Source organism: Mixophyes fleayi, chromosome 10 (genome assembly GCF_038048845.1).
Source record: "Mixophyes fleayi isolate aMixFle1 chromosome 10, aMixFle1.hap1, whole genome shotgun sequence".
Taxonomy (NCBI): domain Eukaryota; kingdom Metazoa; phylum Chordata; class Amphibia; order Anura; family Limnodynastidae; genus Mixophyes; species Mixophyes fleayi.
The window spans coordinates 45,509,665-45,581,753 of NC_134411.1; the positions used below are offsets into that span (position 1 = coordinate 45,509,665).

Sequence of the window (72,089 nt, forward strand, 5' to 3'; positions counted from 1 at the left end):
GTACACTCCAGAGGAGAACCAACACAGTCCAGCAAGGTATGCAATACACAGCACAGTCAATGGGAAGTATGCATACCGTGGTTCAGGAGAAGGCAGTCAGACAGGAGTGCAGAGATACCTGAAGGGCAGGAGGCCAGCAGGATACCAGTCCCTGGATGGGTGAAGCAGGGGTCTAGCAGGTGCAGCGCACAGGTAGGTAGACCAGCAGGGAACACAGGAAGGCGTGGAGAGCGGATCAGCAGTAGATGGATGAGTAGCGCTGAGAAGTAACAGCAGCGGGTCTCTGCGGGAACACGGAGGTAACCAATAGCAACCAGCAGGTGCAGTAACGATGGGACACCGGAGCAGAGTTGAACTGGAACAGATGATCACGGAGAGTAGCGGGTAGCAATAGTGGCAGCAGACTCAAGGAAACACGGGAGAGTAGACAAGAACTGAAGACTGAAGCGCACAGAGGCAGCGGATAGGAATCAGCCAAACAGTCACGATGAAACACAGACGGGTTGCAGGTTGAAGACTGTAGTGCACGGAGGCAGCGGATAGGAATCAGCTAACAGTCACGATGATGAAACACAGACGAGTTGCAGGTTGAAGACTGTAGTGCACGGAGGCAGCGGATAGGAATCAGCTAGCAGTCACGATGATGAAACACAGACGAGTTGCAGGTTGAAGACTGTAGTGCACAGAGGCAGCGGATAGGAATCAGCTAACAGTCACAATCATGAACAGGTGAATGGATGTGGATGAAAGACTGTAGTGCACGGAGGCAGCGGATAGGCATCAGCTAACAGTCCCAATAATACATGGTAGAGTTGAAGTGGTTAGAAGACTGTAGTGCACGGAGGCAGCGGATAGGAATCAGCTCACAGTCACGATGATACAGTAGATGGTAGAAGTGGTATGGGAACCACAGTAGTAGAAGTGGTTTGGAAACCACAGAGGTAGAAGTGGTTTGGAAACCACAGGAATCAGCAGGGCTGAATAAACAAGGAAACACAGGAACACCTTCAGAGACTCATGGGGAATGAGACTCCAAGATCAGGCAACGTGGTGTTGACCACAGGTGCTTAATATAGGGAGGTTGCCTGATCTGCCAATTAAGTTAAAGGAACATACACTGAAGGTTTGGAAAGGGCTGCGCATGCGCAGTCCCTCAGGATAGAGGACGTCCACGGTTCCTAATAGTCCGGGAAGAAGCACTCACAGTCCGGTGAGTGACACAATGGGCCTGATTCATTAAGGAATTTAAAGCAACAAATTGAGTAACTTTGAACCTTGGCAAAACCATGTTGCAATGCAAGGGGTGCAAAGGAGTGTATTGTTTTGCACATAAGGAAAATACTGGCTGATTTTTCATATAGCACATAAATACTTGATAACTTATTTGTACACTGAAATTTAAAGTTGATCTAGGACATGCCCTACCCCAACTATATTTTTGTCCTCACATTTTAAATTTACCTCTCCCTCTGAAACAACATGGTTTTGCCAAGGTTCAAAGTTACTCATTTTTTTTGCTTTGCTTTCCTTAATGAATCAGGCCCAATTTGTTTTGCTGCTTGTTTCTAGCGCCATTACTTATATAAGTGTACAAATACAAATATACATTGTGATATCAAGCAGTGTCATTTTTACAACACACTGACTAGCGCAACACAACACAAAATATTGTCAACAGCCACATCACATACACTTACATCCCACTTGTGCCCATGTTTTTAACCATTTATTTAACTTGCAACAAGCACATTGTTTTGTTTTACCCCTTGTGACAGGATGGACCGCATATGTCACCCTGTCTGTTGTGTTGCTGTGGACCGGCTGGGCTTGCCTTGCCTTGCCACCGACCCCTTTTATTTATCCCAAACTCGCCCTCTAACCGCAGTAGGAGGGCTTATGCTGCTGCCACCACTAGACTCCTTAGTGGCACCTACAATCAAGGTTCCATGGTGTAATGGTTAGCACTCTGGACTTTGAATCCAGCGATCCGAGTTCAAATCTTGGTGGGACCTAGAACACCCAGTGATTATTCCTATTTTGAAAAAACAAAATACTGATCCAAACTCTCTCTCAAATGTATTTGTCTACACTCACCTCACACTCCTTCTTTCCTCATACAACCCATTGGACCCTCTTCACTCATGCTTTCATTCCCAACACTCCACAGAGACTGCACTAACAAAGGATGTAAATGACTTTCTTGTCTCTTTGTTCCCCGTTCACGCCTCTCTGTCTCATTTAACACAGCTTGCCTTGCCTAGCCTCTTTGCCACACCTCTCCCCACCGTCATTGTCATTGTTGGCTATTACTTTATTTAACTCACTTATCTCTTTTCCTCTTGTCTACCTTCTGACTCCCCCTGTCCATTGTCATTTTTGGCTATTACTTTATTTAACTCACTTATCTTAATTCCTCTTGTCTACCTTCTGACTCCCCCTGTCCTCCTCTCCCGCCCCTCTGCTTCTGACGATTCTTCGGTCCCCCCTACTTCTTACACTCCTCCCCCACCCCTCCCTCACCTCACCATGCCTCCCTGTTCACTTGCCATACCCATGCTCTCACCTCGCCAAACTTCACGCTCCTGTCCCCGCACTCCCCCGAGCACCGCTAACCTTGCCAACCTTATCCCCATCTCCCCTCTCCCCTCCCTCCCTTTCTCCTGTGCCCTCTGGAATGCTAGATCCGTCCGCAACAAACTCCCCTCTATCCATGACCTCTTCTTATCTAACTCTCTTAACCTTCTTGCCATTACCGAAACCTGGCTCACCGATTCCGACACTGCCTCCCCTGCCGCTCTCTCCTATGGCGGCCTCTCCTTCACCCACTCTGCCAGACCTGGAGACCGCCCAGGCGGAGGAGTGGGCATTCTCCTATCCTCCACCTGTACTTTCAGACTCATTCCTCCTGAACCCTCCCTCTCCTTCTCCTCTTTTGAAGTCCACTCTATCCGTCTCTTCTACCCCATCCATCTCCGCGTCTCTGTCATATACCGCCCCCCTGGGCCCTCCTCCCTTTTCCTTGAGAACTTTGCTGCCTGGCTCCCACACCACCTCTCCTCTGACATCCCCTCCATTATCCTTGGCGACTTCAATATCCCTATTGACAACCCCACTGACCCTGCTTCCGTCAAACTCCTTGCCCTTTCTTCCTCCCTTGGCCTCTCCCAATGGACCTCCTCTTCTACCCACTGCCTTGGTCACTCCCTTGACCTTGTCTTCTCCCACCGTTGCAGTCTGTCCGACTTCTCTATCTCCCCCTTTCCACTCTCGGACCACCATCTCCTCTCATTCTCTCTCTCCTCTACTCCTGCACCCCTCCCCCCACCCAAATCTACCCGGTCCAGGTGCGATCTCGACACCCTTGATCCTGCTATTCTATCCTCTTCTCTCGAAACTCTCCTCTCTCCCCTTTCCACTCTGTCCTGCCCTAATCAGGCGGCCTCCCTCTATAACCAAACCCTCTGCTTCGCCCTTGATCCGGTTGCCCCTGCCCAGCCCATCCACCTTTGCTGCTCCAATCCCCAACCCTGGCACTCCAAACTTACCCGTTTCCTCCAAAAATGCTCTCGTACTGCCGAACGCCACTGGAGAAAATCTCGCTCCCTGGCTGATTTCCTCCACTTCAAGTTTATCCTCTCCTCCTACAGCTCTGCCCTCTCGCTCGCTAAGCAATCCTTCTTTAAATCCCTCATCTCCTCCCAGTCCTCCAACCCCCGCCGCCTCTTTGCTACCTTTAACACTCTCCTGTCTCCCCCACTTCCCCCCCTCCCTTCCTCCTTATCTGCCACTGACTTCACCTCCTTTTTCTCCTCTAAAATCGCGGCCATCAGACTTGAAATCTCCTCCTCCACCCACTCTTCCGCCACCCCCCCTCTCGCCCTTCCTCCCCCCTCCACTCTCCCCCCCTCTCCCCCCAGCCACCAACTCCATCTCTCCTTCCGCCCCACCTCGGATGAGGAAGTCCACTCTCTCATTTCTTCTTCCCCCCTTCTACCTGCCCCCAGGACCCCATCCCTTCTCACCTTCTTCGCTCCCTTTCCACCTCCACCTGCTCCCACCTCGCTCACCTCTTTAATCTGTCCCTCTCCACCGGCATCTTCCCCTCCGCCTTTAAACATGCTCTCGTCTCACCCATTCTCAAGAAACCCAATCTTGATCCCACCTGACTCTCTAATTACCGCCCCATTTCCCTTCTCCCATTTGCCTCCAAAATACTCGAGAGACTTGTCTGCAACCGTCTCTCCACCTACCTCTCTGAACACTCCCTCCTTGACCCTCTCCAATCAGGCTTCCGCCCCCTCCATTCCACTGAAACTGCCCTGGCTCAAGTTACGAACGATCTCCTCTCGGCTAAAGCCATGGGCCACTACTCCCTCCTGATTCTCCTCGACCCCTCAGCGGCCTTTGACACCGTTGACCACCCCCTCCTGCTTCACACCCTTCAGTCCATTGGCCTCTCCGGTACCGTCCTCTCCTGGTTCACCTTTTATCTTGCCGACCGTTCCTTCTCTGTTTCCACCTCTGATTCTCTCTCCCCTTCTTCCTCCCTTCCAGTCGGGGTCCCTCAGGGCTCTGTCCTTGGACCCTTACTATTCTCACTATACACCACTTCTCTGGGTGCACTCATCAGCTCCTTCGGCCTCAAGTACCACCTTTATGCTGATGACACTCAACTCTACCTTTCCTCTCCTGATCTCTCTCCCTCCCTTCTTTCCAGGGTATCCGCATGCCTCTCTGCCATCTCCTCCTGGATGTCCTCTAGATTTCTTAAACTCAATCTTGCTAAAACTGAACTCATTGTCTTTCCTCCCTCTCGTACCTCCTTCCCCTCTGACCTCTCCATCACTGTTGACAACTCATCTATCTCCCCTGTTCCCCAACTCCGCTGCCTAGGTGTCATCCTCGACTCCTCTCTGTCCTTTGCCCCTCACATTCACTCTCTCGCCAAATCCTGCCGTTTCCAGCTTCGCAACATTGCCCGCATTCGGCCCTTCCTCTCCCAGGATGAAACCAAATCTCTCGTCCACTCTCTGATCATCTCCCGCTTGGACTACTGCAACCTTCTCCTTATCGGCCTCCCCCTCTCTCATCTCGCTCCCCTTAGATCTGTACTTAACACCGCTGCTAGGCTTATTTTCCTTTCTCGCCATTCCACCTCTGTATCCCCACTCTACCAAGCCCTTCACTGGCTCCCCTTCCCCTACAGAATCCTTTTCAAGCTCCTCACTCTGACTTACAAGGCCCTCGCCAACTCCACTGCTCCCTACATCTCTAGCCTTATCTCTATTCACACTCCCTCCCGCTCATTGCGATCGTCTAACGATCGTCGCCTCTCTTCCCCTCTGATTACTTCCTCTCACGCAGGTATCCAAGACTTCTCCCGCGCCGCTCCCCTCCATTGGAACAAGCTCCCCCGCTCCATCAGAACTTCCCCTAATCTGTCCTCTTTCAAACGAACATTAAAAACCCACCTTTTCCTTAAAGCCTTCCAGTCTCATGCCTAAACTCCCACCGGTCGGCTACCTCTCTTTCTCATCCCTTCTTCCCTTCTCCCCCTTCCTCCCGTCTCTTTGTCTCATCCATGTGTCTGTCTGTCTTCCCCTCCCTTTAGATTGTTCGCTCCTTTGAGCAGGGCTCTCCTACCTTCTGTTTCCATCACTTTTAACTGCGCTCTCCAGCTACTCAGCTCACCTCCTCTCAGTCCCTCTGCCCTCTGTCTCCTCTCGCTTCTCTCCGCTCCCCTCAGTGACTCTCAACCTGTCATCCGTGCCCACCCTCTTGGGCCATAGTTACCTGCCTGTACTCACTTTTCCCCTCCCTCCCTCTCTTTCATGCTGTGCCTGAGCCCCCAGAGTTATAGTGCTTACTGTTACTTGTACTGTGCTGTTTCACCTTGTACTGTGCCATTGTTTGTCCTTGTACGGCGCTACGGATACTTTGTGGCGCCCTATAATTAAAAATTAATAATAATAATAATAATAATCATTTTATCACTCCTAAATCTAAAGTCCCTTACTCATTACTAATTCTCCTGGATCTCTCTGCTGCATTTGACACTGTTGACCACTCTCTTCTCATACAAACTCTACAATCGATAGGTATTCAGTACCCTGTCCTGTCATGGTTCTCATCTTACTTATCTAGTCACTCTTTCAGTGTTAGGTTTTTTTGGATCCAGCTCCTCTCTGCTTCCTGTATCAGTTGGAGTATCACAATGCTCAGTCCTAAGTCCTCTGCTCTTCTCTAGCTATACCACTTCTCTTGGAAAGCTACGTGGATGATACCCAAATTTTTCTATCCTCTCCATATCTCTCACCATCTGTGTTAGCCCGTGTTACTGACTGGCTTTTTGCCATTTCATCTTAGATTTCTGTTACACTTCAATGCTGGAAGCTAGAAATGACATATATGGAGACTGGGATATGATGAAAACATATAATATTTATGTGAACAGGTATGAACCAGAGAATGCAGGGAATGATACGAACCAAATATTGCAGACAATAAACAAGGATTTCTGGGTGATGATGAAATCTGGTAACAAAGGAATACAACTGGTGAAGATAGATTGGCTGAATGGAGAGACATCAGATATAGAGATGATGGCAGCAGTTTGTAGAAGTCCCAGAAACAGAATAAACTGGAGAGCGCAACAATGAGGAACAACAATGACCAGCACAGGTAACTGGGAGAGGAAGGCATAAATAGGAGACAATCAGGTGCAAATGATTAGTTTAGTGCAACAAGTTAACCCCTGTTAGTGAAAAGAGACAAGGCACAATAGCAACACCTTTGGTAAATTAGTGGTACTACAGGAAACAATAGTAACAAGTTCAATATAGTCCCAGAGGCAAGAGTTCCTGATGTAAAGTAGCGTGAAGATGCAGTGCAGCAGTACAAGCGGAGGCAGATCGTGACAATTTTCTCCCGCCACCTAAAGCTCAATCTTTCAAAACAGAGTTAATAATATTCCAACCAGCCAACAGAAGTTACCTACCTGACCATTTTATTTCTGTTGACAATAAATCCTACTAAACAAGTTTGCTGCCTACGTGTGATCCTTGACTTGAAACTAACCTTTGTTCCTCACATGCAAACTATATCTAAACCTGTTACATACATCTAAGAAACTTTTACAGAATATGCATTTACTAAACACAAAAAAATACATTGAGATCACGCGACTTAAACTGGAGTAATAGAAGGTGCATGCAAGGTTCCATGGTGTAATGGTTAGCACTCTGGACTCTGAATCCAGCGATCCGAGTTCAAATCTCGGTGGGACCTGAAGTTTTCTTTTCACCTTGTTTTGCTCACACCTCTTCTTTCCTCACACAACCTATTGGACCCTCTTCACTCATGCTTTCATTCCCAACACTCCACAGAGACTGCACTAACAAAGGATGTTAATGATTTTATCACTCCTAAATCTAAAGTCCCTTTCTCATTACTAATTCTCCTGGATCTCTGTGCTGCATTTGACACTGTTGACCACTCTCTTCTCATGCAAACGCTACAATCGATAGGTATTCAGAACCCTGTCCTGTCACGGTTCTCATCCTATTTATCTAGTCACTCTTTCAGTGTTAGTGACAGTTAGAAGTTTAGGTAGCTGTAGTTATAGGAGAGTCAGTAGGTATGTTAAAATCACTGATCAGAAGAGAGGAAATGGGAAAGCCAGTTATGTTATCCAGAAATTGTGAGTATGGGCGAGGGGGACAATAGATTTCAGCAACAAGAAGGTGGAGATGGGAGAAGAGACAGATAGGATGAACTTCAAAGGAGGAGAAGGAGAGGGTGGGTTCACGGGGGATAACACTGAAGGTGTAGCCAGAAGACAGTAGGACACCTATACCACCTCCTTGGTGATCCCCGGGAAGGGAAGTGTGGTAGAAAGAGAGACCCACATGAGAGAGTGCAGTGGGGGAAGCAGAATCAGGGGGGGAGATTCATGTTTCTGTAAGGGCCAAAAACATACTAGTAGGTTAATTGGCTGCTATCAAAATTGACCCTAGTCTGTGTGTGTGTGTGTGTGTGTGTGTGTGTGTGTGTTAGGGAATTTAGACTGTAAGTTCCAATGGGGCAGGGACTGATGTAAGTGAGTTCTCTGTACAGCGCTGCGGAATCAGTGGCGCTATATAAATAAATGGTGATGATGATTATGATCAGGGCCAGGAGACCAAATGAGTGGGAGAGGAAGAGGTGATGAATGAGAGTGAGCTTATTGCAGATAGATCTTACATTCCAGAGTGAATCGGATAGGGGAAGGTATGAGAGGAAGGATGGGTATAAGGTTGGTGGGATTGCATGTCCTGGGGGACAAGGTGATATGTGGGGAAAGGGGGGGGCAACAGTATGGAGTAATGACGTGGGGAGCCATGTGGAGGAGTGGGTAGAAGTGTAGCATGGAGCGTAATAAGGCACCGGTGATGTAGTAACAAAGTTCTTGCAGAGTCATGAAATAGGAGAGAAGGCTAGAGTCAGATCAAACTCAGTTTCATCTCTTCACACAGCAGACAAAGCCTTGAGTAGCCCTGAACGTACAATAATGAGATAGAAGACAGAACAGCAGAAGCAAGTTGTTCAGCAAGCTGATTAAACAAAGGGAATGTTGCTAGGAAAATAAAATTACACTAAAACAAACTTTCATGAACTGAGAAGGAAATAAGCTCAGGGTTCAAAACAGTCTTCTTGTGGTGTGAATCATGCAGCCAGGGAGAGATGGAAACATCAGGAGTAGATGATAGAATTTCAGGTGAATACTGACTGTTGTCCTTGTGTAGCTGTGGTGTTGGGTATAAAGTTCTTCTCCTGTTTCCTTCTGTTTAAGCCCTGTATAACTCCGAATTATGCTATTTAAATCTGAATACACTTGCAACTACACACTTAGAATTATACACCCTAGCTAAGCAGCCATTCTACAATGGTTATATATGGTTAACAAACACATGTGATCAGTTACCCGCAATCAATTCCCCCAACAAAGACTAGCAATACAAGGTTTAAACAAACAAGCAGTTAAAGCTTGTTTGTAAAAATGCATAATAATAAAAATGCATTTCTTAATACAGGTTAGACTCCGGTGCAGCAAGAAAGAGACGGGCTAAGCCCTTGCCTGAGAGCCAGGGCCCGGACTGGCCATCTGACACTTTTGGCAAATGCCAGAAGGGCCGATGGTCAGATGGGCAGGTTCTAGCAGTCAGTGCACCGACACTTCCTGGTGACATGTGTCGCGCGCAGCGCGCAGCACATGTGATCATTACAGGTCCTGGAAGGCAGCTGATGAAGAGTGGGCAGAAGACAGAAGCTGAGACAGTAAGTAAACAAAATGGGCAAAACGGGGGGGGGGGGGGGGGCAGAGTTTAGAAGAGAAAAGGCCCTCGCTTCTAATTTTTTAATTTCAATTTTTTTTTCATCTTGCGTTTTTTTTTAAATTAATTAATTAATTTATTTATTTTTCCCGCGGGGTGGGGGGAAGGGGCGTCGGTCCATCAAAGATTGTTGGTGGGGGGAGCTGGCACAAAAAAAAAGAAACAATACTCACGTGATCGCGGCGCCGCATCCCTCCTTCCTCTCTTCTCCATTTACACTGACTGCCGGGCGTGACGTCATCAAGTTACGCCCGTCAGTCAGTGAGGAGTACCGCAGCCAGCATGAAGAAAGCAGCATGAAGAAAGAAGAGAAGACAGAAGAGAAGAAAAGAAAGAAGCTGGCAAAAGGTAAGGAAAGAAACAGAGAGGCAAGGGGAGGAAAACAGAAGGGGACAGTACTATAAAGAAGAGGGAGTAAAAAAACGGGGGAGAGAGCCTGACAGTAAAATAAAAAAGGGGACAGAGCCTGACAGTAAAAGAAAAAAGGGGACAGAGCCTGACAGTAAAAGAAAAAAGGGGACAGTGCCTGACAGTAAAAGAAAAAAGGGGACAGAGCCTGACAGTAAAAGAAAAAAGGGGACAGAGCCTGACAGTAAAAGAAAAAAGGGAAGAGAAGCACAGAATAAAAAAAAAGGGGAGAGAGGCACAAAGTAAAAAAGAAGGGGGGAAAGCAGCATGGAGGGTGCAGTGTGAGCATAAGGAGGCACAGTGTAGTTGTGATGAAGGGGCACAGTAATGTGTGTGTAATGGCACAGGGGGCTTGTTGCAATGTAGTGTGTGAGGTAGGTGGTGGCTAATTAATGGGCGCTATTTTGTTTGTAGGGTTATGGTGAGGCAATTTAATAGTGGGGACTATTAATTTAAGATGGGGTGGTTTGGGGGCTATTGAATATGGGGGTGAGTTTGGGAAGAATGAGGTCTATTTATTAAATGTGACAAAGAGTTATTTAATGGCAGTGATGGTTGCGGGAAATAGGTATTGCTGTTTGCAGGAAGGGAATAGGTTTATTTATTAAATGTGAATAGTATTGTTTTAATGTTGGGGCTGGAGGAAGGCCTAATTATTAATCGTGCAAGCTATTGATTTAACGCCGGGGCTGGCTGTAATTTTCTAAATGTAGCCATTTTTTTTTCCAAATAGGTCCTTCAACATTCCAGGATCCAGACAAGCCACAACTAAAGAAACCAGCAGCCACAGGTGGAGAAAGTGAGAAGAACAGGTAGGAGAGAGCAGCACAGTGTGTGAAATGTTGTGATTCTAGTAGGGACAATATCAATTTTTGGTGAATGTTGTGCCCAATGTAAGGTGCAGGCCAAGACTGAACTGTTTGTGTACACACTGCATTCTTTCTATACTACACTGTGGTGGTATATGTCCTGAAAGTCAGGAGTGCTTGGACATATGTGACGTTCCGGCGAATTGAGAGCCTAGTGAGATTGATGTTAGCCACGCCCCAACGGTGCATTTTCCACGCCCCCAAATGCATAACCACACCCCCGAACATTTTTATTTATGGCGGCGCAAATTTTTTTTGCATGCTCGACTACAAGGGGGGACCCCATGAATTTGTTGTACTGGGGCCCTGAATTCCTCTTGGCGGCCCTGCACACAACAACAGGGGGCGGGAGAGACAAGGTGCCACACAATAACAGGGGTTGGGGGGGAGAAAGGGTGCCACACAATAATGGGGGGGGGAGAGAAAAGGTGCCACAAAACAACAGGGGGGGGAGAGAAAAGGTGCCGCACAGAAAATGGGATAATATGATTTGGGCCACTACTGTGTGGCATAATGTCAACTGGGGCACTATTGTGGCATAATATCAACTGGGGGCACTATTGTGGCATAATATCAACTGGGAGCACTATTGTGGCATACTATGATTTAGGGGCACTACTGTGTAGTATAATATGATTTTGAGGCACTACTGTAGGGTAAAATATGATTTTGGGGCACTACTGTGTGGTAAAATATGATTTTGGGGCACTACTGTGTGGTAAAATATGATTTTGGGGCACTACTGTGTGGTATACTATGATTTTGGGGCACTACTGTATGGCATAATATCAATTGGGGGCATGTACTCAGGCATGAGGGAAGGAGGAGAATGTTAATATAATGTGGGAGGTGGGCTATTAATTTAATGGTGGAGTTTAGGTGGGGGCTAATTATTTAATTTGTGCTATTTTATTTGTGGGGTGATGTGGGTTAATTTTATATTAGGGCCTAGCAATTTAAGATAGGGTGATTGGACCTTTAATTTAATGCTGGGGTGGTTTGGGGGCTATTAATTGAAAGTAGGGCTGTTTGGGATAAAAATGTGAATATGAACTATTTAATGGCAGTGATGGTTTGCGGGAAATAAGTGTATTTATTAAACGTAAATGCTATTTCATTTATTGCTGGGGTTGTTTGGAAGGAGGGAAATAGGTTAATTTAGCAGAAGCAGCAGCTATTTATATTAAATGTGAATACTAGTATTTTAATGTTGGGGCTGGAGGGAGGCCTAATTATAAAACATGGGTTGTAATGATTAAACACCAGGGCTGCTTGGAGTTTCTAAATTGCATGTAGCCATTTTTTTTCCCAAATAGGGCTCTCCAACATTCCAGTATCCAGACAAGCAGCAACTGAACTAAAGACACCAGGACCCACAGGTGGTGAAAGTAACAAGACAGGTAGCAGAGAGCAGGACAGTCTGCCAACTGTCCTGAATCTGGTGGGGAAGTCCCGAATTTTGGGGACTGTCTCGTTTAGTGAGATTTAGTCCGACTACAAGGACAGTTGGGGGGTATGTCCCGATTCACACTGTACTGCTTGTGAAGGCAGAGCTGCGTGCAACTAACAGTATTGCACACAGTATTGCCTGTGTATTTGTCTAACATTTCTCTCAAATGATAGCCATGTTACATAATAGGGGCCCCCTGTCTTAAATACCTCAGGCCCCCCAAGCGTTAATCCAGCTCTGGTTAGCAGGAGGGAGCGGATAGCTGCTCCAAGTCTCTGGATAGGACACAGACTGCAGTGCAAGCCGAGGAGCTCTAAGTCTCACAAGATTTGGTAATCTTGTGAGACTAAGAGCTTCCCTGCTCACTCTACAGTTCCCACCCTGATGGATGTCAGCAGCATCAGAGGCATAGATAAGTACAGTGTGCTGGGGGTGTCATAATGTGCCTCGGGGGATGGCGTGATAAATGTAATGTTTTATTTTAATGTATGTATCATTGCCCCATGTTGGCAACACCCACAACACAATGTGGTCACACCTTTTTCGGTGCCGCCTCGCAGGCCCACCTCGGTTTCATTCCTGCTGGAACTGAGGTGGGCCTGTGGACTTTAAATGCCAGGGCTGATTTTTAGTCTCAGTCCGGCCCTGCTGAGAGCAGAGCATGGGGTCCAGGAGGCTAGAGTGATATCGCTGGGCCCCTACCAAAATTTGCTATGAGGCCCATTAATTCACTATTCTGTCTCAAAACTCCCAACTGTCGATGTTGCCGATTTGGGTAGGACAATCCTGATTTTAGGGATTTGTCCTGCTGTCCTTTGTCCCAAGAGTTGAAATATTGGGAGCTATTACTCGTATTACTCATTCACCTCTCTGCACAACTGTTTGAGCGGGTGCCACGCGCACCTGTCAGTGGTGTGTGTGGGAAAAAATGGGAGGGTTATTTTTTTTTGAATAAATTATTATTTATTCTCAAAGAAATATAAATAACATCAGTCTAAACAGTAGTAACAATTTAAACACGTGTACATTCATATGAATTACTAAAGGGTTAGGGGAAAAAAAGGAAAATATAACTGGTGAGGGAGGTAAAGGGCGACTCAGCACTGCAGAAGTAGAATCTAATATAGTAATTTTATACATAATATACTATAATGTTTTATCAAATATAGTACATTGTCGGTGCCAGAGTTACATTATTGGAGCCTGAAAGCCACTACCTTTAGGTGCCATAAGCCTCGCTCCATCTAGTAGTCACTCTTTTTACCCAACACATTTTTATAGCTTCACCTGTTTTGTCACCAAGCAAAATATAATGTTTCATATTGCCAGTTTGGTAACCAGGACTTTTTGTGCCCTGGGTGCAGAGTTTTGTACTCATGATCCCCTCCTCCCCGCACTGTCATGCATATCTCTCACCAGAATATGTCACCTCAAGCCTATGACAACTATGATACAATCAGTGTTGCACTTCATACCCCAAAGTCATCACACACTCTGCAACGGCAGTAGATCTGCCAGCACCTGCATCCACTATCCTCAACTATCAACACAGAGGACGTTCAGCGAAACCCAAAATGAGAGGAGACTCCACAAGATTGAAGGCATTTCTTATGCAGGAAAACAGTGTTTTTCATGTATGAAATAGACCTTGATTTAAATGTCACCACAGACAGGGCCAGCACTACCATTAAGTGCACCTAGGTGGTCATCTTGGATGCCAATGTTTAGGGGGCACATAAAATGCTGATTGTGTCATAATGTCACTCCTTTGGTGTTTTTAATGTAACCATAGTGCATCCACCTGACATGGAAGAGCGTAAGAAGATATGTTAGTGAGAGATAACTCTCCCCCCCCCAGCACATACACATGCTACCTCCAAGCTGCAGTACACCACTAGAGGTGGCAGTGCCATCTTACTGTGGTGGTATAAGTAGCCTTTTACAAGCTGCTCTTTCCTACCTGTTCTTGTAGCTTTGATTACCTGGCGAGGCTGCTGGTGTCTTAAGCTCAATTGCTGCTTGGCCAGGTCCTTGAATGTTGGGGCCCCGTTTGGAAAAGAGATAAGTACTACAATGGCCGGCGCTGGAATCTCATACAACATACAACATATTGAAAAATTTAAAATAAAAAACATGATACATAAAATTAAGGTATTCTCCTATTTTAACAATTAATATAATAACTAAATAAGTCAAACAAGCGGTCCATTGGAAGAAATCAGGAGAAGTATAAACTCATAAGGTGTCAAGGCCAAATATTATATTTCAACAGATATTTCTAGTGCTGCAAACTATACCTGTTCAACTCCTTGCCAAAAATATACATAACCACATGGACTATAGGAGACAACACATCTTGCTGTCTAAACTCATCTGGATCATTGGGATTTATCTGTGCTCTTAATTTATTCAACGTGTTTGTTCTCTTGGATTTAGGGATATGAAACAGACTTCTTATCCACCTGGACTTTTATATGAACTTGTAATACCCTGGTGGATTACATCTCAGTGTCGTGGGATTACAAAATGGTGACATCCATCCCCATCTCTCAATGCTCAGGAAGTTAGCAGCTCCTTTACTCACTTCAATGTCACAAATGCTTGTAAGGGGTTAAAATGAGGAGTTGCTCTTCATTACCTGGGATTAGGAATCTCATTAACCAGGTTTGACCAATATTGTTCTTTCCTGGACTTTGATAGACATGAAGACATATAGCCCAACAGGGGAGAACTACACGTGGAGAGAATCCTAATCCCTAACCATCACCAACACATATTTCCAACCCAGCCAATCCTGAGAGAACCTTACCTGGGACTACCCCTGCAGGGTGGGATGTTCTTTGTGGAAAAATGTGATAGTTTGACAGAGGCTGCAGAGGCCAAGTCTTCTGTCTTCTTCTCTTCTACACACACGGGATAGCGAGCATATCATGTTATCATGTGATGGGCTTCCTGCTGTGATGAGGTCGCCTTATCTGGGAGGGGGAAAGCAGGGGAGAGGGACCAGCCTGTCAATCCACCATGTGTAAAGGGCAGGGATATCTGGCAGCGGGGCCTACCAAAGATTTACCCGGTAACCTGGTGTACAAGTCCAACTCTGTATCAACAGCCCATTATAATGAGATACTTTTAAAAAGCAAATAACATTATTATTGCCACCGGCACTTGGGAACCATACATGAAGCTGGGATATATAAGATAAACAAAATAAACATAGCCAGGAAAACAAAGGGTATAAAGGGCTTACGAGCTAGTGGATTTCTGGCGCAAAAAACAATGGGCCTGATTCATTAAGGAATTGAAAGCAACAAATTGAGTAACTTTGAACCTTTGCAAAACCATGTTCAATGCAAGGGGTGCAAAGGAGTGTATTATTTTGCACATAAGGAAAATACTGGCTGTTTTTTCATGTAGCACACAAATACTTGATAGCTTATTTGTACACTGAAATTTAAAGTTGATCTAGGACATGCTCTGCCCCAACTATATTTTTGTCCTCACATTTTAAATTTATCTCTCCCTCCGAAACAACATGGTTTTGCCAAGGTTCAAAGTTACTCATTTTTTTTACTTTACTTTCCTTAATGAATCAGGCCCAATTTGTTTTGCTGCTTGTTTCTAGCGCCATTACTTATATAAATGTACAAATACAAATATACATTGTGACATCAAGCAGTGTCATTTTTACAGCACACTGACTAGCGCAGAACAACACAAAATATTGTCAACAGAGTTGCCTGCTATTGTGCCCCAAATCGCAGCCACGTCACATACACTTACATCCCACTTGTGCCCATGTTTTTAACCATTTATTTAACTTGCAACAAGCACATTGTTTTGTTTTACCCCTTGTGACAGGATAGACCGCATATGTCACCCTGTCTGTTGTGTTGCTCTGGACCGGCTGGGCTTGCCTTGCCACCGCCCCCTTTTGTTTATCCCAAATTCGCCCTCTAACCACAGTAAGAGGGCTTATGCTGCTGCCACCACTGGATTCCTTAGTGGCACCTACAAGGAAGGTTCCATGGTGTACAGGTTAGCACTCTGGACTTTGAATCCAGCAATCCGAGTTCAAATCTCAGTGGCACCTAGAGCACCCAGTGATTTCTCCTGTTTTGAAAAAACAAAATATTGACCCAAACTCTCTCTCAAATTAATTTGTCTACGCTCACCTCACACTCCTTCTTTCCTCATACAACCTATTGGACCCTCTTCACTCATGCTTTCATTCCCAACACTCCACAGAGCCTGCACTAACAAAGGATGTAAATGATTTTATCACTCCTAAATCTAAAGTCCCTTACTCATTACTAATTCTCCTGGATCTCTCGGCTGCATTTGACACTGTTGACCACTCTCTTCTCATACAAACGCTACAATCGATAGGTATTCAGTACCCTGTCCTGTCATGGTTCTCATGCTACTTATCTAGTCACTCTTTCAGTGTTAGGTTTTTTTGGATCCAACTCCTCTCTGCTTCCTGTATCAGTTGGAGTATCACAATGCTCAGTCCTAAGTCCTCTGCTCTTCTCCAGCTATACCACTTCTCTTGGAAAGCTACGTGGATGATACCCAAATTTTTCTATCCTCTCCATATCTCTCACCATCTGTGTTAGCCCGTGTTACTGACTGGCTTTTTGCCATTTCATCTTGGATTTCTGTTACACTTCAATGCTGCAAGCTAGAAATGACATATATGGAGACTGGGATATGATGAAAACATATAATATTTATGTGAACAGGTATGAACCAGAGAATGCAGGGAATGATACGAACCGTGTATTGCAGACAATAAACAAGGATTTCTGGGTGATGATGAAATCTGGTAACAAAGAAATACAACTGGTGAAGATAGATTGGCTGAATGGAGAGACATCAGATATAGAGATGATGGCAGCAGTTTGTAGAAGTCCCAGTAAATAAAAAAAACTGGAGAGCGCAACAATGAGGAACAACAATGACCAGCACAGGTAACTGGGAGAGGAAGGCATAAATAGGAGACAATCAGGTGCAAATGATTAGTTTAGTGCAACAAGTTAACCCCTGTTAGTGAAAAGAGACAAGGCACAATAGCAACACCTTTGGTAAATTAGTGGTACTACAGGAAACAATAGTAACAAGTTCAATATAGTCCCAGAGGCAAGAGTTCCTGATGCAAAGTAGCGTGCAGATGCAGTGCAGCAGTACAAGCGGAGGCAGATCGTGACAATTTTCTCCCGCCACCTAAAGCTCAATCTTTCAAAACAGAGTTAATAATATTCCAAACAGCTAACAGAAGTTACCTACCTGACCATTTTATTTCTGTTGACAATAAATCCTACTAAACAAGTTTGCTGCCTACGTGTGATCCTTGACTTGAAACTAACCTTTGTTCCCCACATGCAAACTATATCTAAACCTGTTACATACATCTAAGAAACTTCTACAGAATATGCATTTACTAAACACAAAAAAATACATTGAGATAACACGACTTAAACTGGAGTAATAGAAGCTGCACGCAAGGTTCCATGATGTAATGGTTAGCACTCTGGACTCTGAATCCAGCGATCCAAGTTCAAATCTCAGTGGGACCTGAAGTTTTCTTTTCATCTTGTTTTGCTCACACTCCTTCTTTTGTCACACAACCTATTGGACCCTCTTCACTCATGCTTTCATTCCCAACACTCCACAGAGACTGCACTAACAAAGGATGTTAATGATTTTATCACTCCTAAATCTAAAGTCCCTTTCTCATTACTAATTCTCCTGGATCTCTGTGCTGCATTTGACACTGTTGACCACTCTCTTCTCATACAAACGCTACAATCGATAGGTATTCAGGACCCCGTCCTGTCACGGTTCTCATCCTATTTATCTAGTCACTCTTTCAGTGTTAGTGACAGTTAGAAGTTTAGGCAGCTGTAGTAATAGGAAAGTCAGTAGGTATGTTAAAATAACTGATAACAATTGTGGGAAGATCAGAAGAGACGAAATGGAAAAGCCAGGCAGTTAAGTTATCCAGAAATTGTGAGTATGGGCGAGGGGGACAATAGATTTCAGCAACAAGAAGGTGGAGATGGGAGAAGAGACAGATAGGATGAACTTCAAAGGAGGAGAAGGCGAGGGTGGGTTCACGGGGGATAACACTGAAGGTATAGCCAGAAGACAGTAGGACACCTATACCACCTCCTTGGTGATCCCTGGGAAGGGAAGTGTGATAGAAAGAGAGACCCGCATGAGAATGTGTAGTGGGGGAAGCAGAATCAGAGGGGGAGATTCATGTTTCCGTAAGGGCCAAAAACATACTAGTAGGTTAATTGGCTGCTATTAAAATTGACCCTAGTCTCTCTCTCTCTCTCTCTCTGTTTGTTGTCGAAGTCGTATAATTGGATGAACAAAAGTATATTGGTTAATATTGTTTTATTGGTCGATTGCACTCAGTATGCCACGCTACACGTGGCATACTGTGATCGCATGGTAAAATACGCACGTACACACTCGCATTACAACATTTAGTTATTTATATAATTCATATTCATATTGGTTCCGTTATACAGTTGTAACAGATTCTGGATACTTCTACTACTAATCTTGATTAGCGCTGGCTTACCTGAGGTGCGGAGTCTAACGATCTCCCCGGTGTTCACCAAGAACCGCCGCAAGGCGGGGAGGGCTTCGCTGCCAGGAGTCGCAGGTCGCGGTCCTCAGGTTCGCCCCAAGATGTAGTACAGCGGAGTGGAGCGGAGGTAGCGGAGTCAGACAAGCCGGTTCGGTACACAGGAATGGAGTCAGGCAGAATCAGAAGGCAACTCGGAGTCAACAAGCCAGGTTCGGCACACGGGTCACAAGAAAAGAAGAATGGTCAGCAAGCCGGGTCGGTACACAGGGATAGGAGAGCCAGGGTAGTCAAACAGGCAGAGATCAGCACACAGGAAGACACTGGAGACTGGAAGACGCAGCAATCCACGAAGAGCAGGAGCCAGGAACAGGTAAGTGTTGCTCTGACACTCAGCGAGTGTCAGAGTGAGGTTTTTATGCTGACGGGGATTCAAAATCCCCGCCTCTGGGTTGCGGTCATGTGACCGCCGAACCCGGAAGTGCGGCATCCGGACGGAGCGGCGGGGATCAGGTAAGTCCGTTACAGTACCCCCTGCCATAAATGTGGACTCCGAACACCTAATAGGGTTTCAAAGGAAATTTTTTATGGAAGGATTTAAGTAGACGGGGAGCATGCAGGTCAATGGCTCTTACCCATGAGCGCTCCTCAGGGCCGTAACCCTTCCAATCCACCAAGAACTGTATGGCACCTTGAACTTTACGAGAATCTAGGATAGTTTTAATCTCGTATTCGATTTGACCCAGATCCACAACAGGAGGAGGAGTTCTGGATGAGGTGGAGAATCTGTTGGTTACCATCGGTTTTAACAAGGAGACATGAAAGACATTGGGTATGCGTAAGGAGGGAGGCAGACTCAATCTAAAGGCTACGGGATTAATAATCTCAGAAATAGCGAATGAGCCAATGTACTTGGGAGCAAATTTTTTACTGGGAACCTTTAAACGAATGTTCTGGGTGGATAGCCATACCCTGTCACCGACTGAAAAACTTGGAGTCATTCTCCTCCTTTTATCGTAGAATTTTTTGGAACGAGTGGTTGCTTTCTTTAAATTTATCTTGGTCTGTTCCCAAATAGCAGAGAAATTACGAAACAGAGAGTCCACTGCCGGAACTTCAGAAGATGAGATTTGAGAGAAGGTGGGTAGTCTAGGATGGCAGCCATAAAGAACAAAAAAGGGGGAGTTAGAGATGGCCTCATGGAAATGGTTGTTATGGGCAAACTCGACCCAAGGGAGAAGATCCACCCAGTTATCTTGGTTACTTGAGATAAATATTCTTAGAAACTTCTCTAATTCTTGGTTAGTTCTTTCAGTAGACCCATTGGACTGGGGATGATATGCGGAAGAGAAGTCAAGCTTAATTCCGGACTTATTGCAAAAAGACCGCCAAAATTTTGATATGAATTGTGATCCCCGATCGGACACAATATGTTGAGGACAGCCATGGAGGCAAAATATTTCTTTAATAAAAATATTGGCTAAGGAGGAGGAAGAAGGAAGGCCTTTAAGAGCAATAAAGTGAGCTGTTTTAGAGAAGTGATCCGTGACCACTAGCATCACAGTACAGGATTTGGAAGGAGGAAGGTCCGTGATAAAATCCATGGAGATCTGTGACCATGGGTAATCAGGAATGGGTAATGGGAGCAACCATCCATAAGGCTTCTTCCTAGAGGTCTTGTGTTGAGCACATTTGGAACAAGCCGAAACAAATCTCTTCACATCGTCCAGCAAAGTAGGCCACCAGTAACTTCGGGACAACAAGTCCCAGGTCTTGCGGATGCCGGCATGCCCAGAGAAGAGAGAGTGATGAGCCCAGTTAAGGAGCCGAGTGCGTAGACATGGCAAAATGAATGTTTTGCCCGGAGGACAACCCTTGTTCAGGTGTGTAGTTGCCAATACTTGACAGGGATCTACAATGAATTTATTGTCTTGCAAGGATTCCATGTCGGCTGGATCAAAAGAGCGAGATAAGGCGTCTACCTTAATATTCTTGGATCCAGAGTGAAAAGTGATGTTGAAATCAAAGCGTGAGAAGAATAAGGACCACCTTGCTTGCCGAGGGTTTAGACATCGAGCCGTGCTTAAGTAAAGCAAATTCTTATGGTCGGTATATATGGTGATAGGAAATTGCGCCCCTTCTAGTAGATGTCTCCATTCGGAGAGAGCCAGCTTGATGGCCAGGAGCTCTTTGTCGCCAATCCCATAATTCCTCTCAGCAGGTAACAAGCGACGGGAAAAGAATCCGCAGGGATGAAGTTTTCCAGAAGGGCTTTGCTGTGACAGTACGGCTCCAGTGCCAACGGAAGAGGCATCTACCTCCAGGACAAATGAACGTGAACAATCCGGCTGTTGAAGAATGGGTGCAGATGAAAAAAGAGACTTTAATAATATAAAGGCTTGGATAGCCTCAGTGGACCAAATACTAGCATCAGCAGATTTACGGGTCAATGCCGTGATGGGAGCCACGAGAGAAGAGTATCCTTTGATAAATTGACGATAATAGTTGGAGAATCCTAGGAAGCGTTGGGTGGCCTTAAGACCCGATGGTTGGGGCCAGTCAAGTATGGCTTTCAATTTCGTGGGATCTATCTGTAGACCGGTGCCAGAAATAATATATCCCAGAAAGGGAATTTGTTTTTGGTCGAAGGTGCATTTTTCTCATTTACAAAATAGATGATTTTCCCGGATACGAGAGAGGACCTCCAGTACATGACTGCGATGAGATACTATATCTTGAGAAAAGATGAGAATGTCGTCCAAGTAGATGACTACTGATTGATACAAGAGGTCTTGAAAAAGCTCATTCATAAAGCCCTGAAAGACGGCCGGGGCATTGCATAACCCGAAGGGCATGACCAGGTATTCAAAGTGGCCCTCTCGGGTATTGAACGCCGTTTTCCATTCATCTCCCTCCTTAATGCGTATGAGGTTATACGCTCCTCTGAGATCAAGTTTAGAAAAGATGGTGGCACCCTTAATCCGGTCAAACAATTCGGAAATTAGTGGCAGAGGATACCGATTTTTAACGGTAATGGTATTCAGGCCTCTGTAATCAATGCAAGGGCGGAGGCCCCCATCTTTCTTTTTTACGAAGAAGAAGCCAGCCCCAGCTGGGGAGGCAGACTTGCGGATAAAGCCCCTTTTTAGATTTTCTTGGGTAATTGAGGTCATTAATGACGTCATACCCGGAAGTAAGAGCTAGTGAGCGGCGATACAGCTGAACGCTCTCTCACACAATTTATTTCAATGGTCAGTGATTATACAATACATTTATACACATGCCGCTTTTCTCTCTTCCTGGGCTAGCAATAATTATGTGCTAGGAATCGGCGCTTTGCTATTTATTTGCAAGGAGGGACAATGTTTATATATACAGTGTATTACACTCAAACAGCGCTGGTATTTTTCTGTGGGCTCACAGCATTTATGAACCAGCAAATAATGTCCTACTAATTAATATAACAAGCAACATTGTTTATATATACACAATCTGTATCAAAGCGTTTCATTTTACCCAGGCATAGCAGGGGTTCTTTTCATTGATCAGCTAACAATTATACTGAGGGATTATTGACCCTGAACCTCTAATTAGCTTATACATCAATGCTATGCTGATCGATTTCTTTTTAATCCATATATAAGGGATTAATAACATTCTTTAACTAATAATGGGATTTCCAAGATTATTCAATCTTAACACCAAGGGTGATTAATTGGATTTTATTATTTGTCTATTATAAAGACCACAGACATCCTTTTGGAATCCATTATCTGCCAGGATCCACAAATATTTAAATACAGAGAGTTGCCAAACCATTCATGGGAACTATCCTATTTGATATTGTTTTGCTCTCTCCTATTGGATTATACAGATATCAATACACCCCTGCTACCTCCTAGCTCTACTATCCGTGGTATAATTTTAAAAAATTATTTTTGCACTTACTTTTGCACATTTACTTTTCTCTTTTATTTCACCTTTTTATTAAGAGGGTATTTCCATCTCAATAGAGATATGTTTTTAATTTGTTAATATCAATAAAGGCATTTGCCCTATAATAATACTAATAATAATTTAATATTGGACCATCTGATATGTTCCCACTATACTTTTAATAGACCAGATATTTCTCTGGAATATGAGAGATATTCTCAATTATTCAGACCGGATTAGGAGTGCTCTAACAATCCATTTCTTTCCCCCCCCCCCCCCCCTTTTTTTTGTCCTACTTATGTCGTATAATAGAAAGAGCACCCCCTCATCATGCTAATGATTTTTGATATCTAGATGAGGCGTATCCTAACCCTGTGCGGACTACTTTCCCCTTTCTTTCGACGTACTCCTCCATAGCCTTAGACTCCGGGAGGGAAAGGGGGTAAACACGGCCCCTGGGAATGGGTTTACCAGGTATCAGATCAATGCCACAATCCCAGATTCTGTGAGGAGGAAGTCTAGTGGCTTCTTGTTGACAAAAAACATCAGAAAAGGTTTGGTATGGTTCAGGCAAAAGAGTCACAGGAAATTCTTGGGAACGTCTGGGACTATTCGGAGGAACCACTCTCTGAAGGCAGTGAGAGAAGCAGGACTGTCCCCAGGACAATATGTGACCTGATTTCCAGTCTAAGGTGGGGGAGTGGAGACGAAGCCATGGAAGTCCTAGGATGACTGGGTTGGTAGATTTCTGAATTACTAGAAAATAAATCTTCTCCCGATGAAGCGCTCCTATCTGAAGCAGGAGGGGAATAGTGCGTACCACAATGGACCCCTCAGGAATTCTTCCCCCATCAATGGCCATCAGAGAGATGGTTTGTTCCAAAGCTTGTGTGGGAATAGCAAATTGTTTAACTACTGCGGCAGAGATGAAATTTCCTGTGGCTCCGGAATCAAGAAGAGCCGACTGCGGGAAAGTCTTTTGTCCTAACTGAAGGGCAAAAGGAATAGACAGGCAATCATTACTACTGGGAACTGACTGACACTGAGAGAAGAGGCCTAATGATACAGCTCCTGAACTCGTTAGGCCCTGTCGTTTCCCGAGCGTTTAGAACAAGAACTCAGAAGATGGCCGCTCTCTCCACAATATAAACACAACTTGTTCCGAAATCTCCTCTCCCTTTCTTCGGCTGACAGGCGGGTCATCCCCAGTTGCATGGGCTCTTCTGGAGGAAGAACAGGGGTTTGGAAGTTGGGGGTCAAGCGAATCATACTACGCCGAGACTGTTCCTTCTCGGAATTACGTTCCTTGAAACGCAAATCAACTTTGACACAGAGAGAGATAATATCATCCAAAGACGTAGGGAGTTCCTGAGATACCAGCTCGTCTTTGATCCGGTCTGAAAGGCCCTGCCATAACGTAGCTACTAGGGCCTCATCGTTCCAGCGAAGTTCAGAGGCCATAGTTCTGAAGTGGACCGCATACTGTCCCACAGACTGGTTTCCCTGGCGGAGACGTAATAAGCCGGAAGCGGCATTGGACACCCTTCCTGGCTCATCAAATATTTTCTTGAAAGTGGACAAAAAGACACTGAAGTTATGTAGAATGGGGTCATCCCTCTCCCATAAGGGGGAAGCCCATGCTAAGGCTTGACCGGACAATAAAGAAATCACATAGGCCACTTTCGTTTTTTCGGAAGGGAAGTTCCCTGGTAATAGCTCGAATTGTATGGAGCATTGATTTAAAAATCCTCTGCAATACTTGGGGTCCCCATCGAACTTGGGTGGGTTAGGTAACCGTAACTGTGAGGAAGAAGCTGCTGCTACGGCCTGAGGTAGAGGGGCCACTGCCGGCCCAGGTGGTCCACCAGCCACTAGGGTGTTCTGGACAACATCCAACCGAGTAGATAGATTATTGAGGAATTTTAAAAGTTGCTCTTGGTTAGCTTCTTGCTTATCCATCCTCCCCACTAAATGCTCCAACAGATCTTTAGCTGCAGCATCCATGGTCAGAGCAAACTGTAACAGATTCTGGATACTTCTACTACTAATCTTGATTAGCGCTGGCTTACCTGAGGTGCGGAGTCTAACGATCTCCCCGGTGTTCGCCAAGAACCGCCGCAAGGCGGGGAGGGCTTCGCTGCCAGGAGTCGCAGGTCGCGGTCCTCAGTTTCGCCCCAAGATGTAGTACAGCGGAGTGGAGTGGAGGTAGCGGAGTCAGACAAACCGGTTCGGTACACAGGAATGGAGTCAGGCAGAATCAGAAGGCAACTCGGAGTCAACAAGTCAGGTTCGGTACACGGGTCACAAGAACAGAAGAATGGTCAGCAAGCCGGGTCGGTACACAGGGATAGGAGAGCCAGGGTAGTCAAACAGGCAGAGATCAGCACAGAGGAAGACACTGGAGACTTGTTCATAGTCTGTTATATATGTATAGTATAATCACTTGTTAAAACCTCTGAAAAGATATTACCATTGTTTGGGAAATCTATTTTCTGTGCAGAAAACTCAAGTGTATGTGTGTGTTGATTTTGAAGTGAAAGTTGATTTACTGTTGAAAAGACAGGGATATCGGTTGCCGTCTGACGAGGCGGGCTGGACAACCGAGGTTAGCTATACGCGGCAGGTATACTGGCAGCAAAAGCTCTGTTTGAAAGGAGAACAGTTAAAGAGGCTTTTGAAACGTACTCCCCAATAGTAATCGCAAAGTTTAGCAATAGCTAGTATCGCTAAGCAGTGCAATTGGACCGCATGGTTTAGTGTGCAACCGTGATTGTGACTTGGGTGGAGCTACGGGAGGAATTACGCTGGTAAGGCAGGTAAACTCTGATGCTAACACTTCAGTAATATACTCAACAGATTTTGTGGAGAGCCAGGATATCGAGGAGCTGATATTTCTGTTGTTCATAGTGATATTTCTGTGTTAGGAGGTGTGTGGGCGTAGCCTGTGAAACCGTCCACAAATAGGCTCTGTTTGAAAGGAGAACAGTTAAAGAGGCCGGTAAAATCTCTAGTAGGCTTTGTTTGCGTAGCGTTGAGAAATAGGTTGTTTTCACATTGGGTGCGAAGCAAACGCTAGAGAAGGTTGATGTTGTGCTGCCTAAGGAAGGACCTATTGGTTCGGCGAGGTTCCGTATGTTTAAAAAGTATGGTGCATACGCAACAGCGAATTGCGATAAATGGGTCAAGATGACCCGGGAGTGTGTGAAACCTTTCCCAAACATTGGTAGTTTCGAGTCAGAGGTGTCAAATAATGTTAGAGATAAAGTGCGGTTGATTAAACCAACAAAAACGAGAATTAAACATGATAGTTGTTTAAAATTGTGGCAACAAGAAGGGTACACGTGGCAAGGAAGCGCGTGCTCAGCGGAAGTAAGTGTACCGGAAATAACCGTTCCGGAAGCATGCGTTGCAAAGCGTGGAGAACTGAGCGCTAGCGCGCCCCCGACAAATGTGGTCGGGGCGGTAAGTACAGCCAATACCAAAAATTTAAAAACTGTAACTAGTAACTTGTATGTTGTTTTAAGTAATGTTAAAAGTAATGTTTCAGGTCAAAGAAAAGGAACGACCCCACCAGCAGGGGCAGCGGCTGAAAGTGGTGAGAATAATGAAGAGGTTAACACAGGGGGAGACATCCATTATACTGCAACAGCAATTCCAACAACTAGTTCAGAACATAGTGATTTGGTAGGCTTACATCCTGTCCGCACAACAGCAGTTCCCAATGGGAAGATGGACAGAGATGGTGCACTTCCCTTAAAACATGTAGCAAAGCATGATCCATGGACTAGGTCTGAAATGTTTTCAATTTTGTCTGTTTTCCCTGATCCTAGAAAAGATTTGGCCAAGTGCCAGAAGTTTATTAGATATTGTGGCAATATGTACAAGCCAACTAATAACGATTGGCGAGTAATGTTGAAGGTCTGTCTTCCTCTCAATACTGATATACAAAAGTTTATTAAGGATTGTATGTTGGAGAAGGATAGATCCTCAACAGAGGGCGATAACCTTGAAAAAATTAACCGCATAATTTCTCAGTTGGCCATATACTTCCCTGTGGTAATGGACTGGAGTAAAAGTTTTACTATCAAACAAAAGGATAGTGAAAAGGTAACAGATTATTTTCACAGAGCTCTGATAGCGATGGTCAAATACACTGGGGTATCAGACATAAAAGTTAATGTACACTACAGGGAGGTTGCTGTTATAGTTTTAATGGATGGCCTCAGGGAAAACTTGAAAAGAAGGGTGCAAACTGGAAAGGAATCACTGCAAATGCTCTCAGGGAGTCAGCTATAGGACATGATTTGAAGTATAAATAAACAGAAAGAGACACTAAGTGATAGGATAATGATGGTAAGTATCCCAGCACAAGAGGGACTGCACACACGACCACAGTATAAGAACACCTGGTTTAAGAAAAAGAAACAACATGAGTTGAGGAAGTGTTTTCAATGCAATAAAATAGGACATCTAGCAAAAGATTGTTCAGACATGACAAGGATGTGTTTCTACTGCCTTAAAAAGGGACACATGGGTAGGAACTGTAGAGAGAGAAAGATGGATACCTGGGTTGGAAATCACCTAGACACCCATAAAGGAAGCGTTTACCAGTCTCAGAGGTCTCCCAACAGTTGACTGCACATCTCATAGCAACTAATACTTTGAGGGGGAACTGTAGCCAACTCAAGAAGTAATGTCATACCTGTAGTCCTACAGCCAGGCGTGGTAAATATTAAACTGTGGTAAGTATTAACATGCAGGTTTAGAAAAAGAGTGATTTAAAAAGTATACTTTGTTTATTTTGCTTGTTTGTTTTATGTTATAACATGTTTGCTTTCCTGATCGCTGGCCAATGGTAAAGAATGAAAATGTTTGTTTCATTTGCTGTTTTAAGATAACTATCTTGTTTTTTCTTCTCACAGATAAGGGTACACAAAAGGAATATAGACGTAGTGCTTAAGGGGTGGGATAGAGAAATAGAAAGATTACTCTTGAAAGACAAATTAACAATGGATCATTGGAACACTCTTTGTTTTAGGCTGCAGTGACTCATGATAATTTGTTTGGCTGAGAATCATTATCCAAAAATGAAGTATGTACATACTTTGCTCCAAAATATCGTTTTATGTATCTCAGATGAGTCACCAAGAGTTCATTTTTTTCCATTTCTCTGTTATAAGTCAGGAAGTCTGTTGCAAAGGTATGTAGTTATGGTGATACCGAGTTCTTAATAAACAAATGACGGACGATACTGGATTGCACGGTTGATGTAAGACCCTCTAGTCAAGTATGGGGAGGAGTCATAGTTTGGTGAATAGCTAAGGGGATTAGTGAAATGAATACAGCCATTGTCCCATAGGGTCCAATCCAGCTGTCATGTTTACTGTAAAAATCTCTTTTTTTGCATCTCTATTTGTTTTCAAACCCTTGTATTCAAATCTTTGTATTCTTATTACTCATTGCTTTCTTATTTCTCATTCTTTACATCTATGCTAGTATCTCTCTATCTTTCTCTCTCTCTCTCTCTTCTCTTGTATAGAGATACGAAAAGACATAGACACAGTCTCATTAATGGGGCTAAGACATTTTTTTTACATAAGACGAACTCAAGGATATACACACTAGATTGACATGAGTTACAGAAACAGTAAGGGGTTTGGTGTTATGTGTATAGAAGCTGCTAATGTTAAGCAGAATTTTTTTTTCTGTGAAAATACGATTCATGTTTTATAGACTGCATATCTGTTTTGTTTTTTTTGTGTTTCGTGCCTTCTGTACAAAAATGAGCCTTTATATGTATGCACAAAGGGTGGGGACACGAGATTGCTGGAGGTTAGACATACAGATATGCATTTCTGTGTAGAACATTGGAGTAGGATTTTTGCCACAAGATACGACATAATGTGAAACCCTAGAAAATGTAGAATTTTTGTGTTTTATATTTTTTCACTGTTAGACAGACATGTACTGGGTATTGTTATATTTGAAGAAAGTGTTATAGAGATAGACTCCTTTACCTTTCTCACTTAGTCAAGTAGCTGAATGTGGGGTACTGAAAATGACATGTGAGTTGGCAGAGGGAAAATCGATTGATATACATTGGTCTTCAGCATTTTTCTAGTCTAGGGGGGCGACGTTGATTTGACTGAAAAATCTTTTATAGCAATACCAGCACATGAGTAGAACACTACATAGAGGACTTTACACAGTGACAAAGTTACCAACTGAAGTAGCTGCTAGCAAAATCCACACTTATACACACACGACTATACATGGCTGTCACACCAGGCAGAACATAGCTGTCAAATAGACAGCAGGGTTTTATGTGACAGCTAACAAATCTATGTTTTGTTTTTCGTTGTAGTGTTTTTGTTTTAAAATGTGAACACACACACATGCACACATACACATATTGGTTAATATATGAAGATTTGGGTTACCTGAAGAGTTTCTCCAGGTGAAACAAATCCACGTCATCCAATTACCACCTTGCAGGATTCTCAAGTATACACTGGTGTACCGATGAAATATGTCTGGGTAAAGGTGTATTGAAATGTGTCTAATGTATTACTGTGTCATACTCAAAGCTTTTGCTATTCAATGTGATAGCCCAAGAGTTATAATAGGTGATAGGGGTATTCATGCTATTGATAATAAATGTATAATGTATGAGTAGTGGTAACAAATTACATACTTTTGATTAGCCACAAACCAGTGTGAACATAAAGTAACGGTATTAGTTAGAACGAATTGAATAGAATGAGGGTTGAAACTTGATTGAAGGGGCTGATAGCTTTGGCCACTAGTCCTTCCCCACTATCAAGATCGCTCCTGGACTGCCTCTTAACCTGTTGACTTTTGAAATGTTCTTGACCCCTCTTGGGATGAGTTTGTAACTGAGAGACTAGTTTAGACCTTGAGAGGGAAGGTAAACGGTGAGACAGCAACCGAGAACGTTCAAAACACTGTTTCCTGAAAAGTTACACTAACTGTCAGGATGTTGGACCGGGAGAGTAAGTTGTGAAACAGTAATTTCCTAGGCTCAGGTTATTTGACAGACAAGTACCAGGTGTAGGCTACCAGCATCACGACTTCAAGGGTAGCAGAGACACACTGGTGCCCATTTCACCCACTGCAGAGGGGCCAACACTCAGAGAAGGGTCCAAGTGCACTCATGAATCTGTTCTGGGAGGTCTCGAATGCAGTTAGTAGCACCTGAGCCAAAGGCTAAGACAGTTGTCCATCATGAAGTTGTGGTTTTTCTGTTCTGTGTTTCTCTCATCACATTCTTTTTTCAGCACTGTCAATTCTTTTGATTGTTGACAGGGGACAGAGGCTGGTTCAGGTAATGATATTGAGGAATTGGGGATGAAGGAGAAGTTAGTAGCACAATCGTTCCAGCCAATTATTCTATTCAATTCAGGGGTAAAGGAAAATTTGGAAATCTTGGAGCTTGGAGAAAGTGTGAGGGGCTATTATCTGAGTAGCATTACGTCCGTAAGTACGTTGACCCCATAGTTGAAGAGAGGTACACCCAGCGATGCCAGTCCAGTAATATTCAGGCTTAAGCAGGCATCCTTGAGAATGATTATCATTCTTGGGTGGGTAAGGTTGTAGACCAAAAAGTGCTGGGAGTGCTCTCATGTGCCTCCGTGATTATACCAAGTAGGACTAGTTCTCTTTCAGAGTTGTAACTGGTTTCTGGGCGGGAGAATCATCTGGAATGTTGACCCTCAGCCTTTGAGGGGGTTGTTTGAACTAGCCTATGACCTGTTTACACTGGACCCACCTGAAGTCTGGACCAATAGAAGCAAGCCACGTCATCTGCATTGTTCTCTCTGTAACACTGAATGTATATAATCATAGCTATGCCCCCACTAGCTTCAGTCTACTCTGACCACAGTATTCTAGAGTGAAATACTGTTCACTGGTACCCGTGGGAGCACAGTATGTATTTATCTCTTTTAGGTATTGGCTGTACTGTATTATAATCATGTGTTGAATTGTTAAACTTTGCATCTGCTAAAATAAATTACTTTGTGCTTCGGAAACACAATACAATCGCTTGGGCAATGCTTAATTGAAAACGATAGAATTACTTTAATAGTAAATAAGACAAATTGAAGAAAGACAAACGACCGTGTGTATTGCCTGAGATTATATGGAGGCAGTCAAGAATAATTACACACACCCCTTTCCATACAACGTGATGTTCCAGGTCAGATATAAGCGGGGGGGGAATTGGAGGGGAGGCACCCCCACTCTTATTATATTCTAAAGGTGTAAAGGTCCCACATGCAAGGTTCCATGGTGTAATGGTTAGCACTCTGGCCTTTGAATCCAGCGATCCGAGTTCAAATCTCAGTGGGACCTGTAAAATTCAGTCTCCTATTTTGAAAAAACAAAATACTGACCCAAACTCTCTCTCAAAAATATTTGTCTACACTCACCTTACACTCCTTCTTTCCTCACACAACCTATTGGACCCTCTTCAGTCATGCTTTCATTCCCAACACTCCACAGAGACTGCACTAACAAAGGATGTCAATGATTTTATCACTTTTAAGTCTAAAGTCTCTTACTCATTACCAATTCTCCTGGATCTCTCTGCTGCATTTGACAATGTTGACCACTCTCTTCTCATAGAAACGCTACAATCGATAGGTATTCAGGACCCTGTCCTGTCATGGTTCTCATCCTACTTATTTAGTCACTCTTTCACTGTTAGTGTTTCTGGATCCAACTCCTCTCTGCTTCCTGTATCAGTTGGAGTATCACAAGGCTTAGTCCTAAGTCCTCTGCTCTTCTCAATCTATACCACTTCTCTTGGAAAACTATGTGGATGATACCCAAATTTTTCTATCCTCTCCATATCTCTCACCATGTGCGTTTGCTCGTGTTACTGTTATGAATTCCAGTGCATTCACAAAGTGCAACGGAAGTGTAAGGCAAAGTGTCTTTATTCAGGTAAATATATTAACAAATCCACGGATAACAGGTTCCAAAAGAGACTGTATAGTAAAATGGCAGGAACAAGTATAATAAGTTTACCCCAGTCCAGAAGGCACAAGGCTGTCCAGGAAAGAAGACAGAGTCCAGGGATCAAATAGAGACCAGACAAACAAATCCAAATAGCCAGGCAGAGATCAAGCAAATAGGCGAGGTCCAGAAGTCTGTCCAAAAGGTCAGGGCAACAGGCAAAACAGCGTGGTCCAAGGCACAGGCAAATGATTTGGGGTCTAAGGCAAGCAGGCAAGGTCCAAGGTACAGGTAGGGGTCATACACAGAAGTTCAGTCCAGCAGGTATATACCAAATAGCACAGGAGCAGGTTCGCAGCAGCCAGGAACAAATGGATGAACTGCTCAGAGCACAGCTAGAGGCAGGTACTTAAAGCAGTGCAACAGGTGCAGTTCTAATTAGCATCAAACAAGGAGATTAACTCCTTCAGGCATGTTGCAGAGTTCAGGAGCAGGACAGCAGCAGCACCTCTGATGGATTATAGGTACTGCTGCCAGATACAAAACAAAGGCAGTCATAACAGTTACTGACTGGCTTTTTGCCATTTCATCTTCAATGCTGGAAGCTACAAATGATGACAGATATGGATATGAAGAAAACATATAATATTTATTTGAACAGGTATGAACCAGAGAATGCAGGGAATGATACAAACTGAACATTGCAGACAATAAACAAGGATTTCTGGGTGATGATGAAATCTGGTAACAAAGGAATACAACTGGTGAAGATAGACTGGTTGAATGGAGAGACATCAGATATAGAGATGACGGCAGCAGTTTGTAGGAGTCCCAGAAAACAGAATAAACTGAAAGGTGCAACAATGCAAAGTGCTAATGATTTGCTTAGTGCAACAAGTTAACCCCTGGTAGTGAAAAGAGACAAGGCTCAATAGCAGCACCTTTGGTAAATTAGTGGTACTGCAGGAAACAATAGTAACAAGTTCAATATAGTCCCAGAGGCAGGAGTTGCTGATGCAAAGCAGCCTGCAGATGCAGTGCAGCAGTAGAAGCGGAGGCAGATCTCCCGCCACCTGAAGCTCAATCTTTCAAAACAGAGTTAATAATATTCCAACCAACCAACAGAAGTTACCTACATGAACATTTTATTTCTGTTGACAATAAATCCTACTAAACAAGTTTGCAGCCTACGTGTGATCCTTGACTTGGAACTAACCTTTGTTCCCCACATCCAAACTATATCGAAATCCTGTTACATACATCTAAGAAACTTTTACAGAATATGCACATATCTCACACAAAACACTGTAAAATCTTGAATTCATGCACTCATAATCTCCCGCATTGACTATTGCCATACCAGCATTACTGGTCTTCCCTGAACCAGACTCACATCCCTGCACTCTATTTTACACACAGCAGCTAGATTGATTTTCCTTGCAAATTGTTCTATCACTGCTGCTCTGCTTTGTCAGTCTCTACATTGGTTGCTTGTTTTTACCAAATCCAATGTAAAATATTTCTGCTAACATACAAAGCCAGCAACAAAACTGTACCTAAACACATCTCTTTACTCGTCTCAAAATATCTCCCAACTTAATACTTACATTCTGCACAAGATCTGTGTCTCTCTTCCACACTCATTACCTGCTCCCCTTCCTGGATACAGGACTATTTTTGACTGCATGCACATTGTGTAATTCCCTCCCTCCAAAAACTTTCCTCTAGCCTTAAAACCTTCAAGCACTCTCTGAAAAACCACCTCTTCAGGCCAGCTTATCAATTTCCTCAACCACCCTCTTAACCTCCCTAGGGTAGCCTATTACCCAGAGCCGGTGCTCAGGGCCGGATTAAGGGAATGGAGGCCCCTGGGCTAAGGTGGCCTCCATTCCCCCGTGAGGTGAGCCGGGCTGCCTCCAGGGCACTTACCTCCTTTTCCTGGCATTGCAGTCCTTCCCCGGCATGCTGTACGCTCTTTACTGAGGAGATCTCGTGACAGTGAGACTCACGAGATCTCCTCAGTAAGGAGACTACACCGCGCCGGGGAAGGACCGCAGTGAAAGTGCTCAGCAGCATTGATCGCGCCAGGGACGCCCCAGACCGATAAATACTGCTGCTGAGCACTTTCAAGGACCCCCTGGATGCCCGAGGCCACTGGGTTGTAGCCTAGTTAGCCCTAGGGTTAATCCGGCCCTAATCCGGTGCTAGGGTCCTTGGCGCCCTGGGCACACTTTCAAAATTGGCGCCCCCCCCCCGGCACATTTTCAAAATCGGCGCCCCACCTGGCACACTTACAAAATCTGCGCCCCCACCCGGCACACTGTCAAAATTGGCGGCCCCCACCCGGCACACTTACAAAATCGGTGGCCCTACCCGGCTCACTGTCAAAATTGGCGCCCCACCCTCCCCACGTCTTTTCTTACCTTAACTTGCCTCCATAAAGCTGCTCCTCTCTACGCCGTCTCCTCCCCTCCACTCACTGACACTGTTGGGCCGTGATGATGATGTCACGCCCGACAGTCAGTGAGTGGAGGGGAGGAGACGGAGCAGAGAGGTGGCGGTGGTGATCAATAGCCCCTCCCCCCTCCCCGTGGATTTATCTGAAGCTGTGCGGCGGCCATGAAAGGTATGGTCAGCGGTGGCGGCACAGTTTTAAAGTAATTTTCATTCTGTGGCGCCCTCCAGAGCCCGGCGCCCTAGGCAACTGCCTAACCTTGCCTAATGGGAGCGCCAGGCCTGCTATTACCACTTCTTTAAACAGTCCACACAAAACAACCACCCTCTGACCCAATGACCAACCTTGTTGTGTGACTAGATCATATAGCCCACTATGCCCTTTTTACATTTGCAATCTGGCTGGACCAATATGCAATATGTAGAATTTAACCTCATATATCAAACTCCTATTCTCCTATAGATTGTAAGCTTGCGAGCAGGGCCATCTTACCTGTCTACCTGTAATACCCATTCTTGTTTTTTTACTAATCTCTTTAACTGAGGTGGAAAACGATTGTGGCCAGCAACCATTTGTGGTGCAAATGGTGGCTAAGGGGACAAAACCCCCGCACATTGTGGCTGAAGCAGACAATACCACCCTCATGGGCACTTCTACAGAAGCCCGGTAAGGTGCGGGTGGAAGGCTAATGCGCAGGGCTTGGAAGGGCGCTCTCAGTGAATATGGATGTGACTGGACTGACATCTTGCAGTACTGTTCCTTGCCACCATCTCAAGCTTCCAGGGTCTAATTCTCCAGTAGGCTGACTAGGCTTCAGCCTATGGTGCAAGATTTTTTCTCTTTTTTGTGGGGGGCAAAATTGTGATCGGGGAGAGGTATAAACTGATATTCATTTTAAAATATAAGAGAATAGTTGTTCTCCAAAGTAAAAAGAAATTGGTAAGGTTTTAATCTTGATGTATTCCCATGGAAAAGGCTGAAGACAATGGGTCATCCTCAAGTCCCCACCTAAGGATAAGCAAGTAGGAGATTGCGATAGGTGCAGGTGTGACAGCACCCTTCCACCTTCACCCTCAGTAGCGCTCGTGCAGACCTCCATTCCACTATACAGTTTTGTTTTTAATTAAATTGAATAAGCGACACAGATCAATGTGACAAGTTCAAAATGCTAAATGGAGCTGAGTTTTGAAAAGGAAAGGAAAGGTGAAGGAAGACGTATTTTAAATTAAGGACAAATTTGTTTTTGCCTATCGCTTATTAGCCTGGTGAGGGAGCACTACAAACAAGTAACTATTTCTGCTTGAACTCTGAGTTATAGCATTGGTGAAATCAACAAGAGTAGCAGAGCGGGTGCAGAGCAATTTAAAAAGACCATGCAGGTGTTCTGTGCTCTTAACTCCTTTAGGTGTGCAGGGCCTCAGCCAGAGGTCCTACCAGATAAATATAGTTATTTTCTTCATGTTTTATATAAACTGCTGGGAAACAAAGAATTTAAAAGTTTAATATCATGATAACTTCACCCAGAATGGAGGCATTTGTTAAGCATAACTTTTTAAATGTTCCCGGTTTTGTGCATCATTGCATTGTTGCTGTCGTGAGATCGCAGAACGCAGAATCTTTTCAAACTGCATTTACTAAACACAAAAAAATACATTGCAATCACACGACTTACACAGGAGTAGCATTAGGTGCATGCAAGGTTCCATGGTGTAATGGTTAGCACTCTGGACTCTGAATCCAGCGATCCGAGTTCAAATCTCGGTGGGACCTGAAGCTTTTTTTTCACCTTGTTTTACTCGTCAATGTATTAGGAGAGATATAAAAAATATTAACTAAAAAGTAAAGTTAAAAAAAGGTCAATGTTTTAGAAAAACTGGGTTACGAACATTAAAAAATAAAAACTAATCATACCTTATAAAAACTATATATATACTAACTATATATATACATATATATATATATATATATATATATATATATATATATATACTTTCTTGGAACACACTAATAATTGCTACCAATAAATATCTCAATCCTAGATGTTAATTTGTAACAATCAATCTACGACTTTTAATGGCCAAGTAACTTTTAATAAGAAAGGAAAAAAAAAAACAGAGCCTCCCCGTCGGGGAATCGAACCCCGGTCTCCCGCGTGACAGGCGGGGATACTTACCACTATACTAACGAGGATTGGCTTATATTGATCTTCTCTGTATCTGTATTTTTACACGATGCAATGTGTACTGCAATGTTTCACCAACCCTCTGTCTTTTACTGTTTACTTATGCATTATGTACCACAAATCATTGTGCGAACATCTCTGGTTTACTAAGGATGAATTGTGAAATATAGAAAGCTATGTACGAAAGATCGAAGGATGCTAATGAGGAAATCACACGCAGGTTCCGATTATTGATGTGTTATGAAAATTCGCAATTCTTTAAGTAATATATTAAAATAAACATATAATGAAAAACGCAACTCCAAGTATTTAGAAATACTGTTATAAATTTCCTTAATATAGTGGACATATCTCATTTCAAAAACACATTTTCAAATGTTTGCTTGTTTTCAACCAATCCTCGTTAGTATAGTGGTAAGTATCCCCGCCTGTCACGCGGGAGACCGGGGTTCGATTCCCCGACGGGGAGGTTAACGTTTATTTTTTATTATTATTTTTGTGTATTATAGAATATGTAATGAACTATTCTAGAGTTCTAGAATTTTTGCATATTAACAATTGCAACATGACTATGCCCATTGAAAGCTGCATATGAATTATTACACATAAACATCTAAGATTGAGATGAAGTATTTATTGGTAGCAATTATCAGTGCTTTCTAAGTATATATACAGTATGAAGAGTTTATATATATTGTATATATATATATGTATATAGAGTATATATGTATATAGAGTTTGTCAGAGAAGGCAGGTCTAAAACAAATAAAAGAAACACTTTGTAGGGTCTTTGGGCAACTGGTTTAACAACGTCATTTGCATTTTAAGGACAGTCCTTTATTAGTTTAATAAGTTATTTAGCATTTTACATTTGCAGTAATAGACTCAATATTAACATTCATATTAAGACAACTAAATTAGCATTATTCTTGCTATATTTTAATAATAATCCCTCCCCAACGAATAGTATATTAAATGGTGTTGCCAACTTTTCATAATCCCTTGTTAATAATTCATGCCCATCACCTCATATAGCAAAGGGCTCCTAGGTCTAGAGGACTCAATCTGTCCATACTACAGAGCGCTATGAATGGCAATAAGGCCCCTTTTTCCTTACCAGTTCTCATCTACAGCTGAGTAGGAAGGGGGTTTATCTATATCTGAGAGCATGCTTATTTAACCATTAAAAATATATGTCCTCCTTTGTGGATATTTTCTTTTCTTAGTAAACTGATGTGAATTGTGGTGCTACCACCAGGCTCCTTCACCCATTATATCTGCGTGGAGTGTATGTATACCAGCTGCAGCACCTCTTTGCTGGTTATTCAGGCTGGATCTTCCTGACTGCTTACTTTTAAATCAGGACTACTGGGAAGCAAGCAAAGCATTGACTCAGGATGCTACGCTCAATACAGGACATCTATGGAATGGATTAGCTCTTATCTGAAGGAACAGAGCAGGATCTTTATCAGTAGTATTTGCTCTTGAACAGCTCTTAAAAAAAGCTGTTAACTCACTACACTAACATGAAGGTAGGCAATACATCTCCTTGGATTTGATGCCAGGAGGTGCCATTAGAAGCCCCTCTGGTGCCATTGCTCTGCGGCTACCAGCTCTGGCTGAAGTGCAGCCCCTCCACTGAATCCCCCAAAATGGAGAAACACTTCAGAATCACAGCATTTCCCATAAACAGAAACCAGAGGGGTTTCATTAAGGTCACTAGATATACCCCAATGCCCACTGGACCACCAGGGTAAGCGATTAACTCTCTTTTTTTTTTTTTTTTTTTAACGTCATTGAGCATATAAAACATTTTCTATTTTTAAAGCTGGTGAATGCATTTTATACAATAATAATCAGGTTCACTGCGCAGATACCTTTATAAATAAAACCTTAATTAATTCTGGCTAAAGTATGCATAGCTTGTACCTGGATGGTCAACACTCGTCCTAAAGTAGGAGACTAGATTACCTTAATAAATGAGATGGTTGACATGAGAAATTTGTGTACTCTAGCAAAAACTGGGTTTTAAGACTTGTACAATTATTGGTAGGTTAATTCTAGATATTCAATGGGGCTAAATAATGATCCTCACTAAATTCGAAGGAGCATAGCGACAATGAATACTGTAGATCATTTGTTGGTTGTGTTTATTTACTTTTTCTTGTAACATTTTATTGAATATTGCTGATCTGGTTAGCTGCATTGTCGCTATAAGACTGTGCTCATGGTGTATTTATTTTGATTGCATTATTAGATCATTAATAGATGACTGTTCTATGTAGCCGTTGTGTGTTATGGTTGAAAATTAAAAATTGAAAAATAAATTTGGTATAAAAACAAAACAAAACTGATGTGAACTGTGGTACCACCCCCATGCTCCTTCACCGGCATTTGGAACCCGTTATATCTGCGTGTAGTGTGAAACAGCTGCAGCACCTCTTTGCTGGTTACTCAGGCTGGATCTTCCCGACTGCTTATTTTTAAACCAGGACTGCTGGGTAGCAAGCAAATCATTGACTCAGGATGCTACGCTCAACACAGGACATCTGTGCCTCTATGTGGCTGTCAGAGCTGCATTCTATCTGTCACTTGGATAACCTTGAACTAATTGAGAGTGGTTAAAAGAGGTTAATAATATAAACTGCCATTCATTTGAGACGGAGTCTAGAACAGAGATATGCAACATGAGTCTCTCCAGCTGTTCTAAAACTACAAGTCCCAGAATGCAGCTCTGACAGCCACATAGAGGCACTTATAGGTCAAAAACCAAATAAAGAGCTACGGGTCGCCGATCTCTTTTCCAATATAAAAACTAAAGCTTTTATAAAAGATTGCAGAGTAATCATATTTAAATACACATACCAGTTTAATACTTTTACATACAAAGAACAAGACAATGAGAAAAAAGAATAAAGTTAAATGAATGTTATTTATATTGAATATTTTTATTTTATCCTGTTACAATGTGCACAATATTCTAAAATAAATATTAACAATGAACAATTGCATAATAAAAACAGAAAGTCACATGTAACTTACTCTACTCTTTTTTAATGGAATACATTAAAGTAGCATTTCTTTATAATTTTTAAGCGGTTTCTAAAAAAAGATGACCGTATCTCATTGTGTGCAGAGAACATACCATCCTCATTTGCACGGAAGCTTGTTTGCTCTTCAGCTTCTGAAAAATGTCCCTCCATGGTCTTCTAAAAAGGTTAAGCATTGCAATAATGTTTGGTTGAGTTTCTGTCTGTCAATACTTAGAAAGGTGTATTCCAAAATACACACACCAGAAATAAAATGAAATAAATAAAAATAAAGTTGTGTGTATGAGCACTAAACTAGCCCCAGATTAATATACTTAAGCCTCTTGTTATAGTATGGGTGCAGCAAAACATGACATTTTAACAATAGTAAGATGTCCCATTTCTTTAAGTGTTCATAAAAAGAACTATTGCATATGAATCGCTGGAGATTCTGGCTTCTTATATCAATCCTTAGGAGTTAGCATGTCCATTGTTTTGGATGCAATGGCTGCCTCCCTCTAAAGAAATCAACATCTCTGTAGGTAACGGAGCCATCTTCAGGTCACCCGGCCACCAGGCCCTCGCTGACTGGCATATTGATGTGTGCAGTGAGCAGTGGTGTGCTCTTCCCCTCCCTCAAGACAAAAACCTGGGTAGAGAGAGAAATTGGTTTAACCACATGGAATGAAGGCTACAGAACATTACAAGTCTTATAATGACATCATTATGTGATCATTCAACATAAATAATACTGTTACAACTGAAAGGGAACCTTGTTAATGTCCATATTATGGTAACAATATTATATAGCAATCCAACGTGCACATACATTATTCTTTCCCTCTATTATTGCAAATATAGAAAGTTACATTAAATGGAATGACCCCCCCCCCCCTTCTCCAATGCAGCTCTTCCTTTGGGCTTCCCCCCTTTCTGATACCAGCTGGCAGTCTGCTTGGTAAGAAGAAGCCAGACTGCTGGAGGATTGTAGCGGTCCAAAAGGTTCAGTCATTGAATGCGGCACCTGTGTTTAGAAGTGGTTTCAATTCTAAGAGCTAAGAGCTCTCATCTCTCCCAGCTATGAGACACCATGACCCTGCACTGACAGTCAGGAATTGGTGGGGTGCCAAGCAGTGACCCCTCCTCACCAAAGTTCTACATAGGGGCTTAGAACACTGATGTGTAACAGGCGGCCCTCTAGAGCCTCACCTGCGGCCCCAGCTTCTTCCTGTTTTATTGTCACATTTGTTCGTTATAGCTTGTAACACTTGTTTATCTTACATTTCAATGGCTGGTGAAATGTTATTACAAGTAGTTGTCTCTTTTTTTTATTAAATGTTTGGTTTAACTTATTACTGAGAGCAAGGGTAATGTGCAGCCCCTGGAGTGTATCAGGTTGGCCATTGCTGGCCAGTACTTATAAAGAGGGTTGTCTCAAAATGCACAAGACGTTGAACATCAATATAGGCTTCACAATGGAAGTGGAATAATAAAGTCACTGCCTAAGTCTCTGCTCTCTTCCCCCCCTTCAGTTTACAGACTTAAAATGTGTCTTTGTCTATGTCACAGAACAGAAAAACTGATAGCTTTCACCTATTGCAATAGGTAACTTTAAAATTATGCTTTGGCTAAATACTGGTGGTCTGTGAGGTACAACATGGTGATTGGTCAGACAAAAATCAGTAACAAGGGGGACAATATTTTACTCTCTAGCAACCAACTAACATGTCACTAATACATAATGATAATAGAAATCCTCACAGCACTATATTAAAGCTGCCCAGACACACACAAAATTTAGCACTTATTTTACATCTTCTCATAGTTTTAGATTTTTTTTTTATATATTATGACATTTTTACAACATGAATGTGCATTTCATATACATCATATGGACAAAAGTTTTCAGACGCTTGAACATTTACACCAACAAGGACTGTAATGACATTGTATTCAAATACATATACTTTAATATGGAGTTGGGCCCCATTTTGCAGTGATAACAGCTTCCACTCTTCTTGGAAGGCTTTCCACAAGATGTTGTAGTGTTTCTGTGGGAATTTGTGCCCATTCGTTCTGTAGAGCATTTATGAGGTCAGGCACTGATGTTGGACAAGAAGGCCTGGCTCACAATCTCTGTTCCAGTTCATTTCAAAGGTGTTAGATGGGGTTGAGGTCAGGGCTCTGTGCGGGTCAGTCAAGTCCTTCCACACCGAACTCATCAAACCATGTCTTTGTAGTCCTTGCTTTGTGCACTGGGGCACAGTCATAATGGAATAGAAAAAGGTCTTCCACAAACTGTTCCCACAATGTTGAAAGCATAGCATTGTCCAAAATGACTTGGTATGACTTGGTATTGGCATTAAGATTACCCTTCACTGGAGATAAGGGGCCTAGCTCAAACCCTGGAAAACAGTCCCATACCATTATCCCTCCTCCATGAAACTTCACAGTTGGCATAATGCAGTAAAGCAAGTAATGTTCTCCTGGCATCCACCAAACCCAGACTTGCCCATCTGACAGCCAAACAGAAACACGTCATTCGTCACTCCACAGAACACGTTTCCACTGCTCCACAGTCCAGGGTCAGTGTGTTTTACACTACTCCATCCAACGCTTGGCATTGGTCTTGGTAATGTGAGGCTTGTATGCAGCTGCTCGGCCATAGAAACCCATTCCATTAAGCTCAGTTGCTGTGCTTACATTAATGCCAGTAAATGTTCAGAACTCTTCAGCTATGGAATCAGCAGAGCGTTGGCGACTTTTACGCACCATGTGCCTAAGCAGTTGTTGACCCTGCTCTGTGATTTTACGCGGTCTTCCGCTTTGTGGCCGAGTTGCTGTTATTGCTAAACGCTTCCACTGTCTAATAATATCACTTACAATTGACCGTGGAATATCCAGCAGAGATGAAATTTCATGAACCATCTTAGTGCACAGTACCACTCTTGAAGTCACTGAGCTCTTCAGAACGATCAATTTGGTATCACAAACATTTGAAAATGAAGAATGCATAGCTAAATGCTTGATTTTATACACCTCTGGCAACGGGTCTGATTGAAACACCTCAATTCAATAGTTAATAGGTGTGGCCAAATACTTTTGTCCATATAGTGTATAACAGTGGTATGTTGTTACAGAGAACTAGAAGGAGCATCTTTGTAAAACTTTGTACAGGACAGCAAAGCATACTTTACAGTGTTTTGCATCTCTTACATGGACTGAAGGAAATTAGTGCTGAACACAGAAGAGTGTGTCAATTATTTTTAAACGTCTCTCTGTACTTGCGAAAAAGGAATATTGCTTTTCCAGTGCGTGACTGGGATGGTTTCTACTGCTCTGCTACAGACATAACTATTGTTGGACATTTTAATATTGCTTAGAGTGCTCCATAATCTGAAAGAGTAACAGATAAATACCTTAATAATATCAGAGATCCCTTTGTCAGTGCAGCACTCTACAAATGTCTCTATCGGATAGTTTAAGCCAGGGACCAGCAATGGAACCTGAGAAAGAAATAAGATCAGGGGGAGAAATTAAGAAGATAACATGGAAGGACATATAGATTAAAAAACTAATTACGTAAATAGTTGGGTTCATAATTTTAATGCATTTCTTGTAACTTAATCTTATATAATTACTGTATAAATTGAACAGGCTATCCTTGCATGACAATACATTTTATCTGCTTGGCTCACTCGCTTCTTCCTCCACTCTCAAAAAACAACATGTTCCATGTGCAGTTTAGGAATAGGGGAATTAATAATGGCTTTATATCTTACTATGACTGGGGATGAAAAGTCCTTAAAGTGACATTAGTTATAAACAACTAATTTTCAAGTGATGTATAAATGCCAAGTGGAATAAAGACATTACACATAAGCAAATCAGCCGGACAATAGTTTTCTACTCAAGTTTGCTGGTCTTCATGCAGCAATGCTCAGGTATGTTTTGTTTATAAAGGTTAACAAAATGCTACATGAATATTGAAATCAGTTTTGTAGCTTCTGTTCACAAAACATGACAATGGACTCTCTTCACCTATACGGCCATATGAATAGACCAGTGTCAGTCATTAAGTAGAGCTGCTTTGCAATACCTTAAAGAAGGCTGGTTTGAGCTGGTAAAGTCGTTCATCATACAGGAAACTAATTAGAAGCTGCATAGAAGGTCGGTTCATTGATGTGTTCTGTAAAGTCAGTATTAGTTTGAAGCGGGGACCAATACCCTGTACCTGTAGAGAAGAAGTATATATTTAATATTTTGTCCATGATATGAACCAGAGACATGGAACAGAGGACAGTTTGAGGAATGAGCGATATACCAAAGTACACAAAGATACAGAACAATATATTCCTTATACATACCTGCCAACCTTTTGGAACTTCTTTCCGGGAGATCCCAGGCAGGGGGGCGGGGTTGGAGGACGTGAGGGGCGGGGTGCGCTGAATCGCGTCATTTTGGCCCCGCCTCGTGACAAAATGCCATTTTTGCCACGTGGGGTGGGGCCAAAATAACGCGATTCACTGCGAATCGCGTCATTTTGACAGGAAGATCCCATTTGCGGGATAATTGCCTGCTCTCCCGGACTACTCGAATTTCTGGAGTCTCCCGGACATTCCGGGAGAGTTGGCAAGTATGTCCTTATATAATGTAGTAAGTGAAAAGGCAGACGCTCAACTTACGCAGAAGCTTACGGTAATTAGGGATTACAGTTTTTAGTGTTATTGATTTGGAAATTTGTTGACTATTGTTTGTATTTTCACTATGAAATTAATAACTGTTTTTCAGTGTTAATGAATATACCATAAAAACTGGAAGACTTCATATAATTTGGTGTTTTATCTTGTTATAATTTTAAAACAGGGGAGAGAACATGTTTGGGAGAGAAAACAAGAGGGAGGGTGCCAAGGCAGAGAGGAGAATATACCAGGGACCACAGTTTTAGGGGAGCTTCCACACTCTTTCCTAGCACTTTTCAAATTATTATTATCCTCTATTTATAATCCAACACCAATGCTCTGCAGCGCCGTACAGAGTATACTGCAAAAAAAATATATAGCATTACAGTACAATATAATAAACACATTGCAGAAAATATCACAACAAAACTATGAATAGCCATACAGGGCAATAAAGTGCAAGGGGCATCAGAGCAAACTGAACCTGTGCCCTACTAACAGTATCAGAGCCAGTGATTGAGGTGCATAGACCAAAGGAAGACAGCCCAGGGAGGAAATGCAAAATACAGCTGTCTTGGAGAAGGCAAACGTAACTAAAAAAGGCGGAGAGGCGGGGTGGTACATAGGGGTGAGTTAGTGGAAGGCAAACTAGAACTCAGATTGGAGGTGGATGAAGAAGATGAATGGGTGTGAGGAGATAGAGAGGGAATAGTTAAACGGTGGAATGGTAGTCTGTAATGAACAAGTGGGCTTTAAAGGGACATGTGAAATTTTGAAGGCTAGGGGACAGCCTGATAGAATGAGGGCGATCGTTCCAGAGGTGGGGGGCAGCGCGGGAGAAATCTTGGATGTTGGAGTAAGATAAGGTTACCAGAGGGCAGGTAAGGCAGCAGTCATTGGCTGACCGGAGGAGGTAAGAGGGAGTATATGTATGGAGTTGGTGAGAAGAGGGTAAGGAGTTTGAAGATAATTCAACTTACTACCGGCTAGGGTATATAGAGGCGGAGGAGCCTGAACGTCAGTAATATTTTCCTAAAATACCAAGCTCCTGCACACATTTCTATATTTAATGGTTCTATTGTCCCCCAAATGGATGCATGATAAATTATTACACATGCAAGAATTCAACTCTTAGTTGTATGACTAGCATAAAAGCATTAAGCCTGCAGCTTTGTGCTTTTTAAATGATTAAACTTCTCTGAAACTTCCAATAGCCTTATAATTGACAGTAAGGGGTGCATTATCTTATATACATACTCTGCAAAGACAATTTCACCCAAAATTAAATATTTAAATTAAATATTTTTTTGGGGTGGAGCTTGATCAGGGAGGTAAATAAAAAAAGGAGAACACTCGTTGTTTGCAGCATCCGTCATGGTCCCAAAAGGGTCTAAATGTCCACAAGAAGAGCATCATACCCACTTGGCCTGTTTCAAACAAGCCAAGCAGAAAAAAAAACAACTGAGTGCAGCATGGGACCACTAGACGTATTAGGGACTCCGAAGGATGCAGCAAATAGAGCATGGAATGCAAGTAAAAAACTTGTGTTTCACTTTATTTCACTGACCTCTACCCAAAAATAACATATTCGGCAAAAGATAGGCAAGAGACTATAGCATGTAAAAAAAGAAATCTTATTTAGGTAAATACTAAGCAGAAGGTACTCACAGCAGCATTTAGGGTGAGTGGTTCTTGCATTGTTGAGGATACTGGAGTGAGGCTGGCATCTAGGGCCTTGACATACGCCCGAGCAGCACTAAGACGTAGGCGGTACAGATCCATTTGAAATACACGATGCATGGCTGATGGGAAATAGACATAGACCTTTGAGATAGCTCTAGCTTGTCTTTCTTTCTGACAGTTTGTGGCAGGAGTGATATATTAGGTTGAAGTAACCCCAATGTGTTTCTTTCACGTGTCACTTTCTTGTGAGAAGACATAGGCTACAAATCATCTTGGTCTTTGCCACCAATAATCAGACCAAAGCCCTCGTCTCTCTGTAATCAATGGGAGGCAAAGGTCATAGTTCACCTTACCTACTGCATTCTCTCTCTCCCGAAGAGTCTGGTCTACATAGAGTTTGGTTTTCTTGGGGACATTGAGTTTGATACTTTGTCCAGTAGGGGGGCCAGGAGCTGTATCCTTATCTTCAAACTGAGCTGTTCTCTTTAAGATCTTAATAATGAGACCCCCTCCTAGGTGAAAGATATAAATGATTATTGGACAAAACAGGGAACAAAACTTAAAGGAGTAATGTTAGAAAACAACACATAGCTGTATCTTCATTTAGTAAATGTATTTAGTTTTTCTTGTAAGAAGAATGTACTCTACCTTTTGTGGTCATAAATAGAGTGTCATCCTCTCTTCCATATCTTCCAAAGCAAAGACTTGTCACTATGTCCTGAGGGAAAACAGAGATTTGTTTTACACTGTTGGTAAATGGGCCATATACTGATGTTCCATGAGAGGATAGTAGAGACTGGTATACAATACGGTCGAGAGAATATGTGTGAAAATGGACAAAGACACTACCTATATTAAAATAAAGACACATTAAGGGGTATCTTTACTAAATTGCGGGTTTGAAAACGTGGAGATGTTGCCTATAGCAACCAATCAGATTCTAGCTATTCTTTATTTAGTACTGTCAGAATCACTCTGTGGAATTGATGATACCTGCCAGCAGTTGGTGCTACTGAGTACTGAGCCGCGGAGTCTAACACGCCCCTGGTTTTCACCAGGAACCCCCGCAAGGAGGTATGGACTTTGCTGCAAGGGACGCTCAGGTCATGGCCCTCAGTATCAGTCAGCTGGCGAGGTAACAATTGAGGCAGCGGTGACAGCCCACCAGAATGCAGGATGGAAGAGTAGTCAACAAGCCGGGTCACAACCAGAGGAACGGATATAGCCAAATCAGAAGCAGGAGAATGGTCAGGAAGCCTGGTCAATGCCAAATATCAGTCTAAGCCAGAATCAGGAACCAGCCAGGGTCAGATAACAGCAACACAGGAATAAACGCTGGAGCAAGGCTGAAGACCAAATACTCTGGCACTAGACATGTGTCAAAGGCTGCTTTATATACCCTAAGGTGCCTCCTGATAGGGTTAGGGAGATTTTGGCGGTAACACGTGCTGGCTGCAGACAGGTGAGCAGAGATAGCGTCCCGCTGCTAGGCAACAGGACGTGGTTGCTGAGAAGATGCAGGCGTCCGTCTCCTGCACCAAGTGTCAGCGCGGAGACGGCGCCTGACAAGTACATTCTACAAAATGACAGCTAAAATCTGATTGGCTGTTATAGGCAACATCTCGACTTTTTCAAACTCACAGCTTAGTAAATATACCCCTAACAGTAGTTTATTAACTGCAAAAAGTGCAGATGTAATTCTTCTTTAAGTGCTCAATGGCCGCTGCTCGACCACATAACGGATAACAAAATGTCTGCTCAACTTCAGTGATCCTTGGATCTGTCCTCAGAAAATCAATCTGCGCTTTCCTTGGAAAATGTGCAAGGTGAAAACACTGAAAACATCTCTTCAAAGTCCAAGCTACTTCCATTTAGACACTAACCCTCTTATTCATGTGAAAGATTGTCTCCTAACATACTGCTTGGTTCAGCTTCACTTATGTCTGCCTTTAATCATAACGTGAGGGGCGTTAATCATAAAGTGACTGCCTGTTTTACATGTGAAATGACAAACATAGGGACAAGATACAATGCACCCTTCCGTGAAGCAAGGAGCATCATTTAAAAAAACCCATACTGCAAAACCAAATCTCATTTTTTCCATGTTGGTGTAAAAATAGGTGAGTTCATGAACCTAATCAGCAACGAATGCCCTTGATTCATCCAACGTTTCCAATTGGTTGGGCAAACGTTTGTAACTCAGCAGAACTGCTATCTTGGCCCACAAATCCACTTGCGCATAAGAAATGTGGCAATTGCACAAATGTAGGCATACTATGCCACAAGAGCATTTGTACTGCAATTTTCTAATTGTGTGATTTGAAAATTATGCCATTTCTACATATGTAGGGTGTGCACAACAAGATAAGTAAGAGGCCAAAAAATTAGACAAAACAATAAATAGGTTAAAAAATAAACTAAGCAATGGTGAGTAAAAATGAAAGAAAAGGCAATATATACCAACTCACTGGAGTAGATATGACACTCAGCAGGTTCTTATCTCTGTACAGGTGAACTTCCAGATTCTTAAGTCCCACGAGCACAGCTTGGATACTGCGTGACTTCTGCTCCAACAAAGACATTGTCATGATGGACGCAGGCAGAGTAACGGTCCAAAGCCTCTTCCCCTGTCACATAAATATTAGACATCTATTTTTATTCTTTGTGTCTGAATACTATCTCTGATGAAGTTACCTGATGGTAATGAAACGCGTAAGAAGGTTTTTAATCTTTTCCTGTCACCGCCACTATCTTCTAATGAAGTGATTTTAAGTCCTTTTGATCGGCACGGATAACTGGCAGAGAATTACCATTTATTCAATTGGGACTTCATTTCAAACCAGTTCTCATCTTTATCTGACAGAGTGCACTATTGACAGCCCTGCAGTTTCTCTACTAATTTGTGACAAGTGAGATGCTGCCTTTCCTATGGAAGCTACCAAAGATCTTTAGCAACTGCCTCACAGTCAGAAGGAGGATTTAACATACTGTCCACATAAAGATATATCTGAGAGTTGCTGCACTAATCATCTAACACGGGTGCAACGTTTGTATTTACACTGAGCTTTTGGGCTAATACAGTACTCGTCATCTAACCAGAAGCGGGACCCGCTATAACCATTCATCACTGCGGGACACCATCTGTTGCTAACAGTAAGCCACAATATCAAAGAATCTGGTAAGAGACTGTTTCTTCTAGCTGTTGAAGCCTATTTATCGTTTCACTGACCTTGCTACAAGCATTTGGTCACTGCACTCCGTGGAATCATCAGCTTTATCCAAGGTTTCACTTGGTCATTGGCACTTTTACACACTTAATAGTCCCACTGCTGTCCATCCAAATGGATTGAGTATTATTCTCTGATTTTGCCGTTATATTATTGACTCTTGGCCAATATATTTATATGTCACTACAGATGCACCTATATAGTCGATGTTATAATGACCAGCTATTGCAGTCAATTTGTTTGATATCAAGTGGCGCTACCACTGGTTATGTTTTATATTTATATTCATGTGTTAATAAATTATATTTGTTGAAATTCCGCAGGGTTTCACCAGTTCATTGTGATTGTTATACCATTGTAAACTTTTTTGTGCTTTTTTTTACATAGAGTGCACTCCCACTACATGTGCATGAAGGTACCGGATGCAGTGCTGCATCTACTTGTACATGTTTATTTGTGTGTCTAGTACTATGTGCAAGAGTGTGATGTCTTGTACAATTGATTAGAAGAACATGTGTTTGAGGTGCGCTTACCTTCTGTGAGTATCCATGAAGTGTTTCTTGGGAGGTTCCAATCATGATGTTTTTTTGGACACGGACCAATCCCACCACCTGTGCACTCAGCTCAATGCAGTACTTTGGCCGCTTAGAGTCTCTATGAAAAAGAAACCTTTTGTACACTGAGCCACCACCATACAGTCAGATATTATTATGTAAATCTGTGACAAATCCATGACAGCACCTTATTCATGTTACAATGAGTGAATCCCAACGAATACAGATACTTACCAACTTATATAAAGGATACATTCCAGGAGGCTCTGTGTAGGCTGATTTATGCCTAATTTAGAAATGACTATACCATACACAATCAGAGCATGAATAAGTACAATGCAGTACATCGTTAATTATAAATACAATGTTTACTACTTAAGCATTAACCTGGTGCAGGCAAAGAAATATAGGGTGTTATTCATTAAGGAAAGTAAGGCTAAAAAAGGAGTATGTCACAATGCAAGGGGTGCAAATTAGTTTACTATTTTGCATATAAGTTACATACTGGCTGTTTTTTCATGTAGCACTCAAATACTTGATAGCTTTATGTTTACCCTGAAATTTAAAGTTGATCTCAGACATGTCCTATCCCAAGTATAAATCTGCCATCACATTTTAAATTTACCCCCCTCCAATGCAACATGGTTTGGCCAATGTGCAAAGTTGCTAATTTTTTTTTTGCTTTACTTTCCCTAAAGAATCAGGCCCATAGTATGCAAACTGTCTTGTGTAAGCTATAATTTGCAGTCAGTTATTATGTAATTCAGGGACTATATGTAACTAACATCCTCTCAGACTCTTCATTACCTTTTACCTATAAAGGTAACATATTGCCTCACCTGAGGGGATGTCGTATTTAGATGTAATCCACAGTAGTGATGTAAGAGGAGAAGTTAAGATAAAAGGGGCAGGAGAGCTAATCCTCACTTTATATTTATAGTGTGAGGAGAGGACCTTAACCCAATTGTTATTCATCAAACCCTGATGACTTATATAGAAATGCATGCATACATACAAATGAATAAGCTTGTATACCTGCGAAGAATGTACACGTTGCCATTACGACAGGCGACTGTAATACGGTATTCAATATCATACTGTCCGGTCACATCCAGGATAGTGGGAACGCTGGGAAGGCTGACCTGTTAAAAGTATTGCATTTTAAAGACATCTACCAAAACAAGCTACACTTTTATCAGAGCATCTTCTCAATGCAATTAGGAAAAACACATTCCTATGGCTTAGAGATGCTGCTATCCAGGAATAGTACCTGGTAAAAAAAAAGGATATTACTGGGAAGAGTGTAATCAAAAAAGGTTTACAAGTTATGCTCACCCGGGTCAGAATAGTAAATGCTTCTGGATCCAGTATAAATATCTCCCCACTTTCTGTCCCTATGACTAGGCAGCACACAGCATCCTCATCTGCCATGTTCTTCTTTAGAGTTCCCATGCATGTGATCACAGTCTAAAATATACATTTAAAACTCAGGGTTACATATATTTTGAAACATAATTTAGGACAAAAAAAATGAAACCAAGTTCTACTGAAGATACAGTGACCATGAATAAGAAACAGCGTAGTCTTTTTTCCCCAGTCTCTGTATATATACACAATTGAGAAATAGCTCAACCTCTGTCAACATCTCACAGGATTAAAACCAATGGATAAATAAAATCAAGGATTATCTGAAACCAAGCTGGATGCTGGAAATAGCGGAGTCTGTGAGCTCATATCGATGTGCCACGTCCGAGCCAGAAGTAATGTCGCTATAGACTCCTGAACTTCTTCTGCCCAAACTAGCCAGCAAGGCACCAGTAAAACACTTTATTGTGACACACACCCTTGATGAAGTTTTAGAACAAAACGCATAGGGTGGCCTTCAATGCAATATTTTCTCTTCCCATTCATTCATGCATTACACAAGGATGTAATCATTCTGTAGTCTCAAAATATCTACATAACAAAAAAAATGTCACTGTTACCTGGCGTTTCAGAGGCAACTGTTTATATGTATTCACAAAGGCATCCATTTCCTGTAGGTCAAGCATTAGGAACCTATGAAACAGGTGTTAGTAACTGCGAGTAACGTGACCAGGTAGAATTAATATGGTTGACTGAATTATGAAGTGTATTACATACTGAATTGAAGGGTATCCTAAGATTGAAGCATAAGGTTTCACAACTTATACATACCAAAGTGACCTCACTGAAAGAGGAATCTCTGCTTTATCCCTGTATAAAGGAACAAATATTAGATACACCGTTTTATCCTGACAGTACAGTAAAATGGATTAGAAAGGTTTAACTTTACATGGGATATATTTGATATCGATAACAATCCTCGGCTTCAAATCTATTTTAAGGTTATCTGAAATAGTCAGCTTAAATAATTAAAATAAATATCATTTCTATGCATGTCTGGCTATCTGCTACTAGACAGGCTCCCATTACATAAGTAGTGTCTATAGATTAATTTGGATAAATACATAAACAGATTGATACTTATTACATAAAAATAATACTGGTCATCTGAACATGGCTAGAAACTTATTCAGGAGAACAGAAACATTTAAACAGCATATTATCGACTTTTCATCAGAAAAGCTACTTTTCACGTCAGCGATCAACAGAAAAGGCTTTAATATACCAAATACTGTCAGTATTTAGGGATAAAGGACTAGTACTACAGACCCTAGTGCCTACCTGATTCCTTCCAGCATCTCTTTTAAGGTCATGGGATCTATTTTGTCCTGTGTGCGAGAGATAGATAAATCATGTATATTTGTTATGCTACTGGCTGTACTTACATTACATCTGGGGGTTTCTAAATTGTTTATATGTGTGCTGCCTCTTCTACAACATCTTATTTTACCTGATTTGAGCCCTCCTGCTTATTACACTGATCCTCAACTTTTCAAATGATTGTTTTTTAGCTGTCCTAGCTTTTGATTCTCCAGTCTTGTTCTATGCCTCCATAACGAAGCTTCACATGAAACAGATACAAGTTACATTTACAAGTATTGCATGTAAGGGTTTCAAGGATCTTTCAGAATTGGCTGCAACTGAAATAACCTTTACTCCCCTAGCAAAGTATTGTAGGCAAGACCAAGGCAATTGTAAAGCACTATGGAATTTGCTGTCGCTATATAAATAAATAAATATTGACGATGATGATGACCTGTTTTTGTCAGAAAGATATATTATATCGGCCCACATTATCCATTGAGAAAAGGATAAAAAGCAACATGTGTTATCTTGTAAGAAACTCTTACAATAAGTACAGTATAGTAAAATATATTTTACGTGCAGCTGATAATCAAGTATTTTTAACAGTTCTAAAACGTTATCAATGTCATGGTCGAATTCTGCAGCAGAGAGGTGACAGTGACAGTCCACAAGACCCCTGGACACCAACAGCGGCAAGTGTTTCTGTACCACGAAAGGCATCAAAGGAGAACAGTGTCAGCTGTGTGAGGTTGAAAACTGATACCAGGGTAACCCTTTGAAAGGAACCTGCTACTACACTCTGCTGATAGACTACCAGTTCACCTTCAGCCTGTCCCAAGAAGACGACCGATACTTTATTCTCCTTACACTAGCAAAAGTCATAATAGCCTGTACATGGCTTGCTGCTCATTGCCCTGACATCCAAAAATGACAAGCTCTCGTAAATGATGTTATGGGTCATCAACGATACATGTACAAGGTTAGAAATGCCGGTCTGCCCTTTCATTAATAATTGTTTATCTATTATGATTAACCATTTACCTAACTTGTTACTAGATTTTTAATCTGAATAACTAATATGTCAATTCATAGGCTAGATTAACAAATGCTTGTTAGCACAACATATGTCAGTTTTTTATTTATAAAAATCTTTCAATAAAAACAAAACACAATGAAAAAAAGTGTGTGCAAACATTATATAAATATATATATATATTTCTCTGTTGCTTTAGCCAAGGAATTCCTCCTACCGGTCTCATTATATAGCTCATAGTCATGTAACACTTCTTTTTGCTGCTTAGCAGTAATTTATTACTGGCACTCAGTGCTAGTTGTGCCGATACACACACACAGTGTAATATAGATGTTTGGTGACTGGGCAGAACGACAAGTTTTGACAGGAAAGTGGACACTTCTAACTTCTGATGATTACATCTAACTGGCCAATGAGTACACCAGATCTTTCTTCCTCCCCAATCAAATCCCATTTGCTCTCATCCCATGAAGTAAGGTGGTCTTTACTTATGAGACTGTCACTTTGTTTGTTGTTTTCAATGCTCTCCAGTTATTGATACTAAATAGTTTTACTATGGTATCCCTTGATGTGGCATTCAGCCCGATTGCCTAATACCAGGCTTGAGGACATATACATCGACATCAGTTGTCAGATATTTTATATTTACCTTCACATTTTACCTTATAATGTGCAATACTGAAAATAATGTCATTTTTACACATTTACAGGAGCAAGGAAAGGGATAAACCCACAAAGGCTTATGGAAAATTCCCAAAAAGCTATGAACCAGTCCAGCATGTGTTGCACAAATGGAAATCCCACTAAGGGCTCAAGGACAAGGGCAAGTACTTTCCATTTTTAATTGCTATGACTGCTAATATGTTATAAATACAATTTCACAGGCCATATAACAGGACGAAAAGTCATACAGTATGCAAAATACTGCCCCTGCCTGAGGTCCTGTGTAATGCTAATTCCATGTGTGACAAATTGTATAATGTCAGATAGTAGTTAATAGTATGAATATTCAATAGAGAGAAGTGGGACTTTTTGGATTATTTCCATATGGGATCACACGACCATGATAAAACGATTACCTTTCATCTCCTCAACAATTTATAGTCAGGAAGCATTAGTAAGGTCTATATGCTCCTATAATTCATGCACTTATCATCTCCCGCATTGACTATTGCAATTCCCTCCTTACTGGTCTTCCCAAAAACAAACTCAAACCCCTACAATCTATTATGCATGCTGCGGCAAGACTGATTTTCCTTGCAAATTGCTATTCCTCTGTTGAATCACTCTGTATGTCTCTACAGTGGCTGCCTGTCTTCTACCGAATCCAATATAAAATACTTTTACTAACCTACAAGGCCATCAACAAAGCTGTACCAACATACATCTCTTCTCTTGTCTCAAAATATCTCCCAACTCGGCAACTCCGTTCTGCAAAAGATCTGCGTCTCTCATCCACCCTCATTACATCCTCCCATTCCCGGTTACAGAACTTTTTTTGGGCTGCACCCACTCTATGGAATTCTCTTCCTCGCACAATAAGACTCTCCTCTGGTCTACAAACTTTCAAGCGTTCTCTGAAAACCTACCTATTCAGACAAGCTTATAATATTCCTCAACCACCCTCTTAACCTCACTACCCTTAGCCTGTTACTGCCTGTTACACAATTTCACACAAGACAACTACCCCCTGACCAACATTGTTGTGTGACAGGATCATTTAGCTTATGAGTCACTTTTACCTTTGCAGTCTGGCTGGGCCAAGATGCAAAATGTATACTTAATCTCATGTGTCAATCTCCCATTGTCCCATAGATTGTAAGCTTGCGAGCAGAGCCTTCTCACCTCTTTGTCTGTTTTACCCAGTTTGTTTATTAGTTTATTATGTTTGTCCCCAATTGTAAAGCACTACGGAATATGTTGGCGCTATATAAATAAATGATGATGATGATGATGATGATGATATAATGTTAGAAAGATCTTTTGGTCACTGGATATTTAGTTGTTGTTATTAAGATACAAACTCAAAGCAGAAGAAAGACAAAATTGGGATCACAACAAATAACGATGGTGATATGTCAGTAAAAACCAGCAGTTATCTGCAGATAATTGATATCACTAACGTATATGGAATCAGCTGTTTGCTGGTAAACTAGCAGCATCCAAAGGCTCTAACTTGCATGAATTATGTAACCTGGCAGATAAAAAAGCTGCTGAAAACCAGATTCATTAAACTGAATGTAAAAAACAATAGCTTATCCTGTAAAAAGCTATTAAAGTATAAAACTAGCATGTCTCTAGCAGAGAACAATATAAAGAGCCTGAGTCATTAATTAGAGTAAAGCATTAAAAAAAAAAGAGTAACTTTGCACCTGGGCAAAACCATGTTGCATTGGAGGGGAGGTAAATTTAAAATGTGGGGACAAATTTATAGCTGGGATAGGATATGTCTTAGATCAACTTTAAAATTGAGCGTAAAAAATAAAGCAATAAATCAAGTATTTGTGCTACATGAAAAAACATCAAGTATTTTTCTTATGTGGAAAATAATAAACTAAATTGCACCCCTTATATTGTAACATGGTTTGTCCCGGAGAACATTCACTCCTTGTTTTGCCTTACTTTCCTTAATGACTCAGGCCCAAAGACTTTTGAAAACACTCCTGGGGGTATATTTACTAAACTGAGGGTTTGAAAAGTAAAGATGTTGCCTATAGCAACCAATCAGATTCTAGCTATCATTTTGTAGAATGTACTAAATGGTAACTAGAATCTGATTGGTTGCTATAGGCAATATCTCCACTTTTCAGACCTACAGTTTAGTAAATATACCCCCTAATGTTTTTCTCAGCATGGGACACCCGCGTTAATTATATCGATTTGTGCCACTCATTCTTCGAACTTATTTTGTAGTTAAACAATATGTCTTGTGTGAAAGGGATTTGAAGAAAACAAAACAACGCCCTTAGCCACTTTATATTGCTGACATTACCTACAATGTAAAATATCCTATAGCTTATATTTATATTTTCTTAAAGATACCCACAACATATTTTTATGTGCCTTATATATTTCTATCACCCTCCTAATTATTCATTTCCAAATCCGTACATTCTAGTTAGCTTTTTTGCTCTGCTTCCAACTCCATTGTCTCTCAATCTCTGTAAATCCCCTCTTCCCATCATACCTCTTTAGCCTGATCCCACACTTCCTTCTCCAAGGGGTTGATCTCCAGTGCTGGCAGAGTGAACTTAAAGTAAGGTCTCAAATTCTTGTATACATATATGAATGGTCCAGAAGCCACAGCCACAGCTGGTGTTCGTGGCTCATTCTGATCCATCAGGAAGGCCGCGACACCCGTTGGCATATCAAGCAAGGCGTTTTCAGACATCAGACTTGTCCCCTTATATACTTTCAGCTTCATGTTATATGGTCCACTGCCCATGTCACCAGCCACCATCTGTTGTGGGAAACCAGGTTATTGATCTGCACAAAAAAAACACGTCAAAACATTTCAGGTGAACAGGTCATTAAGTATGCTCTCATCTTAAATCTTACCTTAAAATCCCCATCTCCATTTAAATCGGCTAGAGCTTTGTTATGGGAAAAAAAAAAAAAACACAGGTTACATGCAAATAATACAATAAAACGAGGCTGCAGAATTAGTGGCGCTATCTAAATAAATGATGATGATGATAAAGTCACATATTGGGTTGTTCACAATGTTCAGTGCAAGAAATCTTTACCATATATGTACAGACACCTCAAGTGCATGTGTACAACTACTTGGAATGTACTTAACTGCATCTTTAAGTCAAGTGGTTTTTACATTTTTATTGGATTGCTGATGATAAAATGATATGTTATGTAGTCTGGGTATATCGTTTCCCCACTAGAAAGGGTGCTGGTATAAATATGAAATATGCATCTGAAAGCACACTTTTTAATACAAAACAATACTAAATCAGAGGTCTGTCTCTCTCTTCACATAAAAGAAGAAAGTGGCCAGTGTACTCCCTTCCTTAGCAAGATGATAGACGCATTAAAAGGCCCTGACCCCTTTAAGAGACTCTAAGAGATTTAAGAGCCCGCTGTAATAGTCAACCTTTTTAATCAGTTTATCATAATCCCTACAAATCCTCTAAAACCATGTGGTGTTATCAAACAAATAACAATCTTGATTTAACCTCTTACAACCATTCCAATTAATCCATATAACTGCTTCTCAAAACAGAGTGAATTTACAGCAGATTGCCAGACTTCTATGCCCCTGGCTCATGTAAATTTTATTAGCTACAGGAAGTGGGAGGTAATGTTGCCATTTATAGGTCACCTTACCTTGACCATTACGGTTCTGGAAGGCAAATGTCAACAAATACACAAAAACTATATAACTCAGAGAAGGGTTACTAGAATGGTGTATAGTAGTCTACAAAAGAATCAGTAAAAAATTAAAGAGTGTAACAAGTACATTAAAGAGAACAGATACATTGAACTGTATGTATGGCCTTAGAAGACAAGACGGCAGCATATTTCAATACAAGAGAATATAATCTGAAGTTGGAGGGGGGATACTAACAAGGAAAATCAGCAAGTACTTCTTTACAGAAAGGGGGACAGATTCACAGAAGAGTCTCCCAGCTCAGGTGGAGGGTACACAAACTGTTAAATAATTCAAAACCGCATGGGATAAGACTATTGCAACAGACAAAACACACAATAAAAATATTAGGAACCATAATGAGCAGGCAACATGGGTTAACAGGTTCTTTTCCGCACACAAAATTCTTTGTCTCTATGTTCCTTTGTATTTTAAATGTTATTTTCTATTAATGGATATTTTTATACTGCCCTAAATTATTACATAGAAAGAGTTGTCTTCCATAACTAAAACCCAATCATGTTCAATTCACATTTTGGCTTGACTTGCCTGTATTGCCTGTGAATTGCACACACAAGCAATCTGGTGCCTGCCTACCAGTTCCAGATAGCATTGTCTGCATATTTGATGCCATCACTGGCTGTCTTTACAGTGAAAAGGGCCGGTGTAGCTAAACAGCTGGTCACTTACTGTACAAATAGCTTTGATTATCATCAGCTATTTTCCAAACTATTTACTATATTCTCAATACAGTTACAAAAATCACTTTCCTTTAAAGTAGTGTACTTACCAGTGCAGGAGGAGACGGTATTCAGACCTGCAACAGGATCATAATGAGCGTCTAACCATTTTGAGGACTCACTAAATATAGAGACATAAATCCTGATGTCAAACACTGTCATGCAAACTTTCCCATCAATACATCTCTATGAAATGAAGATCATACACAACAATATAATACATATATGGTATGAATAACGTCAGACATATGGGTAATGCTGAAACCATCCAGGTACAGTTGTTACATAGAAAGGACACATTCTGAACACATTTTGAAACTTATTTGTTGTTAGAGTGACCATAATGTTTATTACAATGCAGGCCAATTTTCAACACATATTGCCTGTGACAAAACCAGTATCCAGTACATGTCATGTTTACTTCCCAAATAGTTTAGCAGAGATATTGCAAGAATATGCAAAACTTGAAGGGCAAATTAGTTTTAAGAATTCAAACGACAATCATTTCAAAATAAATGCATATTGCCCTCACATTTATATTATATTATATATGTCTGTCAGTTGCTAAAGGGTGTCCTGTATTCGTGTGCTTCACTGACAGCCAAGCCAACCTAGTTGTTATATATGGTCCTCTTACATGTAACATGTATAGAAATGACATCCCCTACATACATGTCATCTTTCTGTTGTAAGACTACAGGCACACCCAATGCACTCACTGGCACCACCACTCATACAGCCATGTAATAAATAGAGATCTCTCACCCCTCTCGGATGCTGTCTGATGAGGACATGGTGATCCCTTATCTCTCCTGCTATGCGAGTATGGATGGCAGAGGTAAGCGATGACTCTTCATATCAATGTCTCCTGCCTGAATACTTCCAGACAAACATTTCTCCTGTCATTTATGTCTTCTCTCTGTAATCTCTTATATGCTATAATAATATATAATATATATAGTTAAAAGCTGCGCTCTCGCTCTCTCTATAGGCCGCTCTTTCGTTGTCACGGCAACCTCTACGTCACTTTCAAGCCGCTTTGTGCCCGCCTCCTGCAGAGCTATGATTGGACGCTCAGGAACAGCAAATCTAGTTTTTTGAACCGGAAACTTTATTAACAAAGGAAAAGGTGATACGTGATAGATTTCCATCTTTTCTGTAAGGCTGTACTAAAAGGTTCACAGAAAGGGTTGATTGCCTGCAGTTCACCTCTGAAAAGCTGGATGTCAGTATTTTATCTTCATTCCAGATTTTATAAACTACAACAAACATTTAGGGGCATATTCAATTGTTAGTTCTCCGCGCTGCGGAAAAACTAGTACAGTTAATACGGTAATATGTAGCTGGATTTCAGCTCGCGGCTCAGGGAGCTGCGAGCTGAAATCCAGCGAGTAAATTACTGTATTAACCGATTTTTCGTGCACGTTTACCGTAATAACGGTAATCATGCGCGGACCGCGAGGTTTTCGGCATTTCCGCCGAGAATTGAATATGCCCCTTAAAGCCTTTAAATATAGATAAAAATATAGGGTTACTATATCCAGCACTCATCGCGGGGTTAGGGCATACTTGCCAACTCTCCCGGAATGTCTGGGAGAGTCGGCAAGTGTGTGAATTGTGGTGAATCATGTCATTTTGCCCCCCCCAACAAAATGACTATTCTGCATGGGGCGGGGCTAAAATGTCATAATCATCACGTCCCGCCCCCTTACACCCTCACACCATGCTCCCTATCCGGGAGCTCCCAGAACTCAATCATTCAAAGGGGCACATTTAGGATTGGGGTACATGAGATGAATGGTTAGGGTAGAATTTGTTTGTAAAACCCAACGAGAGTCTTTAAAACAGGACAGGTCTGCTTATAACTAGGGACAGAACACCTTATATTCAGTCTCCATCTCCTGCTTGTCAATAAGTTTTCTTTTTAACCAGATCAGATCATCAGAATGTTCACAGCAGCACGTATTATTTAAGAAGATGAGCAAGTGTGGGGTGCAATTGCCTGACCATTGTTCTCATGTATAAGTATGTGACCATGAGAATAGAGGTGAGCAGAATGTCACAGACTTTAGGGGGCATATTCAATTGTTGTCGAAAACGCCAAAAATCTTATTACGGTAATAGTGCGCGTAAATACCGTTATTACAGTAGTTTTCTCACTGGGCCGCGAGCTGAAATCCAGCTTACTATTACCGTAATAACTGTAATAGTTTTACCGCCGCAGGATATTCAAACAATTAAATATGCCCCTAAGTGTATTGTCAGATGGGCTCTTTGGGCGCTATCAATTTGCCAGCTAGAAAAGCAGTGATCATAGCATTTGCTTGTTCCCCTGATGCAATTACGCTATGGAAATGTTGCATGCACCGTCGTCGTAGCGCAATTTCTCTTATGCGAGCAGGGTCCTCTTACTTCTGTGTGTATGTAACAACCAGTATTGTTTTATTACTGTTTGTTCCCAATTGTAAAGCACTACGGAATTTGCTGTCGCTATATAAACAAATGATGATGATGATGATGATGATGATGTGTCAGAAGAGAAATGTTTCCCCTTCAGTTCCCTCTGTAGGCACAGGAGTTATTGAGCGCTATGAATGCTGATGCTGTTCTAGCTGGAATGTGTGCCCTTTTGACACCACTCTTAGACAGTGGAAAGTGCAGATTCTCCAATAAAGGAGTAGCAATACAGTAAACAGGTTCACCTAGATGCTTAGCTGGTGTGTACTATAGTGTACACTACAAAAACAGTATCCTCATCCCTACTAGTACTAGTGAAGGTGGGAAGTTAGGAAGAGGTGCATCACTGCACCTCTTTTGCAGAGCAGTGTACATTTGACTTTTAATTTTGTGGTGCTATAATTTTGTAATGAGATAAAGGGGTGAAAAGGGTGCATTATCTGGAGAGTTCTTTGCCACGCACAGCCCTACCCACTCCACAAAAAAAGTTCAATTCTACACCGAGCTGGAGGAGATCTGGTTGTGTCCTATGCATTTAATTAGACAGCCTGGGCATTGTTCCACAGTAAAGGGAGATCTCACATGTGGGGTTCCCTGCCATAGTGAAAACCAACCTCAGAATGGTCAGCACAAGGAACTTTCTAAACATTAAAAAATCTTATTTTTTTCTTTCTTGATCCATCATATGTTAAGGCAATCAGTACTATCATAAACTTGTAGAACAAGAGTGAGAGGTCTTCACCTATAGCAGCCGTCTTTGCCGTAGAGCTTGACGTGCTCACAGGTACTCGGATGCCCCCAGGTCTTATACTCAGAGTAGTACAAGTTTATGAAACGTACCGTAGCGCTGAGTAGCGGGAGATCGAAGAAGAGTAGTCAGGAAACAAGGAAAGGTCTCAGGTCCGATGCAGGGCCCGTGGTCAGGAACAGGCAAGATGTCAGGGCTGGCAGCAAAGAAGGAGATTCCAGAAACGTAGCAGAGGTCAGGGCAACAGGCAAAGAATCAAATACAGAATACAGAGCCAAGGGTCAAACACTGGTATCCAATAATAGTAGATGCAAAGTACAGGAGCTGGTCAGGAAACAGAAACTGCAAACTATAACCGGCAGGGAGGCTAAGCCCCTCCTGCCTTTTAAACACAGATGGGCCAATAACAACAGGGCAAGAACAGGTGCACTAATCAGCACAAAGGCTGTTAATTGAACTCTCTAATGCGAGCGCGCGCGCCCAGCTGTCATTTTAGCCAGGGCGCGGTGGTGGGAGAAAGAAGTGTCCCGAATGTTGCCTTGGCGACAGCCGGGACGTGTATGTGGAAATGACATCCCGGTTGTCATGGTGACGCCGGGACGCCCGAGGCAGCCAGAAGCGAGCCGCGGCGGACAGCAGTGGAGCCGCAGCTTGTGACATCATAGTCTCAATAGGAAAATAAATACAATTCTTTTGTGGCCTGTCATAGTTAAATAGTTAAATGTCTTTATTGAAGTTGGTTGAGCACTGTGGACTGAAATTGTGTACAGTTTAGTACATTACCTCTCTGTGGCCTTCGACACCGTTGACCACCCCCTCCTGCTACAAACTCTTCTCTCTCTCGGCCTATCTGGGTCTGTCCTCGCCTGGTTCACCTCATACCTTGCGAAAAACTCCTTCTCTGTATCCACGTCTGGCTCTTCCTCCACCCCCTCCCCTCTCCCTGTTGGAGTCCCTCAGGGCTCTGTTCTCGGCCCTCTTCTATTTTCACTCTATATCTCCTTCCTTGATGCTCTCATCTCCTCCTTCGGTCTTCAGTATCACCTTTACGCTGACGACATCCAACTCTACATCTCCTCGCCCGATCTCTCCCCCTCCCTTCTCTCTCGTGTATCCGACTGCCTCTCGGCCATCTCCTCCTGGATGTCCTCGCGCTTTCTCAAAATTAACATCTCTAAAACTGAAATAATTGTCTTTCCTCCCCCCAGGCTCCCCTTCCACCATGACCTCTCTATCACTGTCAACAACACCTCCATTTCCTCTGTCACCCAACTTCGCTGCCTAGGCGTTACCTTCGACTCCTCTCTCTCCTTTACCCCCCACACTCAATCCCTTGCCCAAGCCTGTCGCTTTCAACTTCGCAACATTGCCCGCATCCGACCTTTCCTCTCTCATGATGCAACCAAAACCATCATTCACGCTCTCATTATCTCACGCCTCGACTACTGCAACCTCCTTCTCACCGGCCTCCCACCTCGCCCCCCTCCGCTCTATTCTGAATGCGGCTGCCAGACTCATCTTCCTCTCTCGCCGCTCCTCCTCTGCTTCCCCTCTCTGCCTTGCCCTACACTGGCTCCCCATCCCCTATAGAATCATCTTCAAACTCCTGACCACCACTTACAAGGCACTCTCCCAGTCTACTGCCCCCTACATCTCCAACCTCCTCTCCATTCACACTCCTGCCCGCTCCCTGCTCTCGGCCAATGACCGTCGTCTCTCCTCCACTCTAATCACCTCTTCCCACTCCAGAATCCAAGACTTCTCCCGAGCAGCCCCCCTTCACTGGAATGACCTCCCTCGCTCCGTCCGTCTCTCTCCCACTCTAAGCTCCTTCAAACAGGCACTAAAAACCCACCTGTTCCTCAAAGCCTACCATCCTTCCTCCTAACCCGCTCTCCTCTCCCTCCTCCCGTCCCCTCTTCTCTCCTTTACATCATCTGGCCCCCTTTGTACCTGAGTCTTGTTCACCCTCCCTTAGGATGTAAGCTCATTCGAGCAGGGCCCTCTTCCCTCCTGTGTCCTTACCTACTCTTCTGCTCCGTCTTTTCTGCATTAGCCTGCTTGGAGCTTCCGAAGTTTTGGTATTTTTGTTTACTGCTCAGTAATATTTTACCCTGTACTGTCTATTGTTTGTGCATTGTACGGCGCTGCGGAACTCTTGTGGCGCCTAACAAATAAAGGATAATAATAATAATAATAATTACTTGGAGTATGTCTGCAAATTTGCTTCCAAAACTGTCCAATTACAAGTATAAAGTGAGATCCAATCTCCAATATTTAGGACTGTAATATTTGCATATTCTCTCCAATATCAGCAACACCTTTACTCATTCCAATTTGTAATAATTCAGCCTTCTCCCCTGAATGGACACTCGCTCCATCACCACATAGAAAAGACAAACAATATTGTTTTTAGCCAATATTTCCCTCCTTTGCAGAGATCCCAGACAGATTTCATATCCCTGACTCAGGACTGCTCCACTACTTTCAGCTGCGATATCTGTATAATGGATATGTCAGGAGCTAAGTTCTTCCCCAGTGTTACACACTTGAGTCAATAACAACAAAGTAAACTCTTAGGGCAAGAATGGGTAGGGGGACAGAAACTACTGCACGGGGTCTGCCTCCCCGTCACATCAACTGATACAAACAAGAAAAAAAGGCAGTAGATTTACTTAGTCCTCCATAAATCGATGAATGCAATGTGGATAGTCTAGATTTTTAATAAACAACATAAAATGTTTAAAATACATAAAACTCATAGATAAATGCAGCTATAGGTTCTTACTTCAGATACAAGGAAACTCATACATTAGGTGCACCTATGTAGATTTATCAGTTCCCCATTAGTATCATTAGTATATGGTCATGGACCAAAAGTGTTGAAAAATTGTTCATATGGGCTCCCAAAAGCTTTCAATCATACTCAAGATGTAATAAGCTCGGATTAGAAGTATGCTGGATATACGCAGGTTTAGTAAAGCTTCTATAATCACAAACTTAAAGTCCTCAATACGGATATGGACTGTCTTTATCCAATTTAATTGGTCTTCCGTATGTTTATCAAAGGAATGTATCTTCACTCGATATATCGATTTAAAAGTTACAATAAAGACCACTATCCTCCGTAGTGTATAAAGTGTGAGCTTACCCAGTCTCGAGCTCGCAGTCACTCGCTCCGTGATAGTGACTGAGGTGATTGAGGTCTCTTGCGGTATTTTAGGCATAAGCAGTCCCCGCTCCAAGATCCTTAAGAGGGTTTTGTTTGTGCAAAATAAGAAATCCAGGTACTATTTCAAAAACTGTTGAGCTCCATATGTCCGTTCTGCATGTAAAAAACGGTTACTCCAAATCCTGAGTATCTTATCTTACGCGTTTCGTTGTATAGATACAACTTCCTCAGAGATCAGGAAGGTCTGCAGAACGGACATATGGACCTCAATCACTATTGATTATACATTTATCTAAGGAACGAAACATCAAAATTCCCCCGCTACATGTATATGTGTAGGAACCAGGATCCTGGTCTATAGAACGAGGGGAGGACTCCGTTTGAAACACACCAGCGACACGCTGTCTAACGGCAGAGTCAGCGTGGACGGAGCGAGTGACTGCGAGCTCGAGACTGGGTAAGCTCACACTTTATACACTACGGAGGATAGTGGTCTTTATTGTAACTTTTAAATCGATATATCGAGGGAAGATACATTCCTTTGATAAACATACGGAAGACCAATTAAATTGGATAAAGACAGTCCATATCCGTATTGAGGACTTTAAGTTTGTGATTATAGAAGCTTTACTAAACCTGCGTATATCCAGCATACTTCTAATCTGAGCTTATTACATCTTGAGTATGATTGAAAGCTTTTGGGAGCCCATATGAACAATTTTTCAACACTTTTGGTCCATGACCATATACTAATGATGCTAATTGGGAACTGATAAATCTACATAGGTGCACCTAATGTATGAGTTTCCTTGTATCTGAAGTAAGAACCTATAGCTGCATGTATCTATGAGTTTTATGTATTTTAAACATTTTATGTTGTTTATTAAAAATCTAGACTATCCACATTGCATTCATCGATTTACACACTTGAGTCCCTATGTTGGCCATGTAGCTCTACATGCATACGTATTAAAGAAAATACTGCCAAAATATATTTGCAATGGCATTTTATCCCCACAAAATTGCAGAGAATGTTTCCTGGCTCATTTGGTGGCAGTGTCCAAAGCGAACTTCAGTTAGAAAGATGTTCATTGCCTATTTAATATCACAAACTTACGCATACCTGCAACACTCTAATACTCTCTGCTACTGCAGCTCATACTAGATGAAAAAACACCAGCAAAAACATATGTGGCACATCCTAAATGCTATTAAATGCCAGATTGCTTTTTGCTGTAGAACCCTATTTGCTCTCTTCTGTAATGGAGAATATATGATATGTTCCCAGAATGGAGCATATAACATATTATCACTAGTTCTTCATCCAAAATCTTGGGCATTTGGCTAAAATACCACGTGCCCACACCCTTAATTAAACTTTGTTTTGTAATTTGGCTTATAGTACCAGCCTGGAGACTGTGCAATCTAGCTTACATTAAGACCTAACCCAAGATCATATAATATCTGCTACCCCTGGACAACCTCACGTATTCCCTTGGCATGGCCACTTAACTATGGGGTAGAAAAATAGTGTATGGAATTTAATTGTGTATCATCATCATCATCATCATTTATTTATATAGCGCCAACATATTCCGTAGCGCTTTACAATTGGGGACAAACGTAAAACTAATAAACAAACTGGGTAAAACAGACAAAGAGGTGAGAAGGCCCTGCTTGCAAGCTTACAATCTATGGGACAATGGGAGATTGACACATGAGGTTAAGTATACATTTTGCATCATGGCCCAGCCAGACTGCAAAGGTAAGGTGACTCATAAGCTAAATGATCCTGTCACACAACAATGTTGGTCCGGGGGTAGTTGTCTTCTGTGAAATTGTGTAACAGGCTAAAGGTAGTGAGGTTAAGTGGGTGGTTGAGGAATATTATAAGCTTGTCTGAATAGGTAGGTTTTCAGAGAACGCTTGAAAGTTTGTAGACCAGAGGAGAGTCTTATTGTGCGAGGGAGAGAGTTCCATAGAGTGGGTGCAGCCCGAAAAAAGTCCTGTAACGGGAATGGGAGGATGTAATAAGGGTGGATGAGAGACGCAGATCTTTTGCAGAACGGAGTTGCCGAGTTGGGAGATATTTTGAGACAAGAGAGGAGATGTATGTTGGTGCAGCTTTGTTGATGGCCTTGTAGGTTAGTAAAAGTATTTTATATTGGATTCGGTAGAAGACAGGCAGCCAGTGTAGAGACATACAGAGTGATTCAACAGAGGAATAGCTATTTGCAAGGAAAATCAGTCTTGCCGAAGCATGCAAAATAGATTTTAGGGGTTTGAGTCTGTTTTTGGGAAGACCAGTAAGGAGGGAATTGCAATAGTCAATGCGGGAGATGATTAGTGCATGAATTAAGGTTTTAGCAGTGTCTTGTGTGAGATATGTGCGGATTCTGGAAATGTTCTTTAGATGTATGTAACATGATTTAGATATAGAGTCAATGTGGGGAACAAAGGATAGGCGTGAATCAAGGATTACACCTAGGCAGCGAGCTTGTGGGGTGGGATTTATGGTCATGTTATCAACAGAAATAGAAATGTCAGGTATGCTCTTGTTGGCGGGTGGGAATATTATTAACTCTGTTTTAGAAAGATTAAGTTTGAGTTGACGAGAGGACATCCAAGATGATATGGCAGAAAGACAGTCAGTTACACGGGACAACACAGATGTCGAGATATCAGGAGAGGATAGATAGATTTGGGTATCATCCGCATAGAGATGATACTGAAAGCCAAAGGAACTTATTAGATTTCCAAGAGAAGCGGTATAGATAGAGAACAGCAGAGGACCTAGCACCGAGCCTTGTGGTACTCCAACTGATAGGGGAAGCGGAGCAGAGGTGGCTCCAGAGAAATTAACAGTGAAAGAGCGATTAGAGAGGTAGGATGAGAACCAGGATAGAACTGTGTCTTGAAGACCTAGGGATTGCAGCGTTTGTATGAGAAGAGAGTGGTCAACGGTGTCAAATGCAGCCGAGAGATCCAGGAGAATTAGGAGAGAGTAATGGCGTTCAGTCTTAGCAGTGATCAGATCATTAACAACCTTGGTCAGCGCAGTCTCTGTGGAGTGTTGAGAACGAAAGCCAGACTGAAGAGGATCCAACAGGTTGTTTGCGGAAAGAAAGCGTGTGAGGTAAGTGTAGGCAAGTCTCTCTAGAAGCTTGGAGGGGCAAGGGAGCTGAGAGATGGGACGGTAATTTGAGAGAGAGTTTGGGTCGGAGTTTTGTTTTTTAAGAATAGGAGTAATCACTGCATGCTTGTATAGTGATGGAAAGATGCCAGTAGAGAGTGAGAGATTACAGATTTGAGTTAGAGGTGAAATGAGCACAGAAGACAGGGATCTACAAATTTGCGAGGGAATAGGATCAAGAGGACAGGAGGTAGAGTAGGAAGATAAGAAGAGCGTAGAAATTTCCTCTTCATTTGTGGGGTCAAATGAAGAGAGGGTGTCAGAGGGTAGTGGGAAGGAATTGAGCTGATGGCTTGTTGAGGAAGAGGATACCATTTCTAGTCTGATTTTGTCAATCTTGTCCTTGAAGTAGGAAGCAAGATCCTGAGCACTGATAGTAGATGGAGGGTTCGGGGTGGGAGGATTGAGAAGATGATTAAATGTATTGAAAAGGCGTTTGGGGTTAGAAGCCTGAGCATAGATAAGAGATTGAAAGTATGTTTGTTTTGCAGTGTCCAGAGCATTTCGATAGGAGTGGTAGACAGAAGTATATGTGAAGAAGTCATTAGAGCTTCGAGATTTACGCCAGTGACGTTCTGCTTTACGGGACAGTTTTTGAAGATTTCGTGTTGCTTTGGTGTGCCACGGTTGACATCGAAGTCGACGTGTAGTATGTAGTGTCGCTGGAGCCACTTGATCAAGGGCCGTTGCTAAGGTTAGGTGAAAATGAGGTACTGCCATCTCAGGGGATGAGAATGTAGAGATAGGGGAGAGAAGGTGTTGGAGAGAGGTGGAAAATTGTTGAAGATTAATAGAATTAAGATTTCTACGAGTATGAGGAGGCTTGGTTGAGTTAGACAGTAGAGAGGTTAGAGCAGTGGGGGTGAGAGTGTAGCTGATAAGGTGATGATCCGAGAGGGGGAAGGGTGTATTAATAAAATTAGAAACTGAGCATAGTCTAGAGAAAACAAGATCAAGGCAGTGGCCATCCTTATGAGTAGATGATTCAATCCACTGGGACAGGTCAAGTGAGGATGTTAGAGAGAGTAGTTTGGAAGCAGCTTTGGAAGGTGGGTTATCAATGGGGATGTTGAAGTCACCCATGATGATGGTGGGGATGTCTGAAGATAAGAAGTGAGGGAGCCATGCAGAGAAATCCTCAATAAATTGTTGGTGTGCTCCAGGGGGACGATAGATCACCGCAACACGTATGGATTAAAAATGCGAATAGCATGTACTTCAAAAGATGTGAACGTGAGTGATGGGACATTTGGTAGAACTGTGTATGTGCACTGTGGGGAGAGAAGTAGTCCAACCCCACCTCCTTGTCTGCCTTCAGGTCTGGAGGTGTGGGTGAGATGGAGGCCACCATGTGAAAGTGCTGCAGGTGAGGCAGTGTCTGATTGCATGAGCCATGTTTCTGTTATTGCCAGAAGGTTGAGGTTTTTTGAGAGGAAGAGATCATGAACGGAGGTAAGTTTGTTACAAACAGATCGTGCATTCCAAAGGGCACATTTAAAGGACTTAGGAAGAGAGGGGAGACAGGTGATGTGTTTGAGGTTTGCTATAGAACGGTAGTGCTCAGATTTATGTGTGTGTGAGGAGTGTGGGGGACCTGGATTAGGTGATATATCACCAGCTAATAGAAGCAGAGTGAGCGAAAGATAGGCAAGGGGATTGTAAGATGTGTGGCCTTTTATTTTCTGGCGACAGATGGAGGCTGTACTTGTTAGAGATAATAAATAGGATAACAGTTCATGGGTGTTAAATAGAGGTGAGTGGAGTAATGCAGGTGCAATATGAACAAATTTGTGTGTTGGTGGAGGGGTGAAAGATGACACAGTCCTAAAGATCATGCCATGAAATGAGACTAAGAAAAGCAATTTGTGAAACATTGTGATAAAAGGGGTAAAAGCAAAAAGCAAGGGTATTTTAAGAATTACCTCTTAGCAGTCTTCCATATAAATAGACAAGTAGTGCAGAAATAGGCTGTGGCAGATGTAGCTTATTGCTGGGAGTAAAATCAAGTCAAATGTAGTCCAATGTTTGGCCAACTGTGTTGTCTAACTGTGCATTTTCGTCCACTTTGTGAGAAAATCCCACTTAGTGTAGAAATCACATACGTCTCCCCATAGAATGAAGCTAAGATGTAGTCAGTCTAATTTAGGAATACACTACAGATGTGCTAATTGGTCAGCTAATCAAAGGATAAGAAAACATTTGTGGGATAGGATAGAGGAGGCCAGATACCTATCATAAATTAGGCAGCAATAAAAGACTGTGCCAACCTAAGTTTAAACAGATAACAGTTTCCTAAACATACTTTTAAACACAGATTGCAGGGATGAATTTCACAGAATAATGATCAGAGTAGTAGTAGCATGGATGAACATACTTTTAAACACAGATTGCAGGGATGAATTTCACAGAATAATGATCAGAGTAGTAGTAGCATGGATGAACATACGTCTAACCCCAAACAATGACTGTTTTGTATACCCTGTTATGTGCGTGCTAGTGTCAATTATAGATCTGTTTATCCTCCTACTTCTTAGTATTTACCACCCCCCCTTCTTATATATCTTGAAAATTCAATAAAAAGTATTTAAAGAAAAAAAAAAGACAAAAAGAAATGAGAGCCCATCTCTGGCAGCCTTTGGCAGAGAAGCACGTCTCCAGACATTCCTTGCGATGGAAACATGGAAACAAACAATGCAAGCCACTGACTGTTTCCATGGTTACAGATGTTGCTAATTTGTTGACAAGTAATGTAATAAAAAGCTTCACACACACACACACACACACACACACACACACACAATGACACATCTAATACACATATACCTCTTGGCTCCTGTCATTATTATTTAATTAAAGTGTGTGTGTGTGTGTGTGTGTGTGTGTGTACATATATATATATATATATATATATATATATATATATATATATATATATATTATATAGTATGTGCTGAGCAGGCTATCAATGCACACATTTTTCAAACCAAGGTATTTTGCGGTGCATCTCAGGTGCACTTCTGACCTAATAGTAACAGTGGGTGGATTACCAATTACTATTATAGATTATTGGATGTCCCTTTGACTCTTGTTCATGTCTCTTGTTTCTATAGTTCATATGGTCTGTTTAGCATTCAGCAAATTGTCAGTGTAAACTAAAATTGCATTCAGTATAATGATCTCTATTTTGACAGACATTTAAGCTGTAATAATCATAGTAGAAGATAACAAAGGTTAAAAGAATGTGCGTATGTGTATAGCTAGCACAAAGCACTGATTTAGTGTTTCATGTAAAAATGCAGTCGTAACAGACAAGCAAAAAACGTGATTAGGTGGGTGAGAGGGACCATCAAGGATTGTTTATAGTGGGATTAAGTCTGTCTTTGGGATTAACTGTCTTTCTGCTATCTCCGCATGGATGTCCCAAAGCTACCTAAATCTCAACATGTCCAAAACAGAATTTATTGTCTTCGTTCCTGCCAGAGTCACCGCCTGCCCTCAAATCTCCCTCACTGTCAATAACACCACAATTTCCTCAGTCTCCCAAGCCTGCTGTCTTGGTGTTACACTTGACTCTGCCCTCTGCTTTATTCCTCACATCCAGACTCTCTCCCAGTCCTATCGACTCCACCTTAAAAACATTCCCAGAATATGCCCTTTTCTTACTCAACATGCTACCAAAACTCTTATCCATTGTCTCTTCATCTCCCGTCTTACCTATTGCAACCTCCTGCTATCTTGCATTCCCGACACCCATATATCCACACTTCATCCTAAATGCTGTTGCAAGACTGATCTTCCTCTCTCACCACTCCACATCTGCTGCACCACTTTGCAAATCCCTACACTGGCTTCCTATGTCCTCCAGAATCAAATTCAAATTACTCACCCTTACCTACAAAGCCCTCAACAACAACACCCCTGCATACATCTCAAAGCTCATATCAAAATACTCTCCCTCCCACCCTCTTAGATCTACCTCTGACCTGCGGCTTGTCTAGTCTCTGATAACCATCTCTCACTCCCGCCTACAAGACTTCTCCCGTGCTGCTCCCCACTTATGGATTTCCCTACCACGCTCAGTCAGACTTTACCACAGCCTTCAAATCTTTAGCTGCTATTTGAAAACCCATCTCTTTTTTAGAGGTGACCTTATTCCCAATAACACTATTCACACTAATGCACCCTCACAACTATCCCAATCTCCACTCTGAG

General features: G+C 42.2%; 1 protein-coding gene and 5 non-coding genes across 7 annotated transcripts; 4 read left to right on the top strand and 2 right to left on the bottom strand.

Moving 5' to 3' along the window:
• Nucleotides 1–1,940: 1,940 nt before the first annotated feature.
• TRNAQ-UUG (transfer RNA glutamine (anticodon UUG)) lies at nucleotides 1,941–2,012 on the top strand. The gene has a single exon. It is a non-coding gene; the product is annotated as a tRNA-Gln (tRNA).
• Nucleotides 2,013–7,215: 5,203 nt separating this feature from the next.
• On the top strand, nucleotides 7,216–7,287 carry TRNAQ-CUG (transfer RNA glutamine (anticodon CUG)). Its single transcript has one exon. It is a non-coding gene; the product is annotated as a tRNA-Gln (tRNA).
• Nucleotides 7,288–35,764: 28,477 nt separating this feature from the next.
• On the top strand, nucleotides 35,765–35,836 carry TRNAQ-CUG (transfer RNA glutamine (anticodon CUG)). Its single transcript has one exon. It is a non-coding gene; the product is annotated as a tRNA-Gln (tRNA).
• A 348-nt stretch (nucleotides 35,837–36,184) lies between these two features.
• Nucleotides 36,185–36,256, bottom strand: TRNAD-GUC (transfer RNA aspartic acid (anticodon GUC)). Its single transcript has one exon. It is a non-coding gene; the product is annotated as a tRNA-Asp (tRNA).
• A 389-nt stretch (nucleotides 36,257–36,645) lies between these two features.
• Nucleotides 36,646–36,717, top strand: TRNAD-GUC (transfer RNA aspartic acid (anticodon GUC)). The gene has a single exon. It is a non-coding gene; the product is annotated as a tRNA-Asp (tRNA).
• Nucleotides 36,718–39,197: 2,480 nt separating this feature from the next.
• BBS1 (Bardet-Biedl syndrome 1) lies at nucleotides 39,198–59,351 on the bottom strand. Of its 2 annotated transcripts, XM_075188654.1 has the most exons (17): nucleotides 59,073–59,351; nucleotides 58,358–58,428; nucleotides 56,745–56,779; nucleotides 56,374–56,646; nucleotides 52,130–52,176; nucleotides 51,620–51,658; nucleotides 51,409–51,481; nucleotides 50,759–50,890; nucleotides 50,459–50,565; nucleotides 49,403–49,523; nucleotides 48,111–48,269; nucleotides 46,291–46,360; nucleotides 45,996–46,154; nucleotides 45,628–45,761; nucleotides 43,377–43,511; nucleotides 42,697–42,783; nucleotides 39,198–39,926 (listed from the first exon to the last, which is right to left on the bottom strand). In XM_075188654.1, the coding sequence occupies exons 1-17, from the start codon at nucleotides 59,099–59,101 to the stop codon at nucleotides 39,840–39,842; spliced, it is 1,758 nt and encodes a 585-aa protein (XP_075044755.1). In that variant the 5' UTR covers nucleotides 59,102–59,351; the 3' UTR covers nucleotides 39,198–39,839. The 2 variants fall into 2 exon arrangements, with proteins under 2 accessions (XP_075044755.1, XP_075044756.1); XM_075188655.1 differs by lacking the exons at nucleotides 56,745–56,779; nucleotides 59,073–59,351 and having other exon boundaries at nucleotides 39,199–39,926; nucleotides 56,374–56,672.
• Nucleotides 59,352–72,089: the final 12,738 nt, after the last annotated feature.

Coding starts and splice junctions, on each gene's coding strand:
- BBS1 (XM_075188654.1), bottom strand. CDS start 59,101: ATGTCCTCATCAGACAGCATCCGAGAGGG. Junction 58,429..59,072: donor TCAGACAGCATCCGAGAGGG/GTGAGAGATCTC, acceptor CTCTATATTTAG/TGAGTCCTCAAAATGGTTAG. Junction 45,762..45,995: donor GGAGAGAGAGAATGCAGTAG/GTAAGGTGAACT, acceptor ATTTCCCATCAG/CCATGCATCGTGTATTTCAA.